Below are 72089 nucleotides of genomic sequence, written 5' to 3' on the forward strand. Positions count from 1 at the left end.
TTCATTGATTATATGTTTGGAATAATCATGTTGATGACTAAAATATTAAACATTACTCAAGTATTTAATTTTTAAAGATCTATACTGGGAGTTTATTTAGCTAACCAGAAAGTCAATAAAATATTCAATTATTTTAAATAATTATATATTTATTTTCAACAAGGTAAATATAGTTGTATTTTAGGTGTTACAAAAGGCTCTTTTGATAAAGATTATTAATCCCCTGACACTCATGTTTAGACTGTGCATGTTTCTGGTTCAAGGAACTATTGGATAGACTATCTGGTTTTGGAAATATATTGGATCATGATTGTTCATGGTGCTCATTGTGTCCATTCTGTTCTGCACAGTCTCGTTTACTTCATGAGGCAATTGGTTTTACAGATGAAGGAAGTTCATCTTAGAGGTGTTAGATGCCTTGGACAACATTATATAGTTGCTAAGTAAGAGTGAAGCAAGGTTAAGAAATATATACTTTTTTTTGGTTTGGGAAGGAAATACAGACATTTGAAGATTCAGAGAATCCTTCACTGACATATTTTTCTGGAATATGTATAATTTCTTATGATCCATTTCATTATGAGGTTAATAAATTAGGTCCATTTCCTTCAGGGTTTGGGGAGAAGTTCCCTAATCTGGCAAAGGAAATAGACTTCCAGGAAGACCAGAAAGCTCAGATAGTCCCAAAGAAGTTGGACCCAAGGAGGAACACACCAAGGCACATCGCAATTGCATTACCCAAGATGAAAGATAAGGAGAGAATCTTAAAAGCAGCAAGAGAAAAGAAGACAGTTACCTACAAAGGATTTTCCATAAGATGATCAGCTGATTTCTCAAAAGAAACCTTACAGGGAAGAAGGAGTTGGAAAGAAGTATTCCAAGTCACAAAAAGTAAGGACCTACATCCAAGATTGCTCTATCCAGCAAAGCTATCATTTGGAATAGGAGTGCAGATAAAGTGCTTCCCAGAAAAGGTCAAGTTAAAGGAGTTCATCATTACCCATTATCATTTATTATGTGAAATGTTAAAGTGACTTATCTAAGAAAAAGAAGATAAAAATATGAACAGTAAAATGACAGCAAACTCACAATTATCAACAACCAAACAAAAAAAAATACAAAAACAGAAACAATAATGGACTAAGCAAATAACTAGAACAGCAACAGAATCACAGAAATGGAGATCACATGGAGGGTTAGCAGTGGGGAAGGGGAGGGGGAATGGAGGTACTGGTAATAAGTAGCATAAATGGTAGGTGCAAAATAAATGGGGGGTTAAACATAGGATGGGAAGTAGAGAAGCCAAAGAACTTATATGTATGACCCATGGACAGGAACTAAGGTGGGGGAATGTGAGTGGGACAGGTGTGCAGGCTAGAGAGGAATAAAGGAGTGAAATTAGGACAACTGTAATGGCATAATCAATAACATATCTTTTTTAAATTTTTTTATGTACTTATTTTTAGAGAGGGAAGGGAGGGAGAAAGAGAGAGAGAGAGAGAGAGAGAGAGAGAAACATCAAGGTGTGGTTGCTGGGGGCCATGACCTGCAACCCAGGCATGTGCCCTGACTGGGAATCGAACCTGTGATGCTTTGGTTCACAGCCCGCACTCAATCCACTGAGCTACACCAGCCAGGGCTCAATAACATATCTTAAAAAAAGAAATAAATACATATGCATAGCTTCTGTTATCTGTGGTTCTGTCCAAAACAAAAAGAAAAAAAAGACCAGTCGTTATTTCTTTTTTAATATATATTTAACTAATAATCAGATTTTTTCTCCTAAATGCTTCATCACTTGGGATTTTCATTTTCATATTTATATGTACATGTCTTGTAATGAGTGTATTGAGCATAAAGACAGAATAGCACTTCACTATTGTGAAGGTAGAAGGTGGGCATCAGGGATCTGGTGTGAGAATTGATATAACTGGTGTATGACTCAGTGGAAGGCTCAGACTTTTAAAGCTCCAACATTGCTTTGCTACTTGGAGTGCTCAGAATCCAGACCTCACTGTATTATAGGACCTATTACATCAGGTCCTGTCTCCTCTGCTGTAGGCCTTGGGAATCTGCTCCATTCTTGCTAACCCAGCAAATGTCTGTACTTCTTTCCCAAACAAAATATGCTTCTTGCATAGCCAGGATTTGCCCTTCTACCTGGCACTCTTTCCAGTCCTTTGTCTGCTTCTCTGGTGAACTCCTATTCATTCATAAAGCCTCAAGTTAGACATCACATCCTGGAAGAATTCAGAGAATCCTTCCTTGACCACCATAAAATACTTTCTGTAAATTCATGATGGCATTTTCTTCCTGCTATATCTTTTGTATCTATATTCACTCAATATTTTCTTTGAAGGAAGAATCTTGCTTTACTCATCTTTATATTCACTGTATCTCACAAAGGGTAGAGATGATAAATTCTAAATAAATGTTAAGTGAAAGAGTGAATAAAGGCATTGCTGGGATACAATTAATGTAGTACAGATTTTGTTGCTCAAGTTGGTCTGGTTTGAAGTGGGGTTGACTTCCTTTTATACATAGTAATGAGGAATTCTTATCTACTCAGGTGATATGAAATAGCTAATACTTAACAGTCTTCACTTGCAGAAACCATTATTTCAAATAGTTCATATAATACCACTTAATCATAGAATTACCCTGATTCTTATGTGGTTAGTGACCAAATACATGCTGTGGATATAGATTTAATCGTGATTAAGTGTTTACTAATTGCTAGGAAATGTTCTAAGCTCTGGGGAATACAGCTGCGGCCAAATTATTGTAGCTCCAATTCTTGTTGAATTTGCATTTAGAAAGAGGAGACAGAAAAAAATACCCAAATAAATAATTTAAATTCAGTAGTGAAAAATGGTATGAAGAAGAAAAAAAAAAACATGATAGGGAAAATAACCGGTGGAAAGAATAGTGTTGGAGAAAGACTTTCCCAACAGGTGAAAGTCTGAACAGAGATTTATGTTTAGTATGGGGGTGAGCTCTGTGCTGACCTGGAGAAATGAAAAAGCACTCTTGGTAGAAGATACAGCAATTGCACAAAACCCAAGATGGCTTGTGTGACAACAAAAAAGCCTGAGAAATAGCCAAGAGTGACATCATGGTAAGGATTTTGGATAGTGGCCCGAGGGGGGTGGGAAACCATTGGAGTTTGTGCACAGGAGACTTACATGGTCTGATTTATATTGGGAGAGATCACTCCAGTTGTTAAGTGGCAACGAAACATTAGGAGACAGGGAAACCCACTACAAACAGAGATCCAAATTGTTTTAGCAATAAGAAGTTTGAGAAATGGTCAGATTCAGGGTGTATTTTAAGGCCTTGCTAACAGATATTTGCTGTTGATTGTACAATCATTCGTATCTGTCTCAGCTGTGGAAAAAAGAAGCAGCTAGTGACAGACGGGAATAGTCCTGGTGTTGTCAGCTATGCCTCAGGGAAGTGTGGAGTTTCCCTGCCATTCAAGGCTAGGCAGATGTTTTCATGCTGAGCATAAACAAGGTAACAGAAGACTCACATCACAATGGGGCATTCTGCGCTTATGATGGATCAAGACAAATGTAAGACTATTCTTTTATTATGTCTTACAAGTATTTATTTTGTGCATTTAAGAGTTAGAAACTGTAGAAAAGCATCCAAGTGGCACATTGATATATACAAAGCGTTTGGGAGCATATTTTGCATATTTTAAATTGAAAATGGAAGGGAAATATTCCTAGTGTATATTAATTTTATTGGATTTATTGGGGTGACACATCCAAATGCAGATAAATGCAGAATTGTCGTCAAACTACTAAAATGACAAAATGTCCCCCAATTCTGCTCTGGTGCTACTTTAACAATTATAGCTTTAGTCTTGTTTTGTTCCTTCTTTCCTGCTAATAAGAATTATTCATATACCTGAGTAGAATCACTCCTTTTCTAACTAAATCCAATCCAGAGGAAAAGCATATACTTTCCCCAAATAAATTGACACCAGTCCCATACTATTGAAAGTGTATTTGCCCAAGCCTCTTATTGAGATAGCCCACAGTTCCACATAGTGAACATTCTGCTCCATTGCAGAGGCAATAAAGCAAACTGTGTTCATCTATATTATTTCTGGTGCCCTTTTGGCTGGCGGCTTTAAGAGATATTGATAGAAGACCAATCATTTTACAACACATTGGGAAATTTGATTTTCTATTTTTAAGCCTGAAAAATTACAGCAAGATCATGTTCAATCTTATAGAAAAATATTTAATTTCACCCCTTGCCAGATAGTTTAGTCAGTTATAGCATTGTTCCCATACTCCAAGGTTGTGGGTTCAAATCCCAGTCAGGGCACCTATAAAACTCGACCAGGGAATGCAGAAATAGGTGGAACAATAAATTAATGTTTCTCTCTCTCCCAATCAATCAATAAATATAATTTTTAAAAAACTGATTTCAGGCTTAAATCTAGATCCTGCACACATAAGTCATATGAATAAATCAGATGGAAACAGGCCTGGGGTACAAATATACTCCAAGGAATTTGCTGTATTCCTACAAGTGTTTAGTCCTAAAAACCCTACTTTTGACTTATTTTCATACCCTACATAGAAAATTTTTCTCATTTCAGTGATCAGGTGCCCCAAATAAGTGCCCTTCAATTATTATTTTTCCAAGGATCCCCTTAAACCTCATAGTCAAACACTCATTAATTGTTAAGATTACCTTAGGTTTTACACACAGTGTTTGCATTCCCTAGAAAATGCCTATTGTTCTGGCAAACAAGGTCCTATCAACAGTCTTCTTTTTAATTTAATTTAATTTATTTACTTTTAGAGGGAGGGGAAGGGAGGGACAAAGAGAGGGAGAGAAACATCATTGTGTGAGAGAGAAACAGCGGTCCTCTTGCACGCCCTCAAATGGGGACTTGGCTGGCAACCCAGGCTTGTGCCCTAACTGAGAATGGAACTGCCAACCTTTCAATTCACAGGCTGGCACTCAATTCACTGAGGCACACCATCCAGGGCTGAATTTCTGTGAAGTATGTTGTTCAATTGTTTTTACCCACCCAGGGAACCAAAATCTTTACAGGGTAATCCAGAGAAGGAGAGATGAGGCTGGTCTCTTCCAGCTGATTATAATGCAGATTTCAAATATGTCAATGTGGTACATGGACTATATTTAAGTGGAGTTAATGTGGTAAAAGTCAAGGTCTTGACAGAGTGTAAGACCACAGTCTGTGATTTTAGGTATGTCTTTCAACCATTATAAATGATGATGTCCTACCTGTAATGCAAGATAATTAAATGAAGTATATAGCATATAAAATAATATATGAAATTATGCAGTATTTAAACTGTACTGTATATGTATCCCTTATGGTTAGAATTACATTCAGCTTTCATGTTGTTCCTAGTGGTTAATTTATCTAAAATGTAATTGTAATTGTGAGCTACATAAAATTATCTAAAGGAAAAAAGATAATTAACTCAAACTCATAGAATATTAGCTATGCATTGACTGTAAAATATACGAATCCTCTAAATTAAAAAGTAAATCATTAAGTCAAAATAGACCTAGTGAGCAATGATGGTAAGCTCTACCTGTTTTCTTCTTCCAAAGGCGTTCTCAAAGACCAATGAAATTAGACAAAAAATGGATCTGAAACTTGCCAACTTAAAGTTAGATGGGGAAAATTAAAAATGAATATGCACGTATGACTTCACACACTATTTCATGATGTGTTGATTAGAATGAGGTGGAGGTGAAAACAATGATGTGTAATGTAGAGAAAGTCAAGGGTGCAGAGTCAGAACAGACTTCAAAGCTCTGTGTTCTGATTTGGGCTCATGTCTTTTAACCATCTGAATGTTGACTTCTTTATCAGTGCTGCAGAGATAAGTAAATACAGTAAAAAGATGATTAAATGATATATGTATGAGAAATATTTTGTCTATATGTGTTTATTGTAGGGCTTTAGGCTGTGTCCTCAAGGGAGCAGCTAAGCATGATGCCAAATTGCTCTCTGTGGATTTTGCCAGTGGAAGTGTTTGGCTTGAAAAGATTTCAGTTGAATTGGATGTTTTGAAAAAATAGTTTGTAATGTTATGTTAAAACAGTACTCTGATAGAAAGTAAGAAATCTAATATTCAAAATGTCAGGTCTATTTCTAAGGAGTAATTCACACACTGGGAGAATCTCAATGTGTCAATAATATTGAAATGATTCACTGTTATTTGTAAACCTTTAATTGTGATAGCTAGCACAAAACAATATGTGCAAAACATGATTATATGGTTATCACTCTGTTTAATAGGGTTTACAACCTCTATGTACACATAGCAGCTGCTGGAGCAAGCCCACAATTAATTTTACATAACAGGAGCAATTTTACACAATTACTTGAAAATCCTTGGCCACGTTCCATTATTGTGACATAAACATATGGGCCAAAATCACAAGAAATGATTACTCCAATGAGATCTCTTTTAATAATAGTTATATTGTGGTTTATATTTTTCCAGGTTAAATCTTTCAACTCCTATACCATCTCAGTTGATGCTGAAAAGTCATATTCATATGGATAATACTTATTATTTTTTTATTATTAGAGCTAACTTTTATTGTGTTCTTACTGAATTCTATACTCTCTGCTAATCAATTCAAATGCAATCCCTCCTCTAATCCTCAGACTTCCTAAAGAATTTGTCCCAAAGTTCTGCTTTCTGTTAGGAGGAAACAAATCTTTAGCAAGGTTAAGTAGCCTGCCAAGGTCACGGTGGCAATAAGAAAAATAGGTAAGATTCTAACACCATATTGGCTGGTGTCTAAAGCTAATTTCCATAACCACAAAGCATCTAGTTTCTTTTAGTCACTATTCAATATGCTATTTGTCAAAGGTAAATTCAATACAATTTTTTTCTAATTTGTATAATTACAAATTACTTCAAAATGCACATGTTTATTAGCAGTGACAATTAGTAACATCATTTAGGTATCATCAGCTATTTTTTGCTAATTATCCATTTAGACATTTATTCCACAAGTATTCATTAAGCACCTACTATAGCGAAGCCTCTGTACTTGAATTGACATATTCAGCTGTTTCTCCTGCCAAGAAATGCAGACGTGTATTCTCTAGTCAGGAAGCATGTTTTTATCCTAATCATTTCATCTCATAATGCACTTCCTTCCCATTTGAAAAGAGAATGATTATAGTTGAGTACACATTGTATATATAGCTAAAATCTATGAGTCTTTTAATCATATGTCTTTGTGTTATCTTTCTATTCCCTTACATGAAAAATGCCCATATTATAGCACATATCATATTACATTGTGATTTCTACTTATTTACCCACTTGCCCTTTTAATCCATGAATTCCTCAAGGAGAGATATATGTTATTTATTTTTATGTTTTTGGCATGTAGATTATAATCATGTCTTTAATGAATTGCATTGTCTGAAAGAACAAATGAATAAACAAATATTTGAGTAAGATCCTAATGTACTCCAGAGAATTTAGGATCAATATCCAAGAGAATTCTAAAAAGAAGATACAATTCTAATATCACTGTATTCAATAATAGCTACCTCAGCTGGGAATGACAGAAATTGCCTCAAATGTGCTTAAGCTGTCATGCAAGGTGAGTCCTTTCTGAGGCTTCCACCTGCATGTGCCAGGGCTCAGAGTGAACTGCACAATAACACAAACTATGGTTAAAGTAATAGCCTTTACTGGAACAATGTGCCATTCAGGGGGCAGTAAGAGGAGAAAACCTGATTACTCTAATCTTCAATATCATTTCCCAAGGAGGTAAGATGAGGCCAGGTCCCTCCATGGAACACCTGTTCATATTGTGTGCCCAGCTAGCCCTAGGAAGGCTCACAATGGAAAGTCAGTGAGAATAAGGGGACCCAGGCCTTCTGTTCTGACTGAATCCTGGCATGTATACTTTCCCAATAAAGCCTGCTCCTTACTCCTTATTTATAGCCAAAGCGCCTAGCTGGTAAACTACAGCACACTAACCATAGATGCTGTAAGAAAAAAAAGTAGAAGTGTGGCTCATCTCACCAAAAGTATAGTAGGCATATTGAAGAATTTATAGAAAGAACACGGTGTTTCCTATGGCTGCTATAATAAATTACTACAAACTTAGTGGCTTAAAACAATGCAGAGTTCTTATTTATCTGGAGGTCAAAAGTCTGAAATGGGTCTCACTGGGTTAAAATTAAGTTATAGGTATGACTGCATGTCTTTCTAGAGGCTCTTGGGAACCATCTGCTTTTTTTTTTTTTGTCTTTTCCAGTCTGTAAAGGCCATCCACATTCCTTAGCTTGTTGCCCTCTTCCATCTTCAAACCCAGCAGTGGCTGATGAAGTCATCCCCATCATGAATCATTCTGAAACAGACTCTCCTGCATCCCATTTTCATCTTTTAAGGACCCTTCTATTTACATTGAGCCCACCAGGATAAACTCTATTTTAAGGTCAACGGATAAGCAACCTTAATTTCATATGCAGTCCTAAATCCCGCTTTCACTAACATTACATATCCACTGGTTCTGGGGATTTATATGGATATCTTTGGGGATCATTTTTTTCTGCTTACCCCAGAGGTGCCTCTCTCTTTTCATCTCCTTTTGGCCCTCTTCCATTATTTTAGGGCTTTATTATTAAGATCTACAAGGCAGCAGGATGACTTCTGTCCGCTAATAGGCTATATAGCCTTCTAGGTTTAGCTTCCACCAGGAAAGGAGAAGTTTTCCTTCCTCCACTAGTGTGAACTTGTTCCTGGGCCTGTGGTTTTCTCAGTTTTTCATGTGCACAGTCTCTGTGGGCAGAAGAATGAGATGCTCTTTATCCCCAGACCTCAGTTACCCTTTCACCTCCATGTGATGTAGACTTCTGACCTGGGGAAGGAAGACATAGGGAAAGGGATGTTCCTCAACATGCCAGTTAGACTGAAAAATATGGAAACCAGGAGATGAAAATTGCTGCTTTACAGCAATGAGAGGGGGGAAAATCCTACTCCTGTAGGAAAACATGTCTATTTGGAGTAATGTCTCCCTGCATGTCTGTGTTGGGGGTCTGTTCACCCAGGGCAAGTGAGAAATATAGGCTCACTATAAAACTTGGATCTTAGCTTATGTCCATATGTTTCATTATACATAATATATTTTAAATCCTGCATAATAAAAAATCTTTTGCTAAAATTAAATTGCATACTCCTTCTTTCTTTCTGCTGCATAGAATTCCATTGTGTAAATGTGCCATAGTTTTTTGATCCATTCACTTACTGATGGGCACCTAGGTTGCTTCCAACACTTGGCTATTGTAAATTGTGCTGCTATGAACATTGGGGTACATAGGTTCTTTGGGGCTGGTGCCAGGCAGTGAAAGACAAATACCATATGATCTCACCTTTGACAGGAACCCAAACAACAAAACAAAGAAACAAGCAAAATATAACCAAAGACATTGAAATAAAGAACAGATTGACAGAGTTCAGAGGAGAAAAGAGAGGGAATTTCAGGGGAAAAGGGGAAGGATTTACAGGAACGAGTATAAAGGACACATGGATAAAAACTAGGGGTGGGTGGAAATGGGAGGGCGGGGGAAGGGATGGGTGGGTGGGTTAGGATGGGAGTAAAAGAAAATTGTACTGCAACAACAATTAAAATAAAATTAAAAAAAAAATTAAATTCCGGACTTCCGGCAAGATGGAGGAATAGGTGGACGTACCGTACCATCTCGCACAACCAAGAATAGAACAACAATAATTTATAGGCATAATTTCACTCAGAACCGTCAAGAGGATTTATCTGAATGGAAGTCGGACAGCCAAGAAGTTGAAGTAGACCCGTACATCCAGACTGGTAGGAGATGACGAGACGGGTGGGCTCGGGGCTGGCGCAGGTCAGTGGCGCACGGAGGTCGGGGGAAGTTTGGCACAAAATTGGCTCGACAGCCATCCGGGGCACAAGAATGCAGCGGTGATCCCTGAGTACGCAAGCTGCAGCTGGCAGACCCAGAGGGGCAGCAATTGTGGACCAGGGCAGAGCTCACAGCCCAGGATCCCAAGCAAGGAAGTGTCTGAGCCCAGGAGAATGGAACTGCCGCCATAGTTCCGGCCCCCGCTCCCACATATAACGTCACAATCTAGCCACTGGGGTGCCCAGCCCCGGTGAACACCTAAGGCTCCTCCCCCCACCGTAACAAGAGCTACCAGACTGGAAAAGAAAAAAAAAAAAAATAGGAGAGATAGGGGAAGACATAAGACATGTTTCCAGCAGAACAGATCAGTCCCCCAGGACTCATCCTTTTGAGCAACCAAGAAATAGCCAATCTATCAGATGCACAGTTCAAAACACTGGTGATCAGAAAGCTCACAGAATTGGTTGACTTTAGGCACAATTTAAATGAAAGGATGCAGGTTACCATAAAAGAGATGCAGGAAGATATGCGGAGGAAAGCCAATAGTGAAAGGAAGGAATCTGAGTCTCAAAACAATACAGTGGACCAGAAAGAAGATAGGATCAACCAAGCAGGAAAGCATGATGAAATAAGAATTCAAAAAATCGAGGAAAAGCTTAAGAGCAATGAGGACACCTTTAAACGTTCCAACATCTGAATTATAGGGGTACCAGAAGGGGAGGAGCAACAAGTGGAAAAGTTATTTGAACAAATAATAAAGGAGAACTTCCCCAATCTGGCAAAGGGAACAGTCTTCCAAGAAATCCAAGAAGCTCAGAGAGCCCCAAAGAAGTTGGACCCAAGAAGAAACACTCCAAGGCACATCATGATTACATTAGCCAAGGTAAAAACGAAGGAGAGAATCCTAGAAGCATCAAGAGATAAGGGGATAGTAACCTACAAAGGAGTTCCCATGAGACTGTCAGCTGATTTCTCCAAAGAGACCTTACAGGCAAGAAGGGGCTGGAAAGAAATACTCCAAGTCATGAAAGACATGGACCTACATCCCAGATTGCTCTATCCAGCAAAGCTCTCATTTAGAATGGAAGGGAAGATAAAGTGCTTTTCAGATAAAGTCAAATTAAAGGAGCCCGTCATCACCAAGCCCTTATTTTATGAAATGCTAAAGGGACTTATCTAAGAAAAGAAGATAAAGAAAAGACATGTATAGTAAAAGGACAGCAAACTCACAATTATTAACAACCACACCTAAAGCAAAACCAAAAGAAACTAAGTAAACAACTAGAACAGGAACAGAACCACAGAAATGGAGGGCACATGGAGGGCTAGCAGTAGGGGGGTGGGAGGAGGAGAGAGGGGGGAAAAGGTACAGAGAATAAGTAGCATAGAATGTAGGTTGAAAATAGATAGGGGGAGGGCAAGAATAGTATGGGAAATGTAGAAGCTAAAGAACTCACAAGTATGACACATGGACATGAACTAAAGGGGGGGAACGTGGGTACAGGGTGGAGGGGAGTGAAGGGGGAAAGGGGACAACTGTAATAGCATAATCAATAAAATATATTAAAAAAATTAAATTCCATGCTTTAAGTTTTTAAATTAAAACAGAAAGTTCAAAAATTAGGTCAGTTTACTTTTGCATTTTTCAAAGAAACATAAAAAAATAGTCCAAAAGGTAAGTATTATGCTGACTTAGATGGGTAAATAATTGAAAGGTACTATTTTAATAACATGCAGTATGTGTTCTCCCTGTCAGTTTTCATGTGTAAAAACTTAATTTTCTCTTGTAATCATAAGAGAGTAGTGTCCTAGGGTTTACTTTAAAGAAGACAAACTAATGTTCACCTTATTGGCTATCAACAAATCACAAGGGAATTTCATGATAACCATCTGTGCCAGGCACCAGACTAAACACTTCTCATGTATTGGCCATTTGTCCTTTACAATAAACTGTAAGGTAAGTGTTTCTGTATTTTATAAGTGAATGAACTAAAGCTTGAAGAGATTAATTCCTTCCCATTACATAGCATTAGAGTAGAAGCTAGGTCTCTCTGACCAAAAAAAAACCCCAAAACTCTCCATATTCTGCAATAACGATATCCCTTAATTGTAGGTAAAATGATACATTGAATATAAACACAAAGCTTGAATTCTCCTAATTTAAATTAACAGTCAGTAAAATATACCCTCTTTGTACTTGGACCCTCAGCACATAGATAAATATTTTTGGAATAGATGAATGAGTTGTGTTATGTTTCCATCACTCACAGATTTGAGCACCCCTCTGTGTGGGGCACACACTAGAGGTGACAGGAGAAAATAACTGTTAACTCAATTTTTCTTCTTTTTGAAGATTTTAAACTTCAGTTGAAATGATAACACACACACAGATATATTACCAGTACATGAGAGTGTGTATTATATTTTCCCAGAGAGAAGCACAAAGAATTTTAAAAGAGAGAGAACGAGAATGGATCCACTTTTGGCTATAGTGATGACCTTTTTGGAAAAAAAAAGGGTATTGGTTGTTAATTTTGAAGGACACCAAATACTCCAATGAAATTCAAGATTGAAAATCAGCTTGCAAGACAAAATTAGCCTCATAAGATAAGGGCTGGTGAACAATGCAGGTGAGGAAGGAGAGAGCATTGTGAGCCATTGTGAACAGAAAGAGGAGAAGCCAAGGAAGTGGGTCTTTGAGACAAGACTGAGTTAAAACCAAGGGAGACTCTACATTTAAAATTTAAAATAGAAGTTCAAATTATGGTTGAAGAAACAAAAGCAGCACTTTAGCACTTCAATAAAAGGTTATATTTTAGAATTGTTTTTAATTTACCTCTTTAAGAAGGAAAAGCAGCCCTTCTGACAAATTTAGAAGCTATTTCTCCATTTTTTCAAAGCTAATAAATTTATGTCATGCATGCTTAGAAGGGCTTTGCTTTTAAAATTTGCCTTGTTAATTTTTTTATATATTATTATTTTACTAATTGCTCCTTTGTTCCTGCCCCGACCCCACCCCCGCCCTAAACAAATGGTGTGGTCTTCTATTCTATTGAATAGGATCAAGGTCTTCTTTTCTCCCTGTTTAACTTCATAGCAGTGTAAATTTAGTTCTCGATATTTCCCTTACAATTGTACTATAATATATTTTTGAAAGACGTGATTTTACTCAAAATATGCATTATTGATTCTATTACCATTTTGTTTCTATTTTTTTAATCACATAGTATGAGAAAGCTGTGATCCAGAATAAGAATTATATCCACCCTCTTTACTGAAGGCTTAGAAATGGTATTTTAAAACCTTCTAGGTAGGCTAATCCTGTGGTTAATATTCTTAAGAGAGGTAGTCTCTCTTTTCCTTATGTTGTGATTATTATTTGCTGATGTTCCCATTTCCAAAATGATAATAGCTAATGTGTATTCTTATAGTACAATTCTTTCTATTATTTTAACTTCTGATTACAGCCAGACAGTTGAATGCCTATGTACCTTTCAAAGACTATAGAATGACTAGTTCTCAAATCTTATTACTAAAGACTTTGTCTTCTCATTTTCAGTGAATTGTGACCCATATATTGCACAGATGAAACACATGTGACACTGTAACTGCTGCAGTGTGCTTTGATAATCTGATGTCATCCATTTTCAACGTGTGACAAAAAAAGAAAATTGACTTAAACTGAGAGCAGATGAAGATGTAGACTAGATTGTGTTACAAAAACATGATCTTCTTATATGAAGTGAAGCATTAGCCTTAGCCATCATTTACATGGGACTTATTGTCAAGGAACTCTACAGAGGCAGGAGCACAGGAAACTTGGAGTGAAGTCACATCCCTTTAAATACCTTTTAAATGAGAAAAGAAAATCAGGACATAAGCATACAGAGATTAATAAAAATGAACTTATTGAAAAATCCCTTTCACCTAAAATTGCTTAGTTATCAGGAATATTAAGTCTTTTATGTTTGACAAATGTTTTTAAAATGACAGTAACATTTTATCTGATATTGTTATTTTTAAAACAGGCAAACTTACAGGCCTTAATTAAGAGACATTTTACCTGACAAGAATGTCTTTTAAAATAACTGAATAAGCAGAGGGTATTTAGGTTAAAAAAAAAAAAAAACTGTCTGGTGGCCAAATAGAAAGCCCAGAATTTTACCATATGTAAAGTAACTAAACATGTATAAATCTAAACTAAGTGAGTGTGTTCACAATGTTTGCATGTACCCTTTTTGTCTGACATTTAATTAAAAATATAACCTATTCCTTGAGTCATTACCAGTTTGTTAATACAAATGTGATCACATTAACAATAATGCAAATATCACTGTTACTTGCCATCTCCAATTTATTAAAAAAATCATCGTTGCTGGGACAACTGGACAAATTGTCCCTCTTCCTATTTCATACCACATGTCCATACTGGAGGCCCATATCAGATCCTCTTAGAAGACTTTATGGGGGGGGGAGCCACATTATAAGCACTTGGCATTCTGTGTAGGGGCCATCATCCTTGACAAAAGGATATTCTGGTTTTTAGTGCATGTTAATCAATGGATAGAAATAGATATCTAAAGGTTGCCTAAAATACTACTTTCCCAGACATACTTGTCTCAATTTTGTTTTAATTTGAGACCCACTTTCTGCCATGTATACTAGTATGATGGTCAATGTCTGTCCCATGATATACTAGCCATGAGTATAAGGTGGTGAGCAAGTCATAATCTCTGTCTTACACTGTCTTACTGCATGAAAGCAGCAATACCCAACTTAGATTCTCACTCAAGTATTCTTCATACACAAGGTGATGTTTCGTTTGTGGAATTAAAAGTGGTAATGGCTACTCAGTTCTTGTGAAATGTGTAAGTTCCAGGTAGATAATTACAATGAAGAGATGCTGGAATGAGAAGAAAATCATAAAATATTAAAGTAACTAGAATTAATTCAGTGTAGCTAGATTGATGTGTGTGTTTGGTTGTTAGTCTACAGGAGGGAGAACACAGCCAAAGCTTGGCAGAGATGGGCTTTGAATGTCTTATTAGAAACATGAAGATTTATGTGGAGTCACTGAAATTAAATGACAGGGTCAGATTTTGGGTATTAGAGAGATCAATCTGCCATCATTGCAGAGAATTGAAGCAGCCCAAACTGAGACTTAGAGACCAATAAATACCAGTTTTAGAAATGACGGTGCTAGTGGAGTAGAGAGATTAAGTGACTTACTGGGTTTGAATGATGAGGAGAGAGAGAACTAGTAATAATTAGGCTTCTTATTTGTGAACAATGAAGATGGTAACACTATTTTATGAGATAAAAAGTGTAGAGTGGATAATTTATATAAATTAAATATAATACAGTAACCTTTGGATTTAGGTCTTATTTCCATCATATTCTAGATGGGAAAACCTAAGAGCAACAGAGATTAATTAAATTATTCTCTTATAACTTCACCTATGAGAAAGATTTCTAACTTCTATAATAAAACACTTGTGTATGACCTAAACCCTACCATTTTTCCTCCAAATCAATGCTATACTGATATAATAGACAAAAATCAAACAGAGCCATCACATCTATAGAGCTTCACTCTGTATATGATAAACAGTATCCTAGTTTCCAGAAGGAGTTAATTACTTACAAAAAATGAGAAGAGGATAGTGATTCCTCTCCAGTGCTAATGTGTGCTTTTGTAGGTGAGATAACAGATTAGATTAACAATACTGAAAATAGACACTTGGTTTCACAGACTTTATAATCTCAAGGAAATGATGTTGCAGATCATATTCCAAAGTCCATAATTCTGTGCTTTAATTCTCTGTAAATGTTTGGCCCATTTCACTATAATGAAAGCGTGATATAGTGACAACCCAATTGGCTGCAGTTAAGTGTTCTGTTGAAGGCTTCTTTGATATAATAATAATTTGGCTTATAGAGGGAATTTGGTGGTTAAATGAATTCCTGCTATTGCAGTAAAACCTATGCTCATTTCTGATGCAGCTAAATACCTCAGAAATGGTGGCAGGTTAAGTGAGAAAGTGCTTTACAACTAAAATAAAAATACATTTTTTAAAAAAAAAAAGGTGATGTGTGTCCAGACAATACTAAAATGAAAAAATAAAAAGGAGTAATTTTATTGAGTGAACAATTGTCCATGATGTGCAATTGAAAGCATTATTGAAAGTAATACAGATTTAGAGTGACTGTATTTTTTAATTTTAATTTTTTAATCAGTTGATTTAATATTCTGTATTTCACAATTATCAAGTTGATCTTTCTATCAATCTCTTTCTATTTTAAGCAGCTTGTGAATTTTTAAAATTCTCTACCATCTGTCAATTCTCTTTGGGATAGCTGTCTGTGTGTGAAACCTACCTGTGAAAAACTATTTTCAATGTGTGAAGTGAATCTTTAAAACTGATAAAGATGATAAAACTATTCTGATCATAGCACAATGGACCTGCCCCAATTGAATTCAAATATACTTGGCACAGAATATCTGGAAATCAAACTAGAAAAAAAAGGAAGGTTGTTGGAATATTTGAGTTAGGATAACAAAAGTCCTAGAAATAATTTTACCATATGTATGCTTATTATTTTTAAGTATTTATATTTCTTTTTTTACTTTTGTTTTTTAAATATTTTTAACATTTTTAATTATTGTTCAAGTATAGTTTTCTGCTTTTCCCCCCACCCATCCCCACTGTCCCAACCCTCCCCACATCTGTCCCCTGTTCATCCCCTTTCTTATTGGCCATGTGTCCTTTATAATTGTTCCTGTAAACCCTTCACCATTTTTCCCCATTATCTTCTCCCCTCTCCCCTCTGGATACTGTCAGCCTGTTCTTGATGTCAATGTCTGCTATACTTTGCTTGCTTATTCATTTTGTTGATTAGGTTCCTGTTAAAGGTGAGATCATATGGGATTTGTCTTTCACTGCCTGGCTTATTTCACTTAGCACAATGCTCTCCAGATCCATCCATGCTATTGCAAAGGGTAGGAACTCCTTTCTTTCTGCTGCATAGTATTTCATTGTGTAAATGTGCCATAGTTTTTTGATCATTCATTTACAGATGGGCACTTAGGTTGCCTCCAGCACTTGGCTATTGTAAATTTTGCTGCTATGAAGACTGTGGTGCCTAGATTCTTTTGGGTTGATGTTTCAGGGTTCTTAGGATATAATTCTAGCAGTAGAATTGCCACATCAAAAGGCAGTTCCATTTTTAGCTTTCTGAGGAAATTGTCTACTGTTTTTCCATAGTGGTTGTTCATTATTCATCTTCAAACTTTTCTTTATCAGAAATCAGTAGGGTGTTTTGTTTCAATGAATTTCAGAAAAGTCCAGTAATTCCTCAATATCATAAAAAACCTACATTAAATTAGATTAAACACAGCTTTCTTTATGAATAAAGGCTGCAAGACACATGATGACATTTTTTTTTCTCTTAGGTGATAGTAGAGACACATTGTAGTGATTGGTGAAGGATATCTTTCTCAAGTTGCTTTGTTTTAAGAGAGCTCTTAAACCTTCGTACTTAAGGTAGCTAGAAATATGTCTGAAGTTCAAGTGAGTACAGCATATTTGAAAACTGTAATCAAAATCATTTCATCTCACCTTTTGATGTTTGGTGTTTACATTGACCCAGAACCCAGTGCATATGCTCTGCCCTCATGGAGCACTGATTCCCATAAAGTGTCTGTGAAATCTCATCTTTGCAGAGCAAAGCTTTGTCAAGAAAGACAGTGTTTTCATTATTGATATCATGCTTTAAAAAATATGCAAACTCTCCAACTATTTCTTCATGGTTCTCTTTAAATTAAAAATTAATTAGAAACCAAATTGTCAAAATAACTCTACCCCCCAAAAAAGAGAAAAAAAGAATGAAAATGATTCTTATATTTTCTACCAATATTTTTCCCATTTAAATAGAAGCACTGTGACTAAAAAATAATCAGGTATACAATATGTTCTCAGTAACAACACAAAGGTTATTTGGAAATTTCTAGATGGATTTATGTGAATTTTTTTCATGACGTTTAAACCATATTGCATTCTTGTAACATTCCTTTTAGTAAACAAGCTAGAAACAGAAAAGTTTTAAGCAACAACTCTTAAAGTAATGCAGAGAAACAATTTATGGTGTTTAAGCAACTACTCTAATTTGAACTCAGATACATTTTTAATACAACACCAATTGATTGGGCATAAAAATGCCTTAATTTCTATAAACATTTCAAGTAGAATTTTATATGGACAATATATTTAAAAGTTGGAATATTTGCAGGCTGTTGACAAGTTCCCATAAAATAAACAATAAATGAAACCCGACCTAACTGAACCTCAAGAAAAGTCATTTTTGAGGATTTACATAATCAAAGTAAATTTGAGAAACATCTCCTCTGACAGAAACAGTGCATGGCCCTGCATTTAAATGGCACCAAGAATAAATCACCTCATCAGGTCATGTTGCTCTGTCTGAGAAAATTAAGGGAAAACTTTCTGTCTATCTTAACATCAACGATAGGTGTTTCACCCAATCAACTGGTTTATTTTTGTATTATGGACACAAAAGATAACCGATTGTGGTTTTGTTTTATACTGACTTCTTAACACTTCAGAATTAATTGTGAGGCCTACCTGTACAAATAATTAGGACATCAAGACATACATTTAATGTATTAACATTGCTTTTTAAATAATCTTATCTGTTCTATAATGTTCCCTTTGCTCTGATTTCCTTATATTATGTATATTAGTTCCTGTATTAATTAGGATAGTCCATAGTAACTTCCCTGTCCAGACCCAAAACTCCTAAGATTGATGTAGTAGTAGAAGAAAGAGCACATATAGTAAGTGACATGAGGGACATGGCTGAGATGTCCCTCCTCATGTCCCTTCCTCATGTCCCTTCCTCGACAAAAAATTGTCATTCATCCACACACAAAAGTGCCTTTGTGACAGCTATGGGATTCAGCACCATATGCCAAGGTCCTGGGGAAGAGTCTCACTTGCCTTTGTGATAAGTGGTAGGCATACAGAACTCAGTTCTGGCTTTAGGCCCTGCATTGACCCATGAAACATCTATAGCCCCTCTCAGCTGTGATACAGGAGACACTGGAAAACTTCATCTTAGTAATCACACACAGACAAGAGAGCCTTCAGAGAAATTCAAGTTTCCAGTGGAGAAGTTCCAACATATCCTTGGAAGCAAACAAACAAACAATGAGTTTGGACATATGGAGAGAGTGAGACAGATAATTTGACATTACACCTCTCTCCAAAGCAGTACAGCTCAGGGCCAGCATTGATCTTATGGGCCTGTGATTTCTTCAAGGTTAGTGAAAGCAAGTGTGTGAGCACTCAGCTTCTCCAACTGTGAGTGATGAAACCAAAAAAAAAAAACCTATCCTCTCCTACCCATTCCAGAGTACTGAATCATGAGCTACGTGACTAGAGGTAAGGGAAAAGGCTGGGCAAGCAGTAGATAGGACTCTCAGAGAGAATTGAAGGGATATAGAGCCTAACCATGTTGTGGACTCCATCAAGAAGCCCACCCATGAGCTTCTGAGGACAACTAGCTTGTGGATTCCCATATTAGCCTATGTGTACCCCCATTGGTGTCCCCCTCCACACACACACACACACACACACACACACACACACCATGTGGCTGGCTTCTCAAATTTATTCTTGATGGAAGTGAGAATGAGCTTCAGCAGGTGGGTAGTGAGCATGTGCCAAAAGCCTGCCAGAGTATAAGGGTTAGGTAGAGACCACAAACTTGAACTTTATCGCCACTCTTAGGAAAACAAAGAGAAGGTACTCAGAATGCTATGTTGCAGGTTCAAGAAAAGGCATACAAGCTTAAGAATTCTACCACAAAAGTGAGCAAGAAGCATGCATCAGATATACTCAGAGAAGGTCTGAAAAAGCTTCAGAATCCCTAGCAGAGCTGATGGTAGGTGTTTCTTCCTTAAAGGAAGTTAGTGAAGACAAGAGGAGGTGACTGCTATTTCAAATACAAGACAGCAATGCACAATCTCATAGAACATGAAAAATCAAGGAATCATGGTACTGCAAAAGAATCAGAATACTCTTCCAGTAACTGATTCCAATGACATGGATCTACAATTTATCTAATAAAGAATTAAAAATAGCTACTTCATGGAAGCCCAATAAGCTATAAGAAAAAAAAAATTAGGAAAATATATGACCAAAATGAGAAGTTTGACAAAGAGATAAAAATCAAAAACACAGAACCAAAAAAGAAATCCTGGAACTGAATAATACAATAAATGGAATAAAAAAAATGAAATAGAAGCATCAACAAAAAAAATGGATCAAGCGGAAGAAAAGAATTTGTAGGAGACCTGTGGAATACCCTCAGAAGAAATAATTGGAATATAAATAAGTTACAAAAGAAAAAGGGAGGAAGAAAGGGGAATAGATCTTATTAGAAAATAATGGCCAAGAACTTCCCAAATCTGCAGAGAGATTTGAAATCCACGTTCATGAAGCTAATAGGTAACCAAACACATTTAACATGATTAGGTCTTCTCCAAGACACATTATAAAAAAAAAAAAAACTGTCAATAATAAAAGACAAGGAACACATTTTTAAAGTGGCAAGAGAGAAACTTATCATTTATAAGGGAACTCCTATAAGGCTGTCATTGAATTTCTCAGCAGAAACTTCACTGGACTGAAGAGAATGTGATGATCTATTCAAAGTCCTGAAATAAAAAAACAAAAACAAAAACGAAACTACAGGCAGAGAATACTTTACCTGGCAAAGCTGGCCTCAGAATGAGGGATAGACTTTTCAAGACAAACAAAAGCTAATCAAATTTATCACCACTAGACCTGTCTTAAATGAAATATGAAAAGAAGCTATTCAACTTGCAATGAAAGGAATCTAATTAGTAACGTAAAACCATATGAAAATATGCAAGATGCTGGTAGAGATAATATAGAGTCAAACTCTATATTAGAGAAAATACTCTAATACTGTAACATGGTATGGTAATCACTTCAGTCTAGAATAAGGTTAAAGGACAATAATATTAAAAGTAATTACATCTACAATAATTTATGACTAGATATACAATATAAAGAGATAAACTGTGTCATCAAAATGTAAGTATAAGTGTAGAATTTTTGTATGCAATCAAAGTTAAGTTGTTATCAGCCTAAAATGCAAAGTTACATCTATAAGATATTTTATGTAAGTCTCATGGTAAACACAAAACAAAACTAGTAATAGATTCACGTACAATACAGAGAAGGGAATCAAAACATATCACTGTAGAAAATCATCAGTTCATAAAGAATGGAATTAAGAGTGAGAGAAAGGAACAGAGAACTACAAAACATCCAGGAAGCAACTAATAAAATGGCAAGTACTAAGTCCTTTTCAATCAATAACTACTCAAAATATAAATGGATTAAATTCTTCAGTGGAAAAGTAGAGTGGCTAAATGGATGTAAAACAACATCCAACTATGTGCTGCCTACAAGAGACTTACTTTAGTTTTAAGGACACACAAAAACTCAAAGTGAAGGAAAAGATAATTATTCAAATGGAAAACCAAAAGAGAACAATGATAGCTATATTTATAAAAAACAAATAAACTTTAAGCTAAAAATTGTTATGAAGATACAAAATAGACCAATATATAATGATAAAGGGGCCAATCCATCATGTGGATATAACAATCATAAATCTATATGTATCCAACATCAAAGCACCTAAATATATTAAATACTGACAGATCTGAAGGGAGAATTAGGAAACAACACAGTAATAGTAGAGGGCTTTAAAATCTTATTTTCAGCAATGGATAAATTACCCAGACAGAAAAATCAAAAGCGAACATTGGACTTAAACTATGCTCTAACCAGGGGTGTCCAACCCACAGCCCACAGGCCACATGCAGCCCAGGACAACTATCAACGTGGCCAACACAAGATCATAAATTTACTTAAAACTTTTTTTGCACACCAGTTTTTGTAAGTGCTTTTGTATTTAATGTGTGGTCCAAGACAACTCTTCTTCCAGGGTGACCCAGAGACACCAAAAATTTGGACACCCCTGCTAGACTAAATGGACCCAACAGACAGATACAGAACATTTCATCCAACAACAGCAAAACACAGATTCTTTTCATATCTACATGGAAAATTCTTCAGATAGATTGTGTTAGGCCAATAAGTCTTAATAAATCTAAGAATGAAATCATATCAAGCATCCATTTCAACAACAGTGGTTTGAAACTAGAAATGAGTAACAGGAGGAAAGGTAGAAAATCCACATATTTATGAAATTTTTAAAAAAATGCCTGAACAACTAGTGGGTCAAAGAAGAAATTTTAGAAAAGTAAAATGGCACAATAATATACAAAATATATGGAATGCAGCAAAACCAGTTTTTAAGGGAAACAATTTATAGCTATACATGCTTATCTTTAAAAAATTCTGACATAAGCAATCTAACTTATACTTCAAGGAACTAGAAAAAGAAAGACAAACTAAGCCCCGAGTTCACAGGAGGAAGTAAATAACAAAGTTCAGAGTGAAAATGTATGAAATAGACACAGAAAAACAATGGCAAGTTCAACAAAACCAAGAGCTGTCATACAGATTATATAATATTATACATAGGAAATCTTAAAGACCACCCAGAAACTGTTAGAACTAATCAATAAATTAAAGTTGTAAGATGCAAAATCAACATACAGAAATCATTTGTGTTTCTATTCAATAACAACAAAATATCTTTAAAAAGCAATGAAGAGAACAATTCTATTCACAATAGCATTAAATATTCAGGAATAAATGTAGCTAAGGAGGTTAAAAATCTGTATATGGAAAAGTGTAAGTTTTTGATTTAAAAAATAAAAAGGCAAAAGCAAATGGACAAGTACCTGTATTAATGGATCAGAAGAATTAATATTGTTAAAATTTTCATACTACCTGTAATTTCTATGAGGATTACAGTGGCATTTTTCAGAGTAAAAAAATAATTTTTCTAAAATTTTAATGGAATCACAAAAGGTCCTGAATAGCCAAACAATCCTGAGAAAGAACAAAGCCGGAGGGTCATATTTTCTGATTTCAAATTATACGACAAAGCTACAGTAATCAAAACAGTATGATTTTAATGTAAAATTGGACACAAAGACCAAAGAAATAAAATAGGGAGCCCAGAAGTAAACCCTCACATATACCGTAAACTGTTTGGTAAAGGAGCCAATGGTACTCAATAGGGAAAGGACAGTCTTTCAACAAATGGTGTTGGGAAAACTGGATAACCACATACCCAAGAAAGAAATTGGTATCCTAATTTACAACACTCATGAAAATTATCTTGAAATAGATTAAAAACTGAAATATAAGACTCAAATCCCCCAAAAAAACCTGAAGAAAACATAGAGAAAAAAACTATTGACATTAATCTTGGCAGTGTCTTTTTTAGTTATAACAACAAAAGCACAGGTAACAAAAGCAAATATCAACAAGTGGCATTACATCAAAGCTTCTGTACAACAAAATAAACAATCATTGCAATGAAAAGGCAACCTGTGGAATGAAAGAAAGTATTTGCAATCCATATATTGGACAAAGGCTTAGTATCCAAAATATATACAGAACTCATACAACTTAACAACTGAAAAAATAGACAATCTGATTAAAAAAATGGATGACACTGAATATTTATTTTTCCAAAAATGCCATTTTTAAAAATAGCCAACAGATACATGAAAAAATGTTCAACATCACTAATTATTAGAGAAATGCAATTCAAAATCACTATAAGCTACCATGTCATACCTGTTAGAATGACTATTGTCAAAAAAGAGAAGAGATAACAGTTGTTGGCAAAGATGTGGGGGAAAGGAACTGTCAATGCACTATTGGTAGGAATGTAAATTGGTACATTTACCATCAAAAATAGTGTGGATATTCCTCAAGAAATTAAACAGAAATACCATATAATCCAGCAATTTCACTTCTGGCTATATATCCAGAAAAAATAAATCAGGATCTTGAAGATTATGTTAAATAAATATATGAGTATATACATACAAACATACATGCAATGGGTTATATTATTCAGCTACAGAAAGAAGGGAATTCTTCCATTTGTCTAAGTCAACATGGATGGATTTTGAGGGTTTTGTGTTAAGTGAAATTAGTTGGAGAACGACATATACTGTATGATATAATTTGTATATGGAATTTACAGAAGCCGTACTCATAGAAACACAATAAACTGGCAATTACTGGGGGCTAAGGGGTGGGGGAAATAAAGAGAAGTTGGTTAAAGGGTACAATAAGCATAATAAGATTAATAAGTTTGGGGTATCAAATGCAGCAAGGTGATTGAAGTTAAAAATGCTCTCTATTATATACTTGAAATTTGTGAAGGCAGTATATCTTAAAAGTTCTCACAACAAAAGAGAAATGGTAATTATAGGTAGGGATATGTGTTAACTAAGCCTACACTGATAATAGTTTTGCAGTGTACAAGTATATCAAATCAATAACTTATATATGTTAAATTTCCACAATGTTAATGTCAATTTTATTTTAATAAAGCTGGAGAAAAACAGGGAATATAGTTTACACATGTATAATCTGATAAGCACAATAAGAGTACCAAAATTAACTAACAATAAAGTAGAAACATTAAAATAGTATACTGTCATAAAAGTTATATGAATGATTTGAGGGGCATTATTAAGTAAAATAAGGTTTCATTAAACACAGGCCCTGAGATACCATGACAGTTAATGTGAAAGACATTACTAAGAAATTCATTTTGGCTTATCACACACTATCCATAACTAGTCTCATAACCTCTACCTAACTGCAACATATTCTGAGAAATGTAGAAAAGCAAATGCAATATTTGGTGAGCATTGCTTTCTCTGTCATAGTAGGTACTCAGTAAAGAGTCTTTGGTGAAACCATTATGCAAATAAGAGTGTGACTTTGTAACAAAAGGCAGAGAGCTGATATTAATGAAGGAATCCTAGAGACTTAAGGTTAATTAATATGCAAGAGATTTGATACAAATAAAGTGATAAAAATGCAAATTCAAAAAAGGGTATGATAAGCTAATCTCAATATTTAGAGAATTTTGACAAATAATTGCTTCACATTTTGAACACTATCTCTTAATGTCCTGAGGAGAATACCCAAGATTTTCAGAGTTACTTTATAGAGAATCTCAAAGGTTTTCTAGAGAGTCTATCATCACACATAACTTCACATATTCTTCTCCTTGAAGGGAAAGTAACAAAGCAGAATTATTCATTGGGGATTATGGTGATAAAATATTCACAGTTCCTATTAAAGTAATAATGTGCTAGTTTTTAAATTACTGAACTATTCTGCTTGTTATTTCCAAAGGAATCTTATTAGCAAAGATAAAACATGCTAACACAGTTATGCTTTGGGATTCATCACATGTCTGATCAGAGAGTATTTAAAAATACATTTTGGTTTCTTCTCACTTGCAATAAACAGGTTGAGATGGCAATCAAGTAGTGTCAGGGTTATACAATTTGGAGAACATGAAGGAACATTGTAACCTGTGAAATTGTACCACAGTATACATAGTGATGTAGACAGTAAAAAGAAATAAAGGTATAATTCTGTCTACAGAAAGAGGTGTAATTTTATATGCATTGACTTACCCCCCAAAACATTCTGTATATATTTTTAGCACACAGCATCACTTTGGTACAACAACATGGTAATACAAGTTCAGAGTTCTACTTAGAATGAAAACTTAGTCACTTGCCCAGGAATTACCTCAGCCAACTGTGATCTGGCAATATCTGTCTTGTCAAGCAGAAAAACATAGTAGTATGTATTTATTTTTACATTTTTGAACTTCAGTTATTGATTCTTCTAATTTATATAAAGAACCCCATTAATATAAGCAACCCATATCTTTAAATCTGTACTTCCAAACATTAAAAAAATGGTCTAACTAGTTCAATATTTCTTTAGTTTAAAATAATTACATAAAAAAATTGCCCATGTTGCTTCAACCCAATATTTTACAGCATTTTGCAATAGCTGGGAACAGAGTGAATTTTCAGATCTGAAAAATTTAGTAACTTTTATATTTAGTAAAAGCTCACAAATTACTTTAGTAATGACTTCAGATAGTCATATATACCAAGATATATATCAACTGATTATAAAATACAGATGCCCTAGTTATTAACTATAGAGAGGTTCCTTTTTTAATCAAGTGGGACCTAACACAAGGAATGTGGAACTAGCAGATATTTGGGGGGCGGGATCACAATATATTACCACCTCCCTATTTTTTAAATGAACAGGGAGGAAGGAGAGGGTTCTGAGCTCTGGTGGGATTAAGAGTTTCATGTCTTCCTAGACCAGGTATTCATCCAGCAGCCTGTAAGGCCTTGGGGAATCTTTGGTCTGGCTCATCTGGTCAAGGGAGTGGCAGTCACTCTGTGGGCAGATTTTAGCAGATGGGGTAGCATGAGTGTGGACCAGAATGCTTGTGTTGAATTAGTCTTCTCTTAAAGGGGTCATTTTTATGTAGCTAACCTTTCTGTCCAGTCAGAATGTTTATCAGGAACAAACCCATATTTATGTGTATAATGAACCTAGTAAAGCAATGCCACTAAAACTAACTGCAGTCATAACTCCTATTGCATTTGCCCACAAATTCAAACATCTATATTCTAACACAATTGTACCACCTTGTTATGACTTAGAGGCAATAGTATCAACTAACCCCCACCACCCCATCTTAGCTATTATCCTGTTCTAAAAAGGAAAAGGAACTCATGGACATAGACGGTAGTGTGGTGATTGCAGGGGTGGGGGGAGGGAGTTATAAGGGCACTAAATGGTAATGGAAAAAAATATATAATAATTAAAAAAAAGAAGCCTGGTCACCAGAAAGAGAAACTATTTTAGCTGCTCAAGAGTTAGTTGTATTGTCTTTCCTCTCCAGACAAGATGGTATTTTGTGAGGCTAGTGTGACTTTGGTACAGCCGCGTCTTTCTCATCAGAATCTTGCCACCTTAGATGTTACCAAGTTGACTCCACTTTCACAGGAAGTTATCAGCAGACAAGCCACAATTAACATAGGTACAATTGGTCATGTTGCTGATGGAAAATCTACAATTGTCAAGGCTATTTCTGGAGTCCACACTGTCAGGTTTAAAAATGAGTTAGAAAGAAATATCACAATCAGACTTGGGTATGCTAATGCCAAGATTTATAAACTTGATGATGCAAGTTGTCTTTGATCAAAATGCTATAAATCACAGGCCTGCAGGCTGAATCTGGCCCTACACCTTGTTTTATCTGGCCCAGCACCTTGTTTCTACCTGGCGGCAGCTCCGAGCTCCTTGTAACTACTTGAGGAGTAGTTACATTTATACAGCCCTAAAATTACATTTGGCCCTTTGAAGGCAACCTAGAGGCTGATGTGGCCCTGGTGAAAATGAGTTTGACACCCCTGCTATAGATGCTGTGGAAGCAGTGCACCTGATGAGTTTCCTACACACATTCCAGGGACCAAAGGGAACTTCAAAGTAATCAGACATGTTTCCTTTGTTGCCTGTCCTGGTCATGGCATGTTGATACCTACTGTTCTGAATGATATAGCAGTGATGGATGCAGCTCTTCTGTTGATAGCTGGTACTGAGTGTTGTCTTCAACCTCAGACTCCCGATCACCTGGCTGCCATAGAAATTATGAAAGTGAAACATTTTTTGATTCAAAAAAAGTAAAATTGATTTGGTAAAAGAAAGTCAGACTAAATAACAATATGAACAAATCCTTGCATTTGTACAAGGTGCAGCAGCAGAAGGATCTCCTATTATTCCAATTTCTGCTCAGCCAAAATATAATATTGAAGTTGTCTGTGAATATAGTGTAAAGAAAATTCCAGTGCCTATAAGGGACTTTATATCAGAACCCCAACTTATTATTATTAAGTCATTTGATGTCAACAAAACTGGCTGTGAGGTTGATGACCTTAAAGGTGGTGTGGCAGGTGGTACTATTTTAAAAGGAGTATTAAAGTTGGGCCAGGAGATAGAAGTCCAACCTGGTATTGTTTCCAAGGATAGTGAAGGAAAATTTATGTATAAACCAATAGTTTCCAAAAATGAATCACTATTTACTGAGCATAATAATCTTCAATATGCTGCTCCAGGGGGTCTTATTGGAGTTGGAATGAAAATTGACCCCACTTTGTGCCGGGCTGACAGAATGGTGGGACAGGTGGCTGGTGCAGTTGGAGTATCACCAGAGGTCTTCACAGAATTGGAAATCTATTTCCTACTTAGACAGCTTCTTGGTGTATGCATGGAAGGAGGCAAAAAAGCAGCAAAGATGCAAAGCTATTTAAGAGTAAAGTGCTTATGGTACACATAGGATCCTTGTCTACAGGAGGAAGAGTTTGTGCAGTCAAGGCTGATTTTGGCAAAATAGTTCTCACTAATCCTGTGTGCACAGAAGAAGGATTAAAAATTGCCCTTGGCCGAAAAGTTGAAAAACACTGGCATTTAATTGGTTGGGGTCAGGTAAGAAGAGGAGTAACCATCAAGCCAACAGTACATGGTGACTGAAGAATATCAGTTTGGATGAAGTTAGATTTCTCTTGCCAACCTAAGGGTATCATTTCAAAGTAGCCTTGGAGAATACACTTCACAGCTTGCTATCTTAGAAGATGTAAGGTTATTCTAATTTTTTTGTGTGTGTGAAGAAAACTTAGTCCCCACTACTAGAATAAAAATAGGATTTACAATAAATATCAAATTAGTATATAGATGAATTCAACCCATATTTTAGCAGAAACTGATTATTGCTAAACAGTATCAAATTAGTACATCAATTCAGGTTTGAAATAAAACTGTTAGAACAAGACTTTGCTTATGGCACACATACAACTGAACCTGTTTAAAGTTTTTCTTATTTTTTTTTCATGATTTGTCTTTGAATTACAAACAGCCTTTGTTTATAGCGCATGTACCACTGAATCTGTTTGAAATAAGGTTTTTCTTCATAAAAAAATAGTTGTATTGAAATATACTATAATCCGTAAATTAGATGAAAAAAAAAAAACTTGTAAAAGTGCCCAAAACAGGGGAGTTATTTAAAAACATGAATTTTCTGTAGAGACTAAATGCACATCAGTACACCAAATGGAATCTTGTATTTGAGTCTGTGAAGTTGAGTGCTTCAATCAAGTTTACTCAGTCTAAGTTGGTTTACCTCATTTTTAACTTAGTAGATATATACTATTTTACACTTGATTCGTATAAAATATATCAATTTTAAGTGATGACAGTAAACATTCTGTAAGCATTCAATTCTACCTGGAGGTCTGTATCTACTCATTTTGTGTAATGAGATTTTATTTACATAAACATTAATGTGAATATTAGCTTATTGAAAATTCATGAAATGACTCAAACTTTCATTCATTCATTTTGTTACATGCTGTCTGTGTAATCACCATGAGCCAGGTAATGTGCTGGGTCCTGAGTATTTAATGGAACATGTAAAGGCTTAGAGTAAAAGGGTAGTCAGCAAAGGAAAAGGCACAAGGAAAATGGCACAGGGATGAAGATTATTAAGGAGACAAAATTGAATTCAAGGTAAGAAATACAAACAGCAACAAGCAGGTTTCCTTTACTAATAAGTGGTATGACTACAATTCAGATAGGTATCATTAACTAACAAAATTTAGATTCCATTAAAGATAGGTAAAATTACTAAAAACAAAAGAAAGGATGAACAGAAACATGAGGATATATAAGACACTTTACACACTTATCAATAGCTGTCAATAGTGTAAACAATAGAAGGACTGAGGACAATGACCTGAATAGCTTAACATTCAACACATTGTTATCACTAATAACTATACATAGATATCTATTCTCTAAGCAGAGAAGAAAATATGTTTATTACATTTTTTAAAATGGTTTGTACATTAGGGCACAAAGAAATCACCATAAAATTTCCAAAAGACAAAAATGAATAAATTTTAAATATGTTTTTTAAAAAGCAAATATTACCTACTAAATGTGTTAAAATTTGTATGTGTTATGCTAAGCAGTATTCAATAAATTAGGAATTTATTTATCCATTCATTCATTCATCCATTCACTCACAAGCTATCTAGCAAAAAGAACATTAATGCTACTACTCCATATCAAACAAAGCTTCTAGGGTGCACCCAAGGTTGGATACAAGCCAATTATAGTAAGCATTTTTCAATGCCAAGTAAAAAATAAATATAAGCAAATTTCTACTAAAGAAACCAAAAATAAGTGGATAGACAATTTGAATAAAGCAGATGCATTAGTGCATTTTAAAATGGAAAAAAAAAACCTGAGTAGAATGTATTAAGATTAGTTTTTCCAGTAAATAGTAAATTTAAAAATAAAGCTCTAGGTAAACCTTAAAAATTAAGTATTGTAAATGTAGGAGATTTACGTTTATAAAGCAATTGAAAATTTTGCCCCGAATGTGCATGCACCCACATACACACACATACACCTGTACAATGAATTTCCAAAAGCTGCCAAACTGTCTCAAATTGGTTTTTACCCCAAATATCCTGCTCCTAATAATTTCTCAAATACTTCCTTTCCTCATTAATCTGATAGTTACAAAGACTATTTTTCCCTCAAGAAGGTGGCTCTCTTGTAAATTACAGTTTAATGTACTTTTAAATATTAACATAGGTTCTTTCTAACTGAAATAACTAGCACTCAACTGAAACTAGCTTAACTGATAGCAAAAAAAGGGAGGACACACATCTGGGCTGATGGGTTGCACGCTTTGCTTTAGGAAAGGCTATACCCAGGACTTCAAACTAAACAGTTTGGTCATCTTTTCTTTTCGTCTTCTCTCCTTCCCTTCCCTTCCCTTCCCTTCCCTTCCCTTCCCTTCCCTTCCCTTCCCTTCCCTTCCCTTCCCTTCCCTTCCCTTCCCTTCCCTTCCCTTCCCTTCCCTTCCCTTCCCTTCCCTTCCCTTCCCTTCCCTTCCCTTCCCTTCCTTCCCTTCCCTTCCCTTCCCTTCCCTTCCCTTCCCTTCCCTTCCCTTCGCTTCCCTTCCCTTCCCTTCCCTTCCCTTCCCTTCCCTTTCCTTCCCTTCCCTTCTCTCTTCTTTTCTTTCTTTCCTTTTTTCCATCTTGCCTTCTTTCCTTTTCAGTTCTGCTTTTGATTTTGTATTGGCCATATCTTTTCCTACCACAATCCAAACCCCTCTCCCTGACCACCACTCTTCACAGTGAATGTGGTTGATGAAATGGCTGCTAAGCCATTAGTGTCATATCTTCCGACAAAGAGATAGCTGGGTCATATTTATGACTCAGGAGATAAGGTAGATAAAACAACAGGGTCAGTAAACAAATGGAGTCACACATTTCACCAGCAACACAGAGAGGCAGAAAGCACCAGGTATATAATTCTGAATGGACACCATGTGCTCTGGAAATGTTCCAAGGAAATGTTTTCTATCTAAAAAGGAAAAAAAGTAGATGATCAAGGGAGTTTTAAGTGGTATCAAAAAATATGAGGCCAATTTATATTTTTAAATAAGATATAAAAAGCAAGGCGAAGCAGAAAGGAAAATGTCATATAAAAAAGAAGTACAAATATAGTATGCAGTCTGGTTCAATTGTGAGCAATGTTTGTCCAACTAATGGTATAAACACTGAATAGTCACCTGGCATTATTATATCATGATACTGTATTGTTTGAGTGGAGGAGATATATATATGGGTGAGACTATATATGATACTTAAATATTTATTTTTATGCTTAATATTCATTATATAATATTTAACATTAAAAATTAAAAAGAAGAGTATAAGCTTCTCACTTAGAAATGTGGATTTGGAGATATATATGTATGTTTATATAGATGAATATGTATATTTACTATATATGCACTAAAAACATTGAAAAGTGTGGTCACTGGGAAGCATGATTTATGTTAGGTAGTTGGCTTGGAGGACTGCTCTTTTTCAGTATAAGTTTTATTATTAATTTAATTTTTAAATGTTTACCTATTTTAATTTAATAAAAATAATTAACTAATGCATATTTTAAAAACAGGTAACTTTTCTTCTGGCTCCATCAGACAAAAATAATGCCAGCAAAGATCACATGCCCAAATCCTCCGTGAACACTCACTTGGACCAGGAGGAGAACTTATTGATTAGGGAAAAACTCATTACATGTCTGTATTTGTGGTCGAAGAGGAGAGATCTTTTATTGAAAGACAGCAGTAAGGTGGGAGATGAGTTCTTCTTACTTGAAATAGAGGTGCATATAGGTGGAATATGTTTGCTTTTTTTTAAAAAAAGTTAGCTTCTTAATATAATAAACATTATTTAAGCATAGAATACTTCCAAGGAGTTAAAATACAGTTAGATAAGTAAACCCTATTCTGTGTACAGAAATTTTATGAGAGACTTCAATGCAAATTTATTCTTGTTTAATTATTGGTCTGATTAGTCCAAATTTAACATAATTTAAAATTCTGCATAAATATTTCCAAAGCCAAACATGAAGAAATTTAGTAAAGAACTATTTGATTTTTAGGTTGACATGGAATAATAAGCATTGTAGTATATCAGCGAATAAAAACACTAAAAATAGAATAGGCCTGGAAAAGTATTGGGTTGGCCAAAAAGTCTTTTCTATTTTTTTCCCTTTACAATGGCTCTAATAGTGTTTAGTTGTCCTTAACTTCATCTGAGACAATTTTGTTAGATTGTATTGTGACAGCTGTCATATCAGCATGCATTAAAAATAATCAAAATTGGTAAATTTTTATGCAGCTATTTTAATATTGAAGATGGAAGAAAATAAGGAGCATTTTTTGGCATGTTGTACTTTATTATTTCAAGAAAGGTAAAAATGCAACTAAAATGAGACAAAAGATTTGGACAGTGTATGCAAAAGGTGCCATGACTGATCAAACATGTCAAAAGTGGTTTGCGAATTTGCTTGGTACTATTAACATTTTGGCCAATAATTCTTTGCTGTGGGTCTGTCTTATGCATTGTAAGATGTTTAGCAGCATCCTGACCTCTACTCACTAGAAGCCAATAGCAGAAGATAGCCGACATACTCAAAATATCCAAATCAATGAAGTTATTGGTGAAAATGAGAAATATATCTTTTATTTTATGGAAAAAACATAATGGACTTTTTGGGCAACCCAATAATATATATCACGGCATTAGTAGTTTCCATTAAAAATTAAATTAACACAATGTCTCTCAGTTGACATTTTTAGTGAAAATTATTATATTCTTGCTAGTGAACATGTGTTGTGAATCTTCCTCTCATTGATTACTCTAATTTTTTGTAATGGGAAGAAAAAATAAGTCAGAGGCTATAGAACATATGAAGAACAATGAAAATAAAGAATGTTTTGAAATGTGTGACTTGACAGCACTCTGCTGAGAAGCAGCATGGTATGATTGTTGGACTCTCTTATTCAAGTCCTGCCTTTGCCATTCTGAGCTGTAGGACCTCAGTCACTGTACTTGATCTCTCTTCACTCATTTCCACACATGTAAAGCAGGGATTATATTAGTGTCTGTCACAGTGTGGCTATGAATATTGAGAAAATAATATATGCAAAGTGTTAGGACAGTACTTGGCACATAATTAAGCCCTAGTTGCTAGTGGTTATCATTACTGCTCTTTTCTTCATCCTTTTGATATAACTTGCTAAGTGTGCTTTCTTATGGCTTAATGCAATTTCTGTTGTTGTTGAATATTTGAAAAGATTGTGAAGTACTGTGTAGCTCACTTAATGCTGTTGTTTGGATGGTGTTGATGATTAATTTTCCATGTTTAATGTCTGATCCAGAACCTTTTATTCCTGTGAAATATTAAGTTCATACAAACAGAATGGGGGTGGTTAGGCATCAGTTAGTTGGCAGTAGTTACTTAATTGTTAGCAAATTAAAGGAGCTGATACTCAGAAGAGATGAGTTGCTCTGAAGTATGTGTCTTAATCATTCCCACTACGTTCATTCTTAGATCAGTAAACTTGGCATTCAAAGGCATTTTAGGTGTTTTTTACTACAATCACAGTCCTTCATGGACATAAAAGCTGAATCTCACCTGCTTTCTTATTTTCTTTCTTTCTCTCCAGTCAGCTCTCTTAGCTGCCAGCACACCACCAAGGCAAGGACATGGAGTTCCATGCTACTGAAATTGAAACATACCTGTCATTTTATGTTTGACCATTTAGAAAAATAGATGCAATGTGCTATTTGAATATACTACAAAAGATAACGGGATCCTAAAATATTAAAATTGCTAAGAATTTTAGATATTATTTGCTCTTGCCCAAATGCTTTCCAAAAGGCAAAAAGAGTTTGCCATGGTTTGAATACCTAGTAAATAACAAAAACCAGAAACAGTCTATGGATCTTTTGAATCCAACTTGAGCACAGTTTTCTAGCATGTTGCACACCAAAGTTGAGAGTACTATAGCTTTGTTTTAATTTTAAATGTAACAACAAAAAAACACAATTCTCTACAACAAATACTGCATAAGCCACTAACGTGAGTAATATAACCCTGTCTTTTTGTGTTTTATTATTTAATCATACCCTTCTGGCTACTTATTGCTTTTAATAATCAAGAAAATCACTAATTTAACTAGATAACCTAATGTTGGTGAAAGTTCCTTCCATGAGTCTGTAATTTTTTGTATCATACATCTCACATACCTTTTCCTTGCCATTTCAAACCAAGTCTAAGTTATGCCCAGGCTCTGTTCTCTAACTGGAGCATGACCGTGTCTGTACAGGGATTTGTCCAAGCTTAACTATAACGGTGTCTTCAGTTTCTGAAAGATGAAACTATCTAGTGATCACAATCTAACTTTAAGAGAGCCAAAAATCTCTAACACTACTGAATTACAACACTTTTTGTTCTTTCTAATATATCTCTGTTCTGAATTAAAACCATATTACTTTAATTATATTGCTTTCATAGAATCACCTCTAATTGATTAGTTTAAGTAAAATCTATTGGATTGAATTTATTTCCTGGAAAGGTGAAAGTACAGTTTGCTGTCAATTATGTGTTATTTGAATTTTGGTAGTTGAACTTAGAAAAAAAATAGAGGGAAGATTGTTATTGTATCTATAGGGGATAAACCATCTCTATGTCTCCCATTAGATATTTGTAGAAGGTACTGTAACATCTCGTACACCTGAGCCAAGTGATTTCTTTTTGAATTATACTTACTGTTCTTCATTCTTAGCGAAATGTAAAATGAGTCATTATTAGCTATATACATTAATAGAACATTATATGTGGCAGAAAACTCATACTTTTATCTTAAATGTTTTAGAGAAGACATATGTGTCAAAGACAGCATTTATAGTTTCTAAGGCTATTTTTGTTTATACTCAGACCACATTTTTCTATACAGCTGAAAATATATTTATGAACACTTACTATAGCCTTTGGTTTATTTCCAAGTACAGAGATAATACCAACAAATAAAATAATAATAATAATAATAATAATAACTGATTGATCACAGCAGTATGCTTTTATATTACATATCTTATCTCTAATAATTGAAATATCCCTGTAAAACAGTCATTCTTCTCCTCATTTTACAAATATGTGAGCTAAAACAAGAAGGTTAAGTACTTTCCTCAAAGTTTCAGTCAAGACCTGTCAGAATTTAAAGCAGGTATTCTCTTCACTCCATTATATCTTTCTTGACATAATAATTCTGTGAGCCCTCTGGATGTTCAGAGGAGAGAATAAATGGGGTAGTAAAGGAAGGTGTCTGAGGTCAGTGAGAAAAGCTTTTTATATATTTTGATCTCCCCACCTTCTCATTTTCTTTTGTCCTTAAGGACTTATCTCCTTTATTTCTTCCTAGTTTTTCAGTGATCACACTTTTATGTTCCTTTGACTTATTACTTATTCCCCTGTTGGGCTTCCAAGAGGTAGAACTTCCATGATTATCTCACTTCAGTGTCCCTTAAAGTTGCATGCCACTCCAGTGCAAGAGGCAGACTCAAAGGGGGGCATAGTAGATAAAGGTGTAGGCAAATGGGTGTGCATGCTCTTTGTTTATCTTATTCTATCTCCCATTTAAAGAAAGATCAAGATGATAACTTTCTGAACCTTTAAGTGCTTTTCATGAGGTAAATGTCAAAGATCTCTGTGTAGGGCTTTGGTGCAATTGAATTTTCTCCTTAATTTCTTCCTAAATTTTGCAATTCAATTAAATGTTCCCATCATTCCTCTGTATAATCTCAATTGTCAATAAGCAGGAGCTTAAGCCTATTTCTGTCAAGAGACCACAACTTACAAGATCTGTGCCCCTTTGCTGCTTGCTTTTTTCCTCTTTCTTGAAAATAAAATATCCATACATAAAAATATACAAATTATAAGCCTATTTCTTGATAAATTGTAGCAAAGAGATATCTATGTATTCCTACCTAGTTCAATAAATACGTCCAAGAAGATACCCTCTGCTTCTTACTACACAGTACACCTTTAACCTTCCCTTCAAAGGATAATAGCTGTAGAAATATTTAAAAAGTTATTTTGTTAAATTATGAGGTTTTTAATGCATTTACATATGTGGCATCAGAGCATGTCTCAGGTAGGTGGGTGTGAACATGAACATGATAGGCCATGTGTTCATAATTGCTCAAGCTGTGTTATGAAAATATGGAGATGCATTACATCACATACTTTTGAAATTATTTAAATTTCCATAATTACAATTATTCAAATATCAATGATATAAATTATAGTTATTATATGTATTGTCTCAGCATATTATCAGTCACACCACCATTCAATGTTATATAAGTACAGTCATTCACTAGTTTACATTACAGTTCTCAACTTTGCTCAGTTCAAACATGTAAGTAATAGATTTTCTTCCACTTTGTCTGGAATAGGGGCTCATTGGAAAATTTCTGGCTGTCGGGGAAGAATGTAGTTGAAGTACACATGTCAAACTTGTGCTGCATCCCCATCTACAGGTCAAGATGATAACTGCAAACTTCCTCACTTCAGTGAGCCTTTAAAATATAAGCTTTCAAATCTGAATATACATAGCTGTTTATGTGAATATAGAAAAATTGTTTGCTATTGTTTTCTATACAGTTGAGTATCCAGAAAGACATTTTAGCACAAAGCAGGAACCACCTGTATTTACAGATGGCCTGGGGAAGCATTAATCATAGAGTCATGTACCAGTAGCGCTACAGCATGCTTCTATCAAATCGAGCCTCCAGTGTGTCAGACAAGCCACCTAGAGGAGGACCACACAGTAGTGTCAGTGTTTTTTAGCACACTCTTGATTATGACATCTATGTTGAACTGAACACGAATGGCTTTTAATTTCTCTTGGCACTCAACTTCCTATACCAATTTGTATTTTACTGTTTAGCTTATTCTCTTCTCTGGGTAGGCACTACCATGGGAATAGAGGATAAAATATTCTTGGGGTTTATGAAACTATAATATTTTTTACTCCCATTGTTATGCTAGCTACATATAACATCCTTTTTCATCAAAACAGAGAAATTGTTGACATAGGGTATGTAAGATGAAATGTTGTACTATTATTTAGTTACATAATTAATATTACATATGTTAATTATTCAATTATTTATGCCCAAAATTATGAAATATATTATAAATGTAAAATCATTGGTTAGGCCCAATTATTTATTTTTACCTTTTTTATTCAGTAAATGTATACTGAACTCTTTTTATGTACCAAAAACTGTGAGAGAATTTCTTACCTGCTAGAAAGCCCTAATCTACAGTGACTCATACAAAGTACATTTAAAGAATAATAGAAAGTAGAGTGATAGAGTTTATTCTTCTTGGGAAGGTAGGAAAAAGCTTTGTGTATAACGCATCACCTTGATAGATAAATGCAAGTTGTCAAGGTAAAATGTAGACAAGGACTCTGGACAAAACAAAAACATTTATTAAGAAGATTTTAAAGGCATTGTTTGTTGAAATAAGAAGCTTAGGTACCTGGCTGAAAAAAAAAATAGTTGATACTGGTTTGAAACATAGGGTTAAATTAGAAATAGTTTCACATATGTCACTAAGTAGTTTGGGCTTAAATCTATAAGCAGAGAGTGGCAAACATAGGCCTTTAAACTAGCAAGTAGTAAGACTATTTACATGTGCTTTAGAAAAGGAGGTTTGAGGGTATTATCAAAGAATAATTGGAGAAGTGAAAGTCGTGAGAAGTTAGGAAGGTACTGCCTTAGTACAAAGGGGAGATGATGAGGGCTATAGCTGGCGTTGCATACTGACATACAATTAATATTAGTTGGTGTAAAATTAAATATAATATGGAAAAAAGAGATGATTGTTGAGAAAGTCTTTGGAGTTCCTAATATATTAATGAGGAGATGAGAATATCATTATCCAACACAGGACTTCAGGAGAAGGAACATTTTTGTACAGGATTTTTGACATATTTGCTTTCCATTACCACTGTCTACTATATTTTCATATATATATGAATGTATATATATGAAATTCCAAGGACCTACAAAATATAGAGATATCATCCATTGAGAGAGGTGAGGTAGTAGATTGGTTTATTGTGGCAGAGTATGCTCGTGCAAAGTAACATGAATCCAGGAGACTACACTGAAGAAGAAATCCAGCCCTCCTTTGTTAATACCATGCCCTGCCCCCTTGCCACTCTGAAGCCCTAATAATTATTTATCTTAATTGAGTATGTATTTGCCACTTTCTGTTGGTGATACTATAAGTTTCTAGAATAAGTATGATTCTTGTAAATAATTGAAAATATATTTCAGTAAAATACTTTAAGCCTTTGGAAATTGTATATATTTTCCCTTAGAAATTCATAATGGGAGGCAGTTTGATGCAGTGGTTAAAAGCACAGATTTTGAGGCCAAACTGCCTGGGTTTGAATCCTGGTTACTCTATCAAATAAATGTGATAACTTGGGTGACAAATTTAGTTTAGCTATGACTTGGTTTTATCACCTATGAAAGAAATAATAAGAGTACTTATTCATTGAGATGTTTGCAATATTAAGCAAGCTAATACTCATATAACACAGAACAGTGTCTGGAACAAATTAAGTGTAATAAGGGCATTTGCTAAATAAATACTGTTCATTTTATTGTAACTTTCCATGGCCTCTGTCAACATGTATGAAAAGAAGGGAATCACTCTGACATTTTCATTGCAAAAATATAAAGGATCACTTCTGTGATTAATTTATTTTGACAATTTTTATCTCTTTAAATCCTGGAATGGTAAATGAATCTCCAAAATCAGAAATCATGTGGATGTGTCTGCATTCTTCATTCTAATTTAACTGTATGATAGCTGGCCTTTTAAAATTGTTAAATTTGTGTTTGTGTTTAATCCATAGGAAGGTCATAAAAAAAACATTGACAGTTGGAGACATCCAAACAAAGTGTCTCAGTATGTCCCCAGTAAAGCTTGAAGAATTTAGCATCTCATGTGACAATCATTCCAGTAGCAGTGAGAAATGTCACTTTTCAGTTTGCCCTAAAATAATGGCAACAGTGTAAATAAGAAGGGGGAGGTGTAAAAAAATAGAATCATGATGTACATGATGGTTGTATTCCCTGTTCCTTGTTATTGCTGTTAAATCACTTTACTGACTTAAATCTGAAAGACACGCCTATCAGGTGCTTAAAAGACCTGGCTTCTCAAAGAGTGGTCCTTAGTCCAGTAGTCTTGGCCTCAACAGGATTCAGCCCAGGTCCTCTGAATTAAAATCTGCATTTTAACAAGATTCCCAAGAGATTTTTATAACTACTAAACTTTGAGAGTAACTTAATAAGGACACCTGGAAATCACTAATAGATTAACAGTAAATCAAGTTGTTAGAATAAACACAAGACAAACCACTCTCCCCCTGGCTGGCATAGCTCAGTGGATTGAGCTCGGGCTGTGAACCAAAGTGTCACAGGTTCGATTCCCAGTCAGGATACATGCCTAGGTTGCAGGCCATGACCTCCAGCAACCGCATATTGATGTTTCTCTCTCTCTCTCTATCTCCCTCCCTTCCCTCTCTAAAAATAAATAAATAAATAAATCTTTAAAAAAACCCACCTTCTAGCTAGCTCTACTTCACAGAATTTCAGAAACAAACATGCTTTATATGTATAAAACTTATACTTAATTTTATTCCACAAATATTTGTTAAGGTCCTATTTTGTGCTAGCCACTTTTTATGGGCTCTAAAGATACAGTGTAGAACTAAATCAGCAAAGGTTAACAGTTTAATGCTTTCCAAGAGAGGTAGAGGAAATTTTTATTTAAGAATAAGAATTTAAAAATGTAGGCTTCTCCAGACATGTAGAATTTTCCCTGAAAAACTTTCATAATTTTGTTTTCTGTACAGAATTGCTTAGATTCAATTACTGCTCACATCTTGCTCAGATTCTGGGACCAACTGCCTGGGTTCAAATTCTTGCTCCCTGACTTGTGGGAAAACACTCAAACTTTCTATTCCTCAGTTTCCTCACCTGAACAGTGGAGGAAATGGTAATGTCTACATTAAGGGACTGTTGGGAGGATCGACAGGATTAATGTGCACACAGCACTGAAGGCAATTCCTGGTATTTGGGGAGACTGTGAGTACCAGAGATTATTACTGTTGTAGTTATTGAAAAACTAATAGTGGCACCTTTCTCATCTCTGAATATGAGTTTTAAGAAATTAGTTCAAATTTTGGAATTTCTGCAAAGTATGTGGTAAAAACTAGTCACCAGTGGATTTTGAAACATTTCCTTTAGTTAAGCAGTGGTCAGGGCTGACTAGATGTCGACGGAGGAGACAAACTTCCACAGATTTTATGCTGGGCTGAAAACCTGAACAAGATACTGACTTTCAAACCCTTACATGTTCCTTCATTGTCCTCAGTATATATGGTGGGTTGATTTTGGGCTCTGCAGAAAGAAAGTGAATGTGCCCATTTGATTTTCTTGGAGCCTCACTCATGTGTCCAAGCTCTTATTCTTTAAATCAGCTTCCCTACTGGTACAGTTTGTTGGAAAATGAGCAGAAAGTTAATTCTTGCTTACCTTGGTTTCTTTTCTTATCTTCCCATGTGCTTTCGTGAGATCTCTCCATGTGATGATTTTTTCCCTGTTAAGTAGCATAGTAATCAAAACCTAACAAAATTGGTGAGGCCATTTAAGCAACCACATAATGATTCCATACATAAGAATTGCGTGTTCTTCTTGTACAAGGAGAAATAGGATTTCTGTCAATTGATTCACTTTCCTTATTTATTCTTCAAATATTTAGAATATTTATTTCTGATGTAGCTTTTGCTTGAAATCAGTAACTTAAAGAATAACATGAACCAGGTATGTAGTATATACAACTGTACGAATACAAGTCCGCATGGTCAGGGTTTGGCAAACCTGCCCCCGATTCCTGGTCTCACTTCCACCTGGTCACTGTGATACTCAAAGCCCAGCATTTTGTGTCTTATCCCCATACCTTTGTCTGTACCAGTGGCTCTCAGAAGTGCAGTTTGGGGATGAAATCTTTCAGGATACCTACGAGGTCACACTGTGTTTTCATGACACTAGGGAGCTGTGCGCCTTTCTCAATCTAATTTCCTTATGAGTGTACAGTGAAGTTTCAGGAGGCTACATGTCACAGTAGATCAAAAGCAGATATAAGAATCCACTAGAATACCATTAAATCAGACATAAATTTTAAAATGTAAAATAATGCCACTCTCTTCATTTCTTTTTCCTTAAAACATTCTTCAGTGAACATGTTTTTATATTAGTATTTAATGAGATTATTTAATGAGGTAATAAAATTAAATGTTTTTAAAATTCTCTTGGTTTTCATTTATATAGCCCAGTAATATCATTAAATAAAAATAAAATATGTAAACAAAAGCTTTTAGGGGATCTTTGGTAATTTCTAAAGTGCAAAGGGTCCAAGTGACTAGAATGACTAGAAACTTCTCATTTACACTATTTCCTTGGCATGGGTGGAACAAGGGAGAAGGTGGTGCTTGGCATGTAGGCTTTCCTCTCGCCTACTCTCTGGCAGTTATCTATCCTACCTAAAGTTCTGCCTTTTCAGGGTAGAAGGAAGGGAGAACAATAGAGTGAGCCAAAGAAAATATGAGATGCTATGCAGATACAGCTCCTTTCTAGATAATCAGGTGTCTACAGTATGACACACAATGACATGGCCAATTTTTCCTGATTCAGTAAAAATAAATAGAGTAACTCAACTAATTGAATGTGATTGTGACTGATTCTGTGAAATACTTAAAGGAACCTCTTTGAATTGTAATGAGTCCAAATCCATTGCATTTTATGGCAAAGAAACGAGCCCGTTTTGACAATAGGACCTCCTCTGAGTCACTATCTCTTAGTGACCAAATCAAGAATCAAAAATCAAATTTTTAGTCCCTAATTTTATTATACTGCTATGTACCTCACAGAAGTGAATATTTATCCATGTTTTCAATCAGGACAAATCATGTCTATAGTTATAGAGAACTGCATGCATAATACTATTTCTCTAAGTAAAAGACTAAAATATGAACTAATAAATCTGGAAAGGAACATTGGGAAAATACAAATGCTGGTATTGGTCAAAAGGTTAGATACAGAGGATCAACTTCAACTTTCAAAATAACATGCAATTCTCCCTTGTAATTTTGACAAATTATTCCATTAGCCTATAACACTGTCATTTGGGGATCTTTAGGGTCTTATAATTATACCTCAACTTTTAAAACCATATCATTATCCATTCAGATAATAGATTGCATTGATAAAAATCACAATATTCTCTGTTGTACACTAAAATAGAGAAGCAAGATAATTTAAGCAACTTACTTATGATTTAATATGTGTTAATATGTTTAATTACAACTGTAGAACTTAGCTGCAGCACACACAATTATTTTTAATTATAAAAACATATTTTGGAGATTTATGTTTGACCCATTGCACTGCTAGTTAATACACTTTTCTTCATTGCTTCCAGAAATAAGCTAAAGAAAACATATTAATTATTTGTGCCAGAATAGTCCCCTTTCTGAAAAGCTCATGTATATTTTATGTTAACATCCTCCAGGATTTAAAAGCTACCAAATGCTTTTTGGGCCTTATTTAAAATACATACTTATTACCAAGAGGTGGTAAGGAAACTAACAAAAGAATCAGATTAAAGATGCAATAATATTTACCTCTCAGGAGCAAACTAGAGGGTAAAGAGGAAAACAACTTTGTTTTATTGTAAGCTTTTCTTTTTAAAAAAGATTTTATTTATTTACTTTTAGAGAGAGGAAGGGAAAGAGAAAGAGATGGAGAGGACCATTAATGTGTGATTGCCTCTTGTGTACCCCCTACTAGGGGACCTGGCCCACCACCCAGGCATGTGACCTACACTGGGAATCCAACTGGTGACCCTTTGGTTCCCAGGCTGGTGCAGAATCCTTTGAGTCACACCAGCCAGGGCTAAGCTTTTCTTTAGTTCTTGGTTTTTAGTCATATTAATATTACTTTGATTAAGAAAATAAATATAAGAAAATGCAAATGTACATACATTTGTAAGGAACAGTCTTCACCCATAATCTTTCTGGTACAACATATTTCTGTTATTTTGATTTGGGTGTAGAAAAGATGGCTGAAGAATGAATGTTCAAATATTGAAGACCTATCTATTAATATAAATAAATATGAGAATTTCCAGAGTCTAGAAAAAAGTTCTCTTTTCATTGGTTATTTTTTTCACATTTGACATTAATACCAGTTTTATAATATATAAACTCATGTGGCCAACAATATCACATTTTAGCCAGCACATTTCAATAATAATAAAGCATTAAAGTGACTGTTCTGGCAAAGTGCAAGTTTACCAGTGGCCTATGCATCTGCCTTGTGTACACCAAACCTCAGTCCTCTGAGTGGCAAGTCTTAGTACTATACTTATACAGAACACAATAGATCTGAACTGAAACATATTTGCAGAAATAATGGCTCAAATTCCTCAGATTTGTTGAAAGATATAAACGTATAGATTCAAGAAACTGAGTATACCCCAAACAATAAACTTTATGGAATTGACACCCAGACACATAATCAAACTTGTGAAAATGAAAAACAAGGGAAAACTTTTGAAAACAGAGAAATACAATCAATTACCAATTTGGGAATAATGATTCAAATGACAACAAATTTCTTCTCAGAAATTTGAGGGACAAAAGAAACAGGCAAACGTTTTCCAAGTCTTGAAAGAAAAGTATTGTCAACTCAGAATTCTTTATCTAGTAAAAATACTTTTCAGGAAGAGGTGAAGAAATACTACTAGAATTTGTCACCAACAGATCTCTAAAAAAAAAAAAGGCTAAAAGAAGTTGTTCAGACACACACACACACACACACACACACACACACACAAGGATATTGAAAGGACATTTGGAACATCACAAATGCAAAAACAGTGAAATTACATAGATTGCATATTGTATAACATTATCTAAGTGACAAAATTATAGTGTTGGAATATAGATCAGTGGTGCAGGGGGTTAGGGTTGGAAGCAAGTATAATTATTAAAATGTAACCCAAAGGGAAAACATTAAAAATATATTTTTTCAGATAGATTGCTATATTGAGCATGATGTTAATACACACAAAGTTTTCAAAATTAATCCACAGACATTGCAACCACTAACTAAGGAATTTTATACATAAAAGAATGTGAAACTAAAGTAAATGTGCAATTTAATTCAGTGTAAAAAACTTACAGATTGCTTCAGTGATCAATGAAAGCATAATCCTACTACAAGGAGATTATAAAATAATACTACTAACACATTATTTATTTATTGTCTTTATCTACAAACAGATTTACCCTGATTTCTATTTATTCTACTTTGCATGATTAAAGGTTGTTGATTTTTCTGTTTGAAGAATTTCTGAACAAAACTATGATCTTTTGATGAGGACGAATCTGTATTAATCTGTTTTGTGAAATCTCATTATCCCATTACTCTCTTTTGTTTTCTCCCCTATTCATTCCATTTGTTGACTTGTATCCATTCAATTTTTAACCAGGTTTTTCTCATATAATTCTCCATTGTAGTTGAGGCTTTTGACTATAGAGCATCTGGAAATGATTTATTATTGTTATTTGTGTCAATTGGTTGATATTACTGTGAAAGTGGTTTTTGCATGGAAATGTCTTCCTAAATTCTCTTCACAAAATTATCTTTTTTAAAATATAATTAAATGCTAAACATGAACCTCTGATTAATGGAAAGTCTCCAGTAATTTCATCGACCTCTATTAAATTATGCTATTTTAATGTCAGAGAACTTTCTTTTTATTCTCGCATGCACTAAATACTTGCATCAGTGTTTTGTGTGTAAGGCATTTTTTAGTTATTGAAAACAACCTCCTCTTTCCAATTGTCACAAAATGATGTAATATCCTGCGATTAGTAATAACAAATATATTAGTAGCACTACTATGTCAAGCTCTGCTTTAAGCACTTTTCATATATGATAGCTGATTTAATCCTCACAACTCCCTAATGTAGATATTAATCTAAACACATTTTATAGGAACTGAGCAAAGAGATACATAATTTGATCGATGCAGACAGCAAGTAACAGCAATATTTGAAATCCATCCACTGGGCACCACAATTTATCTTATGTAATACTGCCCATTTTGATTGAGGAATGAATTGTCCTAAAAATATGTACCTCTAGCAGAGAGCTCTCAAAAACTAGTTTTGCAATGTTAAGTAAAATCTAACACACACACACACACTAACCACACACACACACACTAAAATGTGCATAACCCCTCAAAGCAGTGTTCTCAAAAATGACTGGTATACAGTTCAGAGATTACATTAAGATGAACACTGAGGATGGAGGAAAAAATATTAGTATTCTTTTTTAATACATTTTTGGTTCTTCTTTTTATTTGGGGGACATTTTCATTTTTAAAAAAGGTTAAAACATAATATAGTATAGTAATATATGTACATGACGCATAAATAAGTAATATACAAAGCATGTGGTAACTTTATAATTTTTAAAATATTTTATTAATATATTAGCTATAAAGTTTGGCAATAATCATCTTAAAGAAACTACCTAGAATTTAGAGAAAAATAATGTTTATGGGAAATAAGGCGTGTCCAGTCAGTCTTTGGTAGAGTATGGAAGAGTAGTTTTTTGTTTTCTGTTTTGACTTTTCTGTTTCTCATCTATGTAATGAAAATAAGTACTTCTAGTTTTATTGTGATGACTAAATGAATAAAATGTAAATTTTTAACAGCATAAATCTACACAATGGCTAATTACTCAATTACTACTCCACCAACACTTTGAAATGGCATTGTGAGTTTCTGGAACAAGCCCATATGAGAGTGGATTTTTACAACCAGGAGGCTTCTGGGCCTCTTTATGGTAAAAGTCAGACAATTTCTAGGAGACAAATAATCTAGAGGCATTGTTTCTTCCATTTTGCTTCCTGATGCTGGTATTTCTGAAGTACATTAATAGGCTTTTAGGAAGCCACACTAGCCTCTGGCCAGGCAGATTTTGTTCTTGGTTCAAAACAAATTTTTAAAAAATCTAAAAGGAAATAAAGTAGTTTTCTCTTTTCTTTAAAGGCCCATCTTTGAAAATCAAAAAGAGAAATAATTGAATTCACAATTTGACATGTGAGTATATCCAGGTACTTGATATTATATTTTTTCTGTAAAGTATCCACAACAATTCCCAATACATTTATTTTATTTTATTATTGTTCAAGTACAGTTGTCTGACTTTTCACCCCTCCACCCCTCCAACCCCAGTCAAATATTTTTAATGTATTCGTAATACCACTTTAGTTATAGTTTAGTAAGCATAATCAGTAAATTTCTACTAACAATATTAACCTATATTTTAATATCTCAAATCAACATATTAATAGTTAAGTAGGTATATAATAGAGTTTTCTTCTATTTTTATACGTTCTATAGTTTAATATGTTCATATTACATATTATTGAACCTGAGAAATCTGAGTGTTTTCAATATTTCCCAAATTTATTTGACTTTCTTCTTAAAGCATTTTGGGTTTTGCTTTTTTCCTAACATAGCAAGGAACTAAATTTTACTTAAATAGGATGGGAAATATCAAGGTACACATTTCTCATTCCAAAGTTCTTCAATAACCGAAATCAGATTATTAGGAAAATGCAAAAATAGAATATTGCAGATTTATATTTTGTAAAAATAACTTTGTGATTTTACCCAAAAATATTATCACAATATAAATGTACAATATATTTAATTCTAAGGTGACTGTAATTGTTTACTGGATTATTTAACTAATAGAGATAATAATATAGTTTGTAAGCCTTCAAAAGAAGTATACATCAGTTTAATTAACAATTTTTTAAATTGATCTTATCATACCCCCACTGCATAACAATGAGATATATGTTTAAGGTCAGAGGAATGCACTATGACCTCAGGCAAAATTATGATACCTTCTGTACTCACAAATCTCACCCAGTACACATCACTCTCATGAATCCCATTCCTCAGTAAACAAACATGAAATGTGGTTGGTGAAAGCAAAGAGGCATAACATCAAACAACTTGTAGCCTCATATTTCATCAGATGAAGAGATTCACGAGTCCTTCTAGCAATAGGACAACAAGGTATCTCAGGCCACCTTCCCAATACAACCTGATACAAAACAATTGCTGAGTGAAATACAATAAATGGTCTCATAAAGTCAAGTTGAGAGTCAAAGATTTAAGGAAATCTCTGAAGAAGAGAAATCAAATGTGGCTATTCTGTGCACATTTGTCAACACCAGGAACTTAGAGACTTTGGGTTCTAAAGGTTATAAAGAGGGTAAGAGGCAATAATTGTGGTATTTGGGCATTTCAATCCGAAGGTAGATGGACTCATATATACTCATACAAAAAAGGACATATGCATACTTTAGCATTTAATAGTCAAAACAGAGACATTCTAAACACAACTTAAGTGTCTATCAATAGTATATTCATATTGATATACACAAATATATATCATTAGATGAACTCCAGAAACATAAGGATAAATAAATTGAAAAGTATTCATAAAAATTATACTATTTATAAATAGTATTAAAACAGCTAGATAATACTATTTCTTGTTGGGAGATATTTATATATGTAGTTAGGGCATGGGAATCCTGGTAACTAATTAGGTAGCTAATAAATTCAGGGGCTGAGAGGATAATGTAGTTTAAAAACATAGTATAGCCAGTTTCAATTTTATTGATAAGGTTTTAGTTTTAAATTAGACTGTAAGTATACTGAAGTTCACTTCATTTTTTTGTTATGTCTTATATATTTAATAATATGTAAATATATAATTCAATTCATCCCTGAAAAATTCTAGTTCTTTTAATTTTAATAGGCATCAATTGTGTTTTGAGGGTAACTTTCCAATATAATACAAAAAAATACCTGTACCCAAATCATATTTTCTGGCAAGTGATAACAATTTTCTTTTTTGGACATGAGTTTAAAATAAATAAAGAATTTGATCAATGATAATGTGATATCGTAAGGTTGTCACAGATTTTAATTTTAAAGAACTTGTTCTCATTTTGTGAGAGCAGAAAAAGTCTTGATTTTTAAACAGTATAAAGTTTATGTGGACTTTTTATTCTTCTTTATTTATTAATTTAGATCATTTTTTTCTATTACCATTTATCCTGCTTATATCCCCCTCCACCCCCAAAGTCACCACACTATTGTCCATGTCTACAAGTCCTTTTTTCCTTTTTAATCAATCCCTCTACCCTCTATTCTCTGCACCCCATCCCCCCTTAGCTGTCATCCTGTTCTCTATGAGTCTATTTCTATTTTGCTTGTTAGTTCAGTTTGTTCATTAGATTCCACATATGGATGAAATCATATGGTATTTGTCTTTCTCTGACTGGTTTATTTCACTTAATGTTCTCCAAATCCATTCATGCTGCTATGAAGAGTAAAATTTTCTTTTTTACAGCAGTTGTATTCCATTGTGTGAATGCCCCATAGTTGCTTTATCTGCTCATCTATTGATGGACACTTGGGCTGCTTCCATGTCTTAGTGATGGTAAATAACACTGCAGTGAACATAGGGATGCATATGTTTTGGAAGTAGTGCTTTGGTTTCCTTCAGATATATTCCCAGAAGTTTGATTGCTGGATCAAAAGGCAGCTCCATCTTTAATTTATGGAGGTATCTCCATAGTGTTTCCACCAGGGCTACACCAGTATGCATTCCCAGCCACAGTGCAGAAACATTCCCCTTTCTCCACATTCCTCACCAGTACTTGTTTGTTGAGTTATTGAGGTAGTCATTCTGACAGGTGTGAGGTGATACCTCATTGTGGTTTTAATTTGCATTTTTCTGATGATTAGTGATGTTGAGCATCTTTTCCTGTGTCTATTGGCCATCTATATGTCTTCTTTGGAGAAGTGTGTATTCAGGTCCTTTGCCCATTTTTTAATTGGATTATTTGATTTTTGGTGTTGAATTTTATCAGTTCTTTATAACTTTTGAATATTAACCACTTATCAGATGTATCAAGAGGCTTTATGTTAATGACCTTAGAATGCTTCCTCTGGGAATTTTCACTCACCCTCCATGCTCTTGAAATCCTCTCTTCTTTGATGCTGAGGTTGAAGGGAGTGATGAGAGTTTGAGGTATTGCTGAGGATAGAAGATAGTGGAATTAAAATAGTGTTTATTATAATAATGCAAATAAAGTGTTTGTTCAACTAATATTGATGACTGAAAAGTACTGTTAGGGAGTAAACAAGCTAAGGGAGGGTCAGATGACTGGCAAAGAAAAGCATTGGGCTTTGTCATTAGTGGTTCCATCAGTATCATTGGACCATTACCACAAGATTTGTACACTGTTTCTGGTACAAATTTTAGGGCTACTTCAACAACATTAACATGACCACAATTCCAAAACCTTTATTTTAAGGGAGATTTTTAAGGGGGGGGGGGGTTTCAAGTATAAATTGTAACACAGCGTGACATATTGCAAATTATTTTTTGAAGATAATGATTATACTTTGGATTCAAGTAAACAGGCTGATAAAATTGGATTTTCTGACAACTTTATGGGCATTTTAAAAGGAAAATTGCCATATATACTTTACCTCACATACACACTCTGGTGGCTTATCAACTTTGTATTTTACTCAACTCTAAACTATGTTGAATATAAGTTAATCTTTCATGATTTGAAAGTCACCTAAAGATAGTATAGCATTTAAAAATCAGTATTATGTATTTTTACAAGAGAATCAGGGAAATAAAAGTTAATATAGATTTATCTAGTTAAAATACTGCATAAAATGTTTATTTCATTTATAAAATGAAAGTATACAGTTTGTAAACTGGGTACTTACCTTCAATAACTTAGGTAGCACATTAAAATAAATATTATAGTGATTATGATAATAGAAACATGTCATTATTATGTAGTTAAATACTAATAGATTGCGAGAAAGGTTTATTTGCAATACCTCAAAATGCTTGAAGATGCCACACTATCAATTGCAGTATATGTGCACTTGGAATTATAAATCCACATATACATATGAACAGCTATTAATGCTTGTGATCAATATTTCATTTGTTTAACCTTACATGTAAGACAATTGTCTGTTTTATATGCAGGTCCTCAGCTGCTCTGTCTACAGAGGTTATGTAAAATTTCTTCTTGAATAGCAATAAATCATGTTAATTCAGCCCTAGTCAAATGAAACATGGTAGAGAGGATGAAGAATGAATAGGAATGAGGATGGTCAAAACAAACTATGATAAAAAGCGTCCCTATTGACGTGATGCACTATTATTGGGTTAAGTACTTCCAGTTATGAAACAAGAACTCAGATCAGCAGGAGTGTTCATATAATCATAATAATCTATTCATAGCGAAGCAGGATAAACTAATTTTGTATGTTTTGATTTTGGTGCAGTGTTTTCTTAGAAATTCAGTGAATACAACTCAATTTGTTTCAAAATGAGGTGAAAATAGGTGAAAATGGACCACCTGCCAAAGATTAATGAGGAACAAATGGGTTGCATTGGCACTATAAGCACAGCCCACAGATTGATGAAATAAGAACCTACCTTATTCTGTCCTCTTTCCACCACAGTCTGTGCTCAGAGTGAGACTTAGTGAAAAGCATAAGCTGCTGTTCCCCTGGAGAGGGTTTCTTATCCATCTTTACAGACCTTCATTTTTGATCCTCTGCCTTCACTATACGGTGCCATCTGGAAAATGAACATGTATATTTTCTTGGATATTTACTTGCATTTTCTGTGTCCCCAGATATTTGTTCCTCAAAAAGCTTATGAAATTAATAAACAAAGGGAGAACCATGAGGTGTTTTTGTGAAAATGAAAAAGAAAATTTTAGAAATCTTCAACTTGACAAATTGAATTTCAAACACCTGGGAAAGGCTAATCCCCCTCATTTCACAGTACTATTTCTTGAATACATTAATTAAAACTGTTGATCTAAGTCCCCGCACAGTTAAAGGCTAAGGGTCCCAGCCATGACTGAAATGACTGAATCTAACATGGCTATTTATTACCCTGTAATCAGTTCATGGCTTCAATACAATGTCCTTTCTTAGTGGTGAATAAGAGGTTCTGTTTGAACAAATCCAGCACTTTATTTAGAGAGGTTTTATGTGCGTCTCTTAATCTTCATCAAAGTGTAATTGGACACTGAGAGAAACAGATTGGTTATTTTCGACTGTATGATAGGCACTGCAGAGAGCCAGGAAAAGACATGATTCATCGATTTTAATAATGTTCAGATAAGCCATCCCAGAGAATATCATGTAAAATAAATATTATGTAATATAAAGGAAGTATTTTAGATAACAGAATTGTTTTTGGAATGCCTACTTCCAAGATAAATTGACTTGGTTCTGAATGTTACTCTTTAGTTTATTTGACTGTAATTTACTGTTAAAGGAAATTCTTTGCTGATTAATTGCTGAAACATTTATAAACTGGTAAGGTTTTCAAGGTACATTTTTTTCCTATGATAAAGTATAGAGAAAAAGTATATGCTGTAGACTTAATGTAATAGATCTATTTATTAATCAATAAAGTATTGTCAAATCCAGCTATTTTCAACTGGTATGCCACAAGAGGCACATAAATGTGCCATAGAAATTTTTAGAACATTCAATACCTAACTATTTAGTCAGGGGCACTGACCTCTTTTCCCTTCAGGGGTGTCCAACCTTTTGGCATCTCTGCACCACACTGGAAGAATTGTCTTGGGCCACACATTAAATATATTGTAACATGTAATCACAAAAAAACCTCATAATGATTTCAGAAAAAATATGATTTTGTGTTGGGCCACATTCACAGCCATCCTGGACTGCATGCAGCCCACAGGCTGCAGGTTGGACACCCCTGCTGTAGGTTGTCAAATTTTGAAAAATGATAATAGCAAACACAGCAATGGTTGTCCATTGTGTATTAATCAAAATTATACCTATTTTTGTCAGATTGACAAAATATATATTTTGGTGTGCAGCAGAGGTTATTAATTAGTTTATGAGATGGAAAAGGTTCAAAATTGGTGGTCTACTCCATATTATGCCATAACCTATAAACTTGTACCATATCACAGCTAATTCTAGTTGTCTACCTGCCTTAACAAGCATTATTAGCATTTCTCTTTTCATTATTTGAAGGATAAAGGATCTGAATGCTCAGTTGTTTGCAGCAAGATGATCTTGGAAATTTTCCAATCTAACCAGAATAAATTTCTAATGATATCCAAATCTAATCCACTGTTTTTTTTCCCTTTCCCAGTCCTTACCATATTAAAGATACAAGGTCTGTCCAGAAGGCATGTAGCCATGTCATATGAAAAATAGAGACCTTTATTAAAGAAGATAGAAGAAACAAGTACATAGGACAATGACTCCTCAGTCCCCTTCAAACTAGGCATCCTGGGACCTCACATAGCTCTCCCAATCATAATTAAGTGACCTGTCACACTTTCCTGAATCTCGTCAACATTCTAAAATCTCTTCCCTTTCAAAAGTGATTTTAGATTTGGGAAAAGCCAGAAGTCACAGGGCACCAAATCTAGGCTATAGGAGGTCTGAGTCACCTGGGTAATTTGATGTTTCCCAAAAATCTCTGCATGAGTCATGATGAATGAGCAGGGATGTGGTCATGATAAAGCTGCCAATCACCAGTTGCCCATGCCTGTGACCTGAATCACCTGAATAGTTTTCATAAAGAAATGTTTAAGCTTAATGCAAAATTCAATGCAGATTCATTGCTCTACTCACTCAGTCATTTTGAGTGCAATAGCCACACAGTACACATGCCAATTCAATGACATCTACACCCTCACTGACTAGTACAGTGAAGTTGTCATTATTCATGCATGTGCATTCCAGTCCACTTTCCTTGGCTGCCAGGTTACATCGATGTCATGCAAACCATTCTCATGATATTAACAATGGCTTGACTTTTTCCAGACAGACCTTCAAATACAGGTTTATTCTCTATAAGTGAAAGAACTATATTAAGTAATATTCCCTCCATGAAAAAAATGATAGGCTTGACTTCATTAAAATTGAAACTTTTTGCTCTGTGAATGTAAGTGTGAAAAGAATGGCCACTAAACACACGGGAAGATGCTCACATTATTAGCCATTAGAGAAGTATTAATCAAAACTGCAATGATATACCATTACAGGCCCACTAAAAGGCCTATAATTAAAATGACAGACAATAGCAAGTATTCTTGAGGTTATGGAGAAATTGGAATCCTCATACATTTGTTTATGAGAATACATGCTACTTCCACTTTGGAAAACAATTGAACAGTTTCTCTAAATGAATAACATAGAGTTACCATATGATTCAATGATTTCAGTCCTAGGTTTATTCACGAGAAATAAAAACATATGTCCACAAAAATGTGTACACAAATGTTTACAGCTTGGCTGTACTTCTTTCTGGGAACTCTAGAATAAGTCTATTTCCCCATCCCTTTCAGTTTCTATAACCTGCCTGAATTTCATATGCATAACTCTATCTTCAAGGCCAATCATGATAATGGCTGGTAGAATTTTATCATTCAGATTCATACTCTTCTGCCTCTTTCTCACTTAGAAGGACACTTAATCATTGCAATGGGCAAACCTGAATAATCCAGGATCATGTCTGCCATCTCAAGTCAGCTGAGTAGCAATTTAGTTCATTCTGCAACTTTAATTCCCCCTTTTCCATGAAATATAACATACTCATAGGTTCTGGGATATAGAACTTGGACATCTTGAGGGACCAATTATTCTGCCTACCAAACATGATTCATTTTTCTATTCATTTTTATTTCTAAATTATGACTTTAAAATTAAGCCTCAATTCAATAGATATTACTAAATAAAATGACCGTTTTTTCATGTATTCAAATATTCATAAATTCTTAAATTACTGATCCATTTCAGTGACACTCTAAAATATTTAAGAACATGGGAAAATCCATGTCCAAAAGAGAGGTTTATACAAATGCACTTGTGTGTAAGTGTTTGTGAATATTAGTATTTAGTAACTTATTTATTTGGAAATTACAGATAGGAACATAGACCAGGTTGGCTGGAATGATTTGTGTTCAAGGACTAGAATTAAAACAACAAAATATATGTGAGTGCATATTTGTGTGAATATGTGCACATGTATATTTATGCTTTTGCACTTATGAGTAATTGCATTTCACTCTTATTAGACAAAAATATTAAAGATATTTTGAAATTGAAGAAGTATATACCACATGCTATACACAAGTTAAGGAGGTAACTAATTTTTCTTTTTTAATAGCATGTGCAAATGGTATATTTTTAGTAAGGGACAAAGTTTTGTCTTGTGTGATATAACTGACCAAGAATGTGTTATTAAGAAGGGTTCAGAGACCCTATTGTTGCTCAGAGGGAGAGAATTGTGACTATGGCAAGGAGTGCTATGCATGAGGCCGCATTTTAGCACTGCAGTATGTGCTCATCACTTGTTTTAAAGCAGTAGGGTTCTAATTTATATCCCAAACACTATTTTGTAACACTCCTTTTGCCTAAAATTAAATTATGCTTTAAAAAATCTAGATAACATTTTACATTAAGAAGGAGGATCATAGGTATATATGATTAGGAATTTTAGAAAATGCACAGGTAGAAGCTCAAAGTGATCTTAATATTGCCTCATAAAAAGTAATCAAAGAAAGAAAAACCTAGATTAAAAATGCGCTCATGAAAGGCAGGATTTGTCTGGAGTAGCCCTAGCAAAGGCATAAGAGTATAAAGAGAGGCAAGGAGGAGAAGGAAGAGAAGCAAAAATCAGCTGGGTGGTCTGGGGCTCATGAGAATGAAAATGAACGGAGACTTGTAGGGTGGGTACAGTGAGGAGAAAGGGAATTGTCTCTTTCCCCAGTGGCTAGGATTTGACCACCTATCAGATATAAGAATTTAAAAGTGTTATTATTTTGATGACATCACAGTTATATAGCACAGGAAACTGAAACTCTATTGCAGGATATGAAACAAATTGAGAATCAGACAGATGGACATACCGCAGTTCACTCAGAGTGCAACAGTTGCTGTAAGGCTTCTGCAAGAACACACATTCTGTGGAATTATAGTACCTGTTGATTTCAGGTCCACACCTGTGCATTCTTTTGTACTATTGGTTTCAAATGTAACCCAAGAACCCTAAAGAAAGAGCCCCCTTTCTTTTACCAGGTCAGCTTACAGAGATGGATAAATGTCCTCAAATACTATCTTCAACTCTAATCCTTACGATACTTAATTTAGAATGGAAAAAGTCAATGGCTCATTGTGGAATTTTTTTCACACCTATCTATTCAGTATAATTTATATTTCTGGAGTTCTAATATCAATTGTAGTTAGAATTATATCATCTTATTAAACATAGCTTATGTATTCTATACCATATTATTTTAAATTACTATATGATACATTTTATACATGTATAATAATTTTTATATTTTATACATTTTAAGAGTTTTAGACATTCTGATCAGGTGATTGATTGATTGATTGATGCACTTAAAACATGAATTGAGTATTCATAGTGAATAAAGTATTATGTTGAATCCTGGGGATAAGAAGTCAATAGACATATATTTTCCTTTCAAGAACTTTTTTTAAATTTAATTTTATTTTATTGACTGAGAATTGTGTTTATATCAGTTTTTATACTTTCTTTAAAATAACATAGGCTTCTTTTTAAAAAATTTTAAAAGTACAAAAGTATTAAAAATGAGGCGGGGGGGGGAGACCTACTTTGGTTTCTCTATCATCCAGAATCCTCCAGGAGATTATCTTTTCTTCCTTTTGTTTTGTTTCCTTACAGTGACCCTGACTTTTCCCTCTATGCCCCCCTTCTCCAAGCACTCCTCACTCCTTTGGACCATTCCCCCACCATTGTTCATGTCCATGGGACAGCAGTATAGGTTCTTTGGCTACTACATTTCCTATATTGTACTTCATATCCCCATGGCTACTCTGTAACTATCTGTACTTCTTAATCCTCTCACTTCTTCACCCATTCTTACCCACCCTCTCCCATCTGGCAACCATCAAAATGCTCTATGTATCCATGATTATGTCTCTGTTCTTTTTGTTTACTTAGTTTATTTTTAGATTCAATTTTTGATAGATTTGTATTTTTTTTGCCTTTCATTGTTTATAATTTTGGTCTTTCCTTTTATTAAATAAGCCCCTTTAACATTTCATATAAGGAGGTGATGAACTCCTTTAGTTTTTTCTTGTCTGGGAAGCTTTTATCTGCCCTTTGATTCTAAATGATAGCTTTGCTGGATAGAGCAATCTTGGCTGTAGGTCCCTGCTTTGTATGACTTTGAATATTAATATTTCTTGCCAGTCCCTTCTAGCCTGCAAAGATTCTTTTGAGAGGTCAGCTGACAGTCTTATAAGGACTCCCCTGAAGGTAACTAACTGCTTTTCTCTTGTTGCTTTTAAGATTCTCTCCTTATCTTTAACCTTAAGCAATTTAAGTATGATGTGTCTTGTGCTGGACTTGCATGTGTATTCCTTCACCAAATTAGGGAAGTTTTCTTTCATTGTTTTTTTTTTTCAAATACATTTCCAATTTCTTGCTCTCTCTCTTCTTCTGGTACCTGATATGATATGAATGTGCGACCTCTTGAAGTTGCTCCAGAGGCTGATGATACTATCCTCAGTTATTTTGGATTTTTTTATTCTTGTTCCGATTTTTCTTTTTGCTTTCTTGTGTTCCAAATCATTGATTTGATTCTCAGCTTTATCTACTTTACTGTTGTTTCCTTTTAAGTTGTTCTTTATTTCAAATGGTGTATCTTTCGTTTCTTACTGGGTCTTTTTAATGCTATTGAGGTCCTCATTAAGTTGCATCCTTATATCCAGTGTTTTGAACTCTGCATCTGATAGATTGCTTATCTCCATTCTGTTTAGCTCTGTTTCTGGAGTTTTGATTTGTTCTTTTATTTGGTCCATGTTTCTTTGTCTCCTTATTTTGGCAGCTCCCCTGTGTTTGTTTCTATGTATTAGGTGGAGCTTCTTTCATTCCGTGTTTTGGTAGTGTGGCCTCATTAGTAGGTGTCCTGTAGGGTCCAATGGTACAGCTTTCACTATCACCAAATGTGGGTACTCAAGGTGTACCCTTCATGTGGGCTGAGTATACCCTCCTCCTGTAGTTGAGCCTTGGTTGCTGTTGGCAGATCAATGGAGGGATTTATTTAGGCCTGCCATCTGGAAGGATTGGCTATGACAACTTACTATCAACCTTGCCATCCATGGAGGATCAGCTGTGCAGGACAGGATAGTGGTGCTCCATAATGGTTTATAGCTGTCCAATGGGTGTGCTGGCCCTAGGGTTTCCCAGGTGATGCAGACCAAGATCAACCCCACCTGTATTTTGCCCAGGGACATCATGCCTGAGCTATAAAGCAATCTGAGATAGTTGCTACTTGTGCTGGGCATGGAGATTCCCAGGTGAAGCCAAGCTATGAATTTAGGCTGGCTGCTGCTAGTGCTGGGCCTGGGGCCCACTGAGGTCAGTTGTTGCTTGTTTGGCAGGATTCTGGAAGTTGTGAAGCATGAGCTAAGACCAGCTTTTCCTATGGAAAAGCAGCTTGGGTGGGCCAGTAAGTTGGTTGGAGCAGAGTCTCTGGGGATCTCCAAGGGGGTCAAACAGCGTTAGCCAGTTGATGGAGTCTCAGATATGGCACCAGCTTGCTGGCTCTGTTGGGGGAGGATTGAGAAAAAGGACAATGGCCTCTGCTCACCTTGATGCCAGGCACTTCAGTTCTTCCCTCTATGCCATTGGTGCCTTTCAAGCTGCTACCCCAGTGCTGGAGCTCAGATGGAGTGAGTCTGAGTAGGTGAGTCCATGTGCGGGTTCTTTAAGAGGAACTGTTTGGGGTTCCAACAGTTTCTTCTACAGACTCAATTCCCGCTGGATTTTGCAGCCAAAGTTGTGGGGAATTAGCTTGGCACTGCAATCCTAGGCTATGTGCATGGAGCTGGGACTCTTCATCTCAAGATATCCCTCCCAAATTTTTACCTACCACATGTGGGTGAGCGACCAGCCAGTTCCACTTCTGTGCCCCTCCTACCAGTCAGGATGGGTGTAGTTTCTTTAATTCCCCAGTTGTCAGACTTCCATCCAACTCGATCTCTGATGGTTCTGAGTGATGGTTGTTCTATGTTTTAGTTGTAATTTTGATGTGGTTGTGTGAAGAGTTGAGCCATGTCTGCCTACACCACCATTTTGGCTGGAAGTCCCACAGTTTCTTATTTTACATGACATGAACTAAGAGCTAGGGAATGGATTTTGCTTTTAATGTGTCTTTTCATGCATTTTTTCCCATGGACTTTTACTAATTTTTATATTGAAACATTTATTTCAATATTTGATTTTAGAATCCTATTTTGTTCTTTGACAAGCTATCATTGATTCTAGTGTTTCATATTTTTTTGGTAAAATTGCTTTAATTTAATATAGTTTTGTATTGTCATATATAAGAGCTCTTAAAAGACTATTCAAAATTAAAAAATATAGTCCTGAATTGGTGGCATCATGTTGTACACTAAAAGTTTGTGGGTTGGATGCCAGACAGGGTTCACATCTAGGCTGCCTGTGCGATACCCACTCAGGGTGCATATGGGAGGCAGCTGATCAATGTTTCTCACATAGATGTTTCCTTCTCTTTCTCTCTCTCTAATATAAATGAACATATATGTGGGTAAGGATTTTTAAAAATTATCAAAATACATTTTATGTGTAAAGTCAGAAATATATTATAATAATTTATAACTTATAATAATAATTTTATTAGTTTATTTATCCAAGAAATAATTATTGAGTACTTGCTATGAGTTGGAAACTTTGGTGGGTGATTGAAATTCATGTGTACAAACAGAAGAAAAGAAAAGACAAAAAAAAAGAAAAGAAAAGATTAGTCTTTTTAGCTTTAACCTTCACAAACTTACTTTCCAGAAGAGGTAGGAAATGGCAAGTTGAGCTCAGGAACAGAGAATTACATAATTGTACTATAATAAGTAAGACGAGAGATTTACTGGGTGAAAAGCACCTAAAATAAATACCAAGCATAAATATAGGACAACAGACAAGGCATGGCATCAGGGAATTTTTTTATATAATTCTGAATCTGCTTGCTTTTTAAAATAAAAATTGTAGCATGTATAAGAGGTGTGGGGTAGGGCTATTTAAATGAGAAGATGATTTATTTTAAAACAGTGATATCATATATTATTATGCCTTTTGAGGAATCGTGCTACTTTCATTTGTTTTTTTAAGTAAAAAAATTATTTAAATTCTAGTAGGAAATATACTTGTGAGTAAATACCTAGTGGAGGAAAAGAAACACAGATTATATATCTTAGTGGAAATTACAATCCAAAGGACTACTTAAATTACTTGCTTTAGTTTTTAAATGTCTCATTTCATTAGATATTTATACAGACATATAGTGACATTTATTATATATATAATAACACATTGAATAGATAAATTAAGGGTAAACAAAATTATACTTTAGGTAAGCATATTTTTTATTAGAAGACAAAAATTGGCTTTCCTTTTTTTAAAAGATTTTATTTATTTATTTTAGAGAGGGAAGGGGGGAGAGGGAGAGAGAAACATCAATGTGCAGTTGCTTGGGGTCATGGCCTGCAACCCAGACATGTACCCTGACTGGGAATCGAACCTGCGACACTTTGGTTAGCAGCCTGCACTCAATCCACTGAGCTATGCCAGCCAGGGCTTAAAAATTGGCCTTCAATTAATTATTCAAATAATGTGTTGGGAAATATACCTATCCTATGTTTTTCTATCCTATAAATTAATTGTTTATATGTATTTTATTGCTATGATAATCACCCTCCTTTGCCATGTTGACACTTGTGTCATTTTTGAATTTATGTATATTTTTGTCTTAAAGATATAGAAATAGGTAGAGAAAGAAGCTGGCAGCAATGCTGAAATTTCTAGAATATTTAAGTGCCTATTTACAAACGTGTTGAATTTCTTCCATATCCCACTTTATTAAAATGGTGACTGCATTCTTCAACAACAAAGTAAACAAGTAAAGAGGTTTTGTCATGTGTGACACAAAACAAAGTTGAAGGCATGCCTATGGTGGGGACTGAAGTCAATACAATCTGATGGTCTCCCAGTGAAACGCATGTGAAGTCCATACTAATTAGCTTATAAATCAGACTGATACTTGAGTTTGTTTGGTGCAGAAAGACTACCTACTGTCAGGCAATCAAGCACTACCCCTTTAATTGCAATTTATTCCAACAACCAGAATTTATTGATCCAGGCATACACTTATGCCACAGCAGTATCATTATTTGACTTTATTTTAACAGCTTCAAAAGGTTAGAAAGTTAGAAACCACTGTGAAAGAGATCATTAAAAAGTTGACTTGCTAGCATTGCTTCACATTTTATGTTGAGCAACCTTACTATATATATATATATATATATATGAAATTATGTTTATAAGAGGAGAAGGAAGAATAAACTAGTGTTTATTAAGACTTAGTATGATCTAGTGCTTTCTTATACAGAATAATACTTGAATCACAAAACACAAAAGCAAGAAAGGTCAACATTATTATGCACATTTTATAGATAAGCTGCATCGTAGAAAGGACAAGCAAATTTTTCAGATCTGTTTGTTTATTTATTTATTTATTTATTTAATTTTCTAGAGAGGGGAAGGAAGGGAAAATGAGAGGGAGGAAAAACATCAATATGTGGTTGCCTCTCTCATTCCCCCTACTGGGACCTGGCCAGCAACCCAGGCATGTGACCTGACTGGGAATGGAACCAGCAACCCTTTGGTTCACAGGCCAGCACTCAACCCACTGAGCCATACCAGCCAAACCCAGGACTGTATATTTAAATGGTAAAATCATTTATATGACTCCAAAGTACATGTTTTGTTTATTTTATAATTTCTTGCAAGTTTTGACACACTGACTATTCTATAAGACTGTGGTCATCTTAACATATACTATGTGTTATTGAAAGTGTAAAAATAGCTCACCTATATGAGCTTTGTGCTCATCATAGTCTTTAAAATATAACACATCATGACCTGATCAATATTATTTTTTAGTTGTATTACTTTGCATAAGCCAAGATATTTTTCCTTATTTACACTTGAGAGTTGTGGAATTTCACAGCTAATTAGATAATGTACACAGCATAGTTGGTAAGCTATAACTCTGATAGCTTCAAAGACATTTTAGGAAATATTCAGTGCTATAAAGAGTAGCTTGAAGTTTAGTATTTCCATTAGTTTCCCCAAATTAAAAAAGGCTATATGATTTAATTTTTGGCAGCTCAAAATTACATGTATTTAAAGTTACAAATTGATAATTTGACATATATGTCCACATTTGACATATGATAATTTGATATATATGTCATAATTTGACATATTGTGAAATATTCACCACAATCAAGCTAATTAACATTTCCATCACTTCATGTAGATAGCATTTGTGTGTGTATATAGTGAAGACACTTAAGATTTAACTTTTTTGGCAACTTTTAAGTCTGTGATACACTATTAAGTATGGCCACATTGCTGTACATCACATCTTTAGAATATATTTATCTAGCAAAAGTGAAATTCTATCCCTTGATCAATATCTCTTTGTGTTGCACTCCTTCCCATCTCTGCTAATCTCCATTCTATTCTATTAATTTGACATTCTGGTTTTATATATAATTTAGAACATGTTCTTTTTGTCCTGCTTCTGGCTTATTTCACTTAACATGAAGTCTCCAGGTTTATCCATGTTGTCACAAGGCAGTACTTCCTTCTTTTTAAATGCATTTATCTATCATTATGGAAAAAGGTATGGAGGTTCTTCAAAAATATTAAAAACAAAACTACTTCATGATCCAGTACTTCACTTCTGGATGTGTATACAAAGGATACAAAATAGCCTCTTGGAAAGATGTCTGCACTCCCATGATCATGTCAGTGTTTTCCCCAATAACGGCAATATGGAATCAGCCTAAACAGCCCTAGATGGATGAGTGGATAAGATTATCATTTCCTTTGAGTGGGCCCATGTGACTGAATAGCTATCAAAATTCTCCATGAATCGTCCTTAAATCCCTAAGTAGATTTAAACCTCGTGTACAGGAAGGGGCCAACACACAGAGGCCCTAAACCTTCTCTTCCTATCATCAAGAGTAGCTTTGATTTCATTTTTTTATTTCCATAAATTTTCATTTGCATAATAAATATGTAAGTCAATAACATTTTAAAAAATAATTAAATTAAAATCATGGATCTAGTCCGATGTCCTCATTTTTGCAGGTGAAGATATGGAGAATCAAAGAAGTAAAGGACCTGTCTCAGAGTCACACTACTAGTAAGTAATATCTGGAGATCTAGAATGAGATGTTGGACATCTGACCCAAGTGGTATTCATGCATAATAGTTTCTCATTTCAGGCACAATGTTGAAAATTCCGTATGAAACTCTGTTTCCATCCCTGATTAGAACATATGTGGTCAATGGCACTAACTGCATGTCACCTGTGTTCACTTCTACTATGTACTTTGGAAGATAAGGGTGTTCTTTTTAAGAAGAAAGAATGTAGTTCATGAAATAATGTAGCAAAAGAAGAAAGCTGGAATTCGTTTGGAGGCTTTCCATGTCCCATGTGCTTAATATGAGTCATCCCATTTAATCTTCAGAAAAATATTTAAGAGAGATGGTTATATCCTCTTTTAGAAATAAGCTAGAGCTCTAAGATGGTTGATAGTTTGTCCAAGTTTATAAAGCAACTTAATATCAGATTAGTTTCAAATCTAGATCTTTCTAAACTCAAGACCCCTACTTTTTGTAATATACAATTCTCTACTTAAACAATCAAATACAGGAATTAATACAAATAGTATATAATTCAAAACTAGTCTGATATAACAAGTTATTTAATACTGCACATCATTTGAGGTGTTAAGAGAAAACTAAGTGGGGGAGGTCAATTCAGGTTGACACTGAAAAACTGACATGCTCTTGCTATTGACTCCCAACTAGCAATTCTTTTAAAGCTTGTTACCAGGTAGATACTAGAAATGATACCTGTACAATATGAGTGGGAAAATATTGGAAATACATATACATAGACACTAATGGTAGAGATCGATAACTTGTCAAGATCAAGAGAATGAGAGTTTAAAAAGAGGGAAATTTTACTTTAGCAGTTGGAATAAGAAATAGTTGTTAAAGTAAGTGGCATTTTGAATTACATGGGATATAGATGTGTGGAGTTGGAAAAAAATTTCTTTCAAGAGGAGAGTATCAGAAGCATGGTGGTAGAAATGAGCAGGGACATTTTAAGCAATAGGGGATAGGCTAAATCATAGAATATGATAAGGAGAATGAGACATTATTTCAAAAAGTTGGCCTGGGATTTATTGATAGAAGTCTTTGAAGTCTGATCTAAAAATATATTTTACCATATAACAATAACTAGTTATTGATCATGTTGGTCTTTCATTTTTATTTTACACTTGTTTATTTTTTACCTGTAAAATGCTATAGTCAGAACTACATCTTGGGGAAATTATGAGAGCATTATGATGGGTGGACTACATAGCTAAAAAATCAGAAGTGAGGAGACCAAATAGAGGGTATAAAAATTAATAATGGCAAATGTCCCTAGTTAATTTTTACCTCTTAAAGATATGAAGATTTCTCCCTTTCACAGCAGGTGTAATTGCTCAGATTTCTGTGGTAACTTTCAGGAGAAAATGTTACTGATCTCTTATACAAATTTTAGGTCAGTCTTTCCTCAAAGAAACAAAGTACCATAAAATTCCATAAATCCAACATTCATTTTTTCTCTCAGTTGCCCTTTTATTGATAAATATTTGATGAATAAATAAATAAATGTTTTTTTATAGCAAGTTATTTTTAAATTAAATTTATTGGGAGGATATTGGTTTCAAGTGTACAGTTCTCAAGTATATCATCTGTATATTGCATAAATTCCTTTTCAGTCTGCCTATTCACCTAAAATTTTGTTATATAAGGGAGAAAAAAATATCATGAATGTTATTTGTTGTTTTTATTAGTAATATTATTATTTATTATCATTGAATTCTATCTATACCTAGAAGAGAAGCCTTTCTGTGTGAAAACTTTCCTTGTCCTTTGAAGATCCTGTGTACTTAATATTTTCACTCAGGTGGAGAGAGGATAAAAGTAAGGGCCACTTGTTTTTCTCCTGAGGATATAAACAAAGAGCAAGTAGCTGTTATCCTGAAGAATTTTTCTGAGAATACAAAGGAACGATAGCAATGGAAAACTCCTTATGCAAATTAAGAATCATTTAACTTGTTAAAGGTCCACTGCTTGGTTTGAACGCCCATGTGGGGAGGAAACAGCCCTGAAAGCTCTGTGCTCTCCTGTTAGATCAACAATACTGGGCAACTTCTGCTCTTAATTCCATTTCAAACAGCACTCTCCTCATTTTACAAACCTTCCTCTTCCAAGAACTATGTGCATCCAGTAATGACATGAATGATACAACCCCATACCCTGCAGCTTCCTAACTATGATCTCAGAAGAAACGGCAGCTACACTCTGAACAATTTCCTTTCTTCTTGCTTATTTAAATCCATACCTATGAAACTTTCTTCAGAATTTTTGTCCTGCATTATATTTTTTATCTCAGACCCTTTTAAGAATTAACTTCATTTAATTTATATTAATATGCCTTTATGCAATACACATATATCTGCTAAATTTGTTCCTACTATGATGGATCTCTTGTCTGCTTTTTTAGAGAAATGTCTTTTCTTCTGCTCCAAATATGGACTATCCCTGTGAAAGACAATACCTCTGCCATTAGAGATCTGTTTTTGCCAAACTGACACGCATTAACATTTCTGAACTTCTGGGAAAGCAGCACTATGATGTAGGGGCTATTCAAGTCAATTCTATATATAAGATTCGATATTTTGGGGGGCCAGGTATTTGCAATGAAATGGTGATTTAGTGTTTTGGGTCAAAAGAAAAGTAGCACTACACCTTTATTACAGATGCAAAAATGCAAAATAGTCCAAACTTTTGAGGGTTTGGTATGAGCACTAAATATCAATACAAATGTGTCTGATACACAAAATATATTTGTTGAGTGACTAGTGTATTGTCGGCTCACAGTCAACAGTTCTTTTGTTTGTTAATATGATCTAGTTCTTTCTCTTTGTTAATATTGTCTATAAATTACATGGGTATGGACACATATCTAGGTTTAGGTTTTAGGCAACTGTCTCAAGCATTACTCCTCTCCTTGCTGAATGCCATTCATTAGCCAAAAAGGTGAATGTGTGCAGAGACTGACTCCAAGGGGCCTACTGTGCTGAGAATTAGAGACAAACATGGCATTCTCGGCATTGTTTCCTGGTTATGAGTATGATACTGTTAGCAAGACCCAGTGGTATTCCATTTATGGTTTCCTTTCATATGCCCCAAGTTGGTCTTTGAGCTGAAAATAGAATGAGATTCATATAATAGAGGCAAAGCGTTATTTCCTGGGTCTATAATGTCTGCAATGGAGAAATGAGGGAAAATATTTGCTTTGTTTTCCAAGATGATAAATTAATCATTTTTATAATACTATGGAAGTTTTAAGCAAAAGCATTGTTAAAAACTTTTTAAATATAAAATATAAAATTTATTATGGGAGGTAATTTTTCACAGAGGTAAAGAGTATAGATTATGGGGAAACATAATATGTGTAAAATCATAAGTTCCACCTTTAATTATTTGTATGATCTTAGAGAAGTTTTCAAATGTTTCTGTGCCTTAGTTTCTTTCCCTGTAAAAACATCTAACTCATACAGTTGTTCTTAGCATTAAATAAATTAATGCATGCAAAGTTTCTGATATATAAGCATATTAAGCTTTTGTTTTTAAATTGTTAAAAACTTTGCAGATTTAGTAGGATATTAATTACATTAAAATTTTTGGTTTCTTCAGCACATATACAAAGTCTTGTTTTGTATTTAAATTTGTAGAAGCACAGCTTTTATGTGAGAAATATTACTAATTTACTTTATTGATTTAGACTCTGCCCAATTTTCCACATAAATTTCCTATTGAAATGCACAGTAAGTTGACAGATACATTTCTTTTTTTTTAAGATTTTATTTATTTATTTTAGAGAGGGAAGGGAGGGAGACAGAGAGAGAGAGAGAAAACATCAATGTACAGTTGCTGGGGGTCATGGCCTGCAACCCAGGCATGTACCCTGGCTGGGAATCGAACCTGCAACACTTTGGTTCGCAGCCCGCGCTCTATCCACTGAGCTACGCCAGCCAGGGCTGCATTTCTTTATAATTATATCTAAATCCACTTGGAATGTGACATTAAAAAAGTAAGGCATGTTATATTGGAAGTATATCTACATTTATAAATTTATAAGTCTATGTTTCTAACCCTAATTTATTAAGAATCTTTGGATTAAAATTTTATTTGAATTTATAATCAAGTGCATCACATATAATGGAATATTGAGGGAGGATTCTATCTTATAAATTACATTTATTAAAGAGATAAGAAATAGATTTAAAAATAATTTTAATATAGTACTTTTCCACACATTTAATAAACCAACAATTGGACATTGCATTTTAAATTTATAAAATTAGAAAAGAAAGATCTCCTGTTTGTTAAAAGAATGAGATACTCCAGCAAATTTCAGTAATGCCTGTATTTGTTGATGCTGTGCTTGCAAGCCAATTAATTCACCTACCCCTCCATCTGAAACCTCCTGGACTGAAAAATGTCTTCAGTGCACATCAGGAAACATCTCATCTCTGTTTCTATGGAGAAGGACCTTCATCTCTGTCTCCAAAATCTGAGGGCACTGGAGCCCTTTAAAAATATATATTTTATTTATTTATTTTTAAAGAGAAGGGAAGGGAGGGAGAAATGGAGAGAAACATCAATGTGTGGTTCCCTCTCACATGGCCCCCACTGGGGACCTGGCCTGCAACCCAGGCATGTGCCTTGACTGGGAATCAAACTGGTGGCCCTTTGGTTCACTGTTCTGTGCTCAATCCACTGAGCTATGCCAGCCACAGTTCCAGTGCCCTTTACAGTATGCTTCTGATATTACTTTCCTGATTTCATCATTGGGACTCACTGTCTCTCCTCCCCCAGTGACTTAGTGTCTTGTTTCTGATATAGCTCTTGTAAATGACTGCCCTATATTTATTTGCCAACTTTTTTGTGGGGGGTGTCACTAATAAAAATGAAACTTTGTGGTTTTTTTTAATTATTTAAATCTCCTATCATCTGGGACAAACATAAGGATTTTCTGGACATATTTTTCTTTACTGTTGGAGCACCCATGTGCACTGACCCATTTCTCTCCCTATTAAGCTCCTACTGGGACTGAATTTTGCCCAGTAGAACAGAGTTAAAGTTATACGTCCCACTTCCAGCCCATAGTAACTCCCCACACATGATCCTCTAATCACTTTCCCTTCCTGTGATAACTTAGGGAACCACATAAAATTAGTATTCTCCCAAAACTCTTCTGCTTTTTTTGTTTCCTTTCTCTGACTACTACTCATCTCCTTCCATCCAGACTCTGGGATTCAGTGTTGGCTTTCACCTATTTTTGGCAAAGTATTGGTTAGAATTCTACAGTATTTAGTTAGCATTACACATGCTCATTTTAATTACAAAGGCAAAAACAAAAAAACAAAAACACAAATAATAAATGATGTCCTGTCAGCCTTTTGCTGAGTGCAGCACTTGTTTATTTGTGTTTGCCGATTATATTTCCACAGAATTTTATATGTACTTTTGAGAAAGTTAGTTTGCTAGGAAGAGGAACCTACTAAAAACTAAGTTCAGATCATTTTCAGTGAGACTTCCTGCAGGGGCGAAATTGAGGCACCTACAATGAGGCTATTAGAAGGAGAAGGAACATTGAGACAAAAGCTTTTGAGTCAATAACTTTAAAAAGTCCCAGGTTCCTGGAAGGAAGAGGAGAAGTAATACTAGATAAGTTCTGAAAAAAATAGTTTAGAAGCATTTTCTATAGATTGGGAAAGGTTACAGTTTAAATTTTGACTTAAAGTACAGCTCTATTGGCCTATCATCTTGTAACCTCTTTTTATAATCTTCATTAACTAGTGTATTTTTTCAGTGTATGATGTAGACTTTTTTGTCCAAGTTTTTGAGGGCAAAATAAGGATGTGCATTATCCATGGGTAGTACCTGAAATACCTTATACCTGTTACTATGTTTTATAATTATTTGTTACATAAAATTTCTTATACCATAAGTATATTAAAAAATAAATGCTAAAATTCCATTATAATACAAAAAAACAAGTATCTAAATATAAAGAAAGGAAGGGAGGAAGGAAGGAAGAAGGAGGAAGGAAGAGGAAGGAAGGAAGGAAGGAAGGAAGGAAGGAAGGAAGAATAAGTAGATAAATGCATTAAATATTAAAATGAAACTATTTCTTTTCCTGAAAGTTTGGGCCAAAAACATGAGTGTATACCATCCACAGGGACTCATTTTGCACAGCAAAATAGGTAAATCAATGACCTAATTTCAAATTTTCTCCAGTCTTTAGTTTTACACTGACTTTTGTGTACAATACTTAGCTTTAGCACCTTGGCATGAATAACACTCTTTGGCCCACAACAGAGGTATATGCCTTGACCAGGAATCTAACCAGCAAGCTTTTGATTTGCAGGACAATGCCCAACTCACTGAGCCACACTGGTTAGGGCACCATATTTTTCATCACCGTATAAACTGGCTTCTTTAGAAATCTAGTACAGTGGTACCCCAGTATTAATTCACTCCCCAACTCCTGACAAGAACGATGAGTCACTCTCTTTGCGGTTTTGCAGCTGGTGTGACTATTACCAACGTTCTATAAATGCAAGGGGGGTTTACCGAGCCAGCACCCCTGCTGAAACATTTTTCCTCATCAAAATAAGATGAGTACAGGGTTTGACAAGTTCTGAAGCCATTGAGTACCAAGATATGACTGCATTTTATTTTACATGTTAAAAATGAAAATAAGAAAATCTTGTGTCAAATTTGGTATGATCTTTGTAACGGTGGAAGGAGGAAAAAATTTTTGCAATAACATAAAATATAAATGTCACTGTATTTAATACATTAGTTCAAATGTTGAAAAGGCAACAAGGGCCCCTCAAGTGCACCCATCCAGCAGCTGATTGCACAGCAAGCACAGAAACCTGGATACAGCAACCTTCCACTGTGCAGGGGAAAGATCAGACATTTATAACAGTGTTTTGCTTCTTGCTATGATTTATTAGGGATAGCAAACCACTTCAGAGTAAACTTGACATGAAATAATGTAGCATTCCTATGGCAAGTGAAATTCCATCAACTAAAAGGTGCTCTGAATTGGAAGATAAACAAGTACAGCAAAGCCTTTGCAGGGACTGAGTGATCTTCATAGGTGTCCTAGTATGTGCCATGGAAGTGTCAGATCTTAATTAGAGAGGCTGAGTTTAATACCCCTCCTGAAGATTTTACCTTTTTAATGGAAGTAAATGTTATCTTTCTCTCAGCCTCTCTATATCCTACATCCTGGAAAATGAAATTAGAAAATAGCAGATTCCACTTTATCAGGGCAGCCAATTAAATGGCTGAGGGTGTCTGTTTCTGTGTTGTTTTCAGAAACAATTGTATCATTAAATTGCTAAACTTGTAGTGTCGCAGTAATAGAGCAAATAGCTGCCAAAGGGAGGAAAAAATATGAAACCATGCAGCTACTTTGATGTCATCCTGACCTCCTTTCAGTGTCTCTTGCTGAACAAGCTACAATCAAAATGTGCAGGAGCAAAGGCTGGTGTGTAGGAGCTGGCATGGCCTCAACCTCCCTTTCTGGGAGGTCTGCACTAATTTCCCCGGCTTTATACTCCATGCCTTAGGCGGATGGTGCTGATCAATGTTTCAGAACACAGCTTCCCCCACTCTGCTTCTGTTTTTCTCCAATTACTGTTCACTCATGGAATGCACTCCCTTATCTCCTGTTTAAAAAAAATCTATACATTTATTTATTAAACAAATAACCTATTGAGCTCCTTCCTTGTGCTTGATGCAAATCCAGGCTAAGCTACATCATTGAACAAAACAGCAGAAAACCCTGTCTTTAAGGAGATTGCCTCGAGGTAGTAGAAACAGACAGTAAATTTATGTGCATCATAAATCTGTCAATTATATGGTTGGGTAAAGGAAATCAAGATTCAGGGGAGTTCAGTCTTTAATTGGGTGGTCAGAAGTGTGGGAAGAAAGTGTTTTATGTGGTCCTGAGAGGCTCATAGGACAGTGGTTAATAACAGACTCTTTGTCAGACTGCTGGGGCTTCAATCCAACCAGCTTTATCCCTTCTTAGTCCTGTAATCCAGGAAACTCACTTTATTCCTCAAGACCTCAATATCCCCATCTCTAACGTGGGGATAACGTAGTACCTAGTGAGTACTTACCATATGGGAAGGATTTGGAACATACTGTGTAGTATTGCACTACATAGTATTTGCAGTAAGTACAATATAAGTTCTCTCATTATCAACTTCTGAGAGAGTATATGCCTCAATTTAAAAACATCTGAGAGTAAACACCCAAAGATTATTCTTTCCTCCTCACTAAGCTAATTGTCAGCTTTATGACCATGAAAAATTAAGATAATTCCTACAATTTAGAGATGTTGTCAGGGCTATAACAATGTTTTATTATATATTTCTAGGAGATCTTGTAAATGCCATATCTTGTCTTCTCCTAGACCCAGTTGAAAGCTTTGATGCCTTTTCGTGTTATTTCAGTGAGTGAAACGCTTAACTCTCCTAATATCACTCATGTTGGTTATCACATACTAGCTTGTGCTATATTGGATTTCCCTCCACTCTAAAATATCATGGATGATTACCCTGTCAATTTAATAGCAGCTTTTCAAGGGTGGGGGAGAAACAATCCACATTAAGTGCACACTTCAATTATATGCTGTGCCCTGATTTCATAATGTTAAAAATAAATGCATTATGGAATGAAGAAAATGTGTTTGTTTCTATTTATATTTCTCATTACTGCTACTGAGGCTTTACTACTCAGAGCTATGTAATTCTTTGTAGCATTCTATTTTCTTCACCTACTACATGCACATTGAAGACCTCAATAAACTATTTCCTAGATGATTGAATGGCTGACTGTACAATTCCTTGAACAAAAGAACTGGTTTAAGTTTATACATAAATATGAATGAAAGTAGAACATGGTTTTTCAAGTAGGGAGCATTCTTCATTCAAAACTTTATATAAATAGTAAGAATATATGTATGAGGTCTGTCCAGAAGGGTATCCAGCCATGCAATATGAAAAAATAGATACATTTATTCAAGAA

At 34.7% G+C, this 72089-nt stretch overlaps 1 long non-coding RNA gene and 1 pseudogene across 1 annotated transcript; one reads left to right on the plus strand and one right to left on the minus strand.

Moving 5' to 3' along the window:
* Positions 1 to 26940: 26940 nt before the first annotated feature.
* LOC114508895 lies at positions 26941 to 28575 on the plus strand (annotated as a pseudogene).
* A 22167-nt stretch (positions 28576 to 50742) lies between these two features.
* Positions 50743 to 53300, minus strand: LOC118499668. The gene is made up of 3 exons (XR_004902179.1): positions 53097 to 53300; positions 51637 to 51641; positions 50743 to 50755 (listed from the first exon to the last, which is right to left on the minus strand). It is a non-coding gene; the product is annotated as an uncharacterized LOC118499668 (long non-coding RNA).
* Positions 53301 to 72089: the final 18789 nt, after the last annotated feature.

Source organism: Phyllostomus discolor, chromosome 3 (genome assembly GCF_004126475.2).
Source record: "Phyllostomus discolor isolate MPI-MPIP mPhyDis1 chromosome 3, mPhyDis1.pri.v3, whole genome shotgun sequence".
Classification (NCBI taxonomy): domain Eukaryota; kingdom Metazoa; phylum Chordata; class Mammalia; order Chiroptera; family Phyllostomidae; genus Phyllostomus; species Phyllostomus discolor.